This window comes from Pogona vitticeps, chromosome 4, assembly GCF_051106095.1.
Source record: "Pogona vitticeps strain Pit_001003342236 chromosome 4, PviZW2.1, whole genome shotgun sequence".
NCBI classification, from domain to species: Eukaryota; Metazoa; Chordata; class Lepidosauria; order Squamata; family Agamidae; genus Pogona; species Pogona vitticeps.
Genome location: NC_135786.1, coordinates 871,054 through 936,904, shown reverse-complemented (window position 1 = coordinate 936,904; position 65,851 = coordinate 871,054). Strand labels below are relative to the sequence as shown.

Sequence of the window (65,851 nt, the reverse complement as noted above, 5' to 3'; positions counted from 1 at the left end):
ATTGACCGAGAGGGTGCTTTGCTAAAGGCGAAACCAGCCCTCTATTTCTTTAATGGTGCAGCAGTAGCAGTGATGGCTCTGGGGAGCACACAGAAACGGGGGTTGTACCGGCCTTGTATTCACCTCCCAAGGTCTCCCGTGTGGGCCTTCCACCACCACCACCACCACCACCCCTGTCCCGGCAAGGGACTCTCTGGTCCCTTGGACGACTGCCTGGCAAACTGCCTCCCACCCAGTCCCCTTATGGGATCCCTGCTTAAACCATGGTCCACCCCTCTCTCTCTCTCTCTCTCTCTCTCCTGGGAAAAGGCCACTGACGTCATGGCTATCAGAGCCAACGTGCTGGAGGGAGAGCCTGTCCTAGGGAAGAGATCTTGAGGAGATGGCCCTTTGCGTTCTTTCCTCCTGTTGGGGCCACAATCCTCGGGCTGCCCCCCGCCCCGTTCTGAATCCCCAGCATGTCATCCTGCCGAGAGAGTGCGGCCAGGCTTCTTCTTGCTGCTGCTGTTGCTTCGTTGTTCTGACTCATCCCATAATTGCTACAGTGGCCCAGATCCTGTGGATGGCATGTTCTCACCACTCCTATCAATGGTAGCACCAAATCCAGCTCCTTGCACAACAAAGCCTGCCAGAAAAAAATACAGCAGCACCTTTGTCAGCTTGACAAAGGAGCTCTGTGGAGGTGGAGGTGAGCCTTTGTACTTCCACGCCAGGAAATGCAAATCATGCTTTGCTCAACTCCACTGGGCTTTCAGGCAATTGGCGATTGCAAGAGAGCAGACGGGGCTGATGGAGGGAGACGCTTCCTTTTGCATCACCTCTGCTATTGCTCAGGGGAAAACCAGGACATCTGCTTGTTCACGCCCCCGATTCATGTCTACGTGCAGTTGCGTGAGGATGTGTTTTCCAAAATAACGCACGGAGAACCATGCTGGATGACACCACAGGCCTCTGCAGTTCAGCGCCCGGTCTCTTCAAGTGGCCAGCCAGTAGCTTCTTGGAATCCCACAAGCAGGACAGGAGTCCAAAGCATCTTCTCCTCCTCACCACCATCACTCCCCGTGCTCCCCAGCAACTGGTGCGGCCACCAAGTGCATCCATCTAGTCCCTGTTTCAAGACACCCCGACTGACAGACATGGCTGCAGGCTATGGCAGGAAACCCACAGGCGTCTGATCGTGTGCGCTCCATGAAAAAAAGCTTCGAGGTCCTATGCGTACAATCCAATCCTGACCAGCACAAACTTCAGCTGGTCCATCCACTCTGAGGTTTTGGTACGAAGGAAAGGGACCGAAAGAAGTACCTTTCAAGGTGCGAAATAAATTGGGGCAACTCCTTGTAACTGCTCCCGGTGGCCCTGAGTCGTTCCAAGCTCCCCTTGTCCATGTCTGAGTCCCCAACAGGAAGCGAAAGGAGCTTTGTACCACGTGGGCTCCTGAACCTGGCTGAAACAGAAACTTCAGCCGTCAACTCGGGAGGCTCGCATCTTCAGCAACTAGCTCAGCTCTCTCGGTCCCAGCCCCTCCGGCCCTGCATCAAGGGTGTCATCCCCTCAACTCCATGACTTGAAACACACACAGGAGACAGGCTAGCCCAGGGCAAAGATGGCTTGTAGCTAACCTGAGTCATCCCTGGATAAAGCTCTCCTTCCTCTTCCTTCTCCCCCAGCTGACGGGTCGCCCAGCCAGCGTCTTTTCCTTCTCCTTGCTCTCGCCAGTCCTGTTCCCCCCACACAGAAGGAAGGTTTCCTTGGGGGGCTCAGCTTTCCACATCTGTTCTACCTCAGCAGCCCTGGGTGCCCTCAGCTGAACCAGCTCTGGCGTCCGGGGGTCTTCCTTCTCCACAGGCAACCAGTCCTCCCAAGGGTCGGATACCTGGAGCTTTTCTACTTCTCCTCTCTAGTGTCCTTTCAACCACCCTCCTCCTCCTCTCCACCTTGCTCCCCTTTTATTCTCTCCTCTACCTGTCGCCTATTGATTGATTGATTGATTGATTGATTGATTGAATTAATTAATTAATTAATTAATTAATTAATTAATTAATTAATTAATATCCTGCACCATCTGGCAACCAGGCCATTCTGGGCAGCTAGCAACAATATTAAAACACGATAAAATATCAATTAATACATAACCAAATAGGGTAAATTAAAACAGATGGTGATGAAGGTGGTAAAAAGGGGCGATGGAGAGGATGGCAAAAAGGATGGTAAAAGGGAGGCTGTGATCTTAATGCTCCAGGAAAGCCTGGCAGAAGAGCCAGCTCTTCAGTGCCAGGCACATCTCCATGGGCAGATTTTTCCATAGATGGGGGGTGACCGCAGAGAAGGCCCTGTTTCTTGTTCTTTCCCTCCAAGCCTCCTTCAGGGTCAAAGCCCTCAACCACCCTGCCTGTGTAGTACGGGTATTACGGACAGATCTGGCTGGGAGCAGGCGTTCTGATAAGTACCGAGGTCCTAAACCGTTTAGGGCTTTGAATGTTGTCATCATAACATTGAAGCCCATGCGGAAACGAACCAGTAGTAGCCAATGAAGGGCAGCCAGAGTGGAGGAGATGTGCTGGAATTTCTTCACCCCCGTTATTAATCTGGGCACCAAATTCTGGACCAGTTGAAGTCTCTGCATCAGTCTCAAGGGTAGCCCCACACAGAGAGCACTGCAGTAGTCTGTTCTTGAGATTACAAGGGCATGGATCAGCATAGTGAGTGCCCCCACGTCTAGATAGGGAGGCAGCTGGGCAATCCTCCAAAGAAGGAAATGGGTTGCCCGGACCACAGATGCCACCTAGGTTTCTATGGTGAAATCCGGGTCCAGGCAGATGCCCAAGCTGCGAACTTCACTCTTTGTGGGAAGAGTCACTCCCCCCAAAGGAGCGGCAGTTTCCCAACCCACTGATGCCATGGCTGCCCATGCGCAAGATTTCCATCTTGTCCAGATTCAACCTCAGTCCATTTGTCTTCATCCACTCTAGAATGATCTTCAAGCAGCGTTTAAGGGTCGGAACAGCATCAACTGTAGTAGGGAAAAAGGAGAGGTAGAGCTGGGTGTCATCAGCATACTGATGACACCGGGGCCCACAACTATAGGGATCCCCCTTCCTTTTCTAGAAGGAACCTTCTAGAACCTTCCCTCTGAGTTCAGTTTGGTTCCCTTCTTTCCCCCTTCTTCCGACTCCACTACCGTCTCCCATGCCCGCAGCTGGGGATGCTTCTCGTGGAGTTTGAGAGGTGCTCCGTTGAGCAGGTTACAGTCAACATCCTTTGCCGATCATTCCCATCGATTGGCTCGCTCCAAAGAGTTGGGCTGGCACCACTCGTCTCAGCTGGAGTTTCTACAATACACCCTGGTGCCGTGCAGACAATGCGTCCTTCTGACCCCTGAAACTCAATGCTATCCCCCATGCTGTTCAACATCTACATGAAACTGCTGGGAGAGGTCATCAGGAAGTTTGAGCTGAGCAGTCAGCAATACGCTGACGATACTCAGCTCTACCTCTCGTTTTCCACCAATCCAGGTGAGGCGGTTTCTGTGCTGAACTCGTGTCTGGACCTGATAATGGACCGGATGAGGGTTAATAAACTGAAACTCAATCCAGACAAGACGGAAGCCCTGTTAGTGGGTGCTTCGTCGGACAGGTTGGAGGGACATTTCCCTGCCCTGAATGGGGTTACATTCCCTGTAGTTAGACTGGGGTCAACAGCCTGGGGGTGCTCTTGGACCCCAGTCTAATTCTGGAAGCCCAGGTGGACTCGGTGGCCAGGGGCACCATCCTTCAGCTGCGGAAATTGTACCAGCTAAGGCCCTACCTGGATGAGCTGAGTCTCATGACAGTTACACACGCACTGGTAACATCCCGCATAGATTACTGCAATGCGTTCTATGTGGGGCTGCCTTTGAAGATGGTCTGGCGACTGCAACTGGTCCAGAATCGAGCTGCGTGGCTGGTGAGTGATGGGGCCGCCAGGGAACATATCCAGCTGATTCTGTATAAGTTACATTGGCTACCAGTTGCTGCCCGGGCCCAATTCAAGGTGCTTGTTCTGACGTATAAAGCCCTAAATGGCTTGGGCCCTGGATACCTGAAGGACCGCCTCCTTCCATAGGAACCTACGCAGCAGTTAAGATCTAGCAGAGGAGGCCCTTTTGAAAGAGCTGTCCCTTAAGGAGGTAAGAGGGATGGCTTGTAGATAAGGGGCCTTTTCGGTAGCTGCCCCCAGACTATGGAATGCCCTCCCAACTGAGATTCGTCTGGCGCCGACGCTGATGACATTTCGGCGCCAGGTCAAAACCTTCCTGTTCCAGGCTTTTAATTGAAATAACATCAACTGTGGGTCCTGATGGCAATTTATATATATATATTTTTAATTGTAAAAATTGAATTTTTATTGTATTTTAAATGTTGTAAGCCACCCAGAGACCTTTGGGTAATGTGGGCGGCATATAAGTAAGTAAGTAAGTAAGTAAGTAAGTAAGTAAGTAAGTAAGTAAGCAAGCAAGCAAGCAAGCAAGCAAGTAAGTGAATGAGTGAGTGAGTGAGTGAGTGAATGAATGAATGAATGAATGAGTGAATGAGTGAATGAATGAATGTCTGGCCACGCTCTGAGTGGAGGGTGTGATGCTGTCACCCCATATCCCTCTGCTTGCTGTATGCTGCCACCCCAAACTCCTTCATTAAGTTTGGGTTTGCCATGTTAAACTTGCAACAGGAATTCCTCCTCCTTGTACCAAAAACCAGGCAAGCGAACAGGGCTCCCCCTTCCACTGCCACGGCTAAGGAACCTTTGGAAAAAAATAGAGGTGGAATCCTCACTAGCCCAAAGGGCTGAGGGCCGATGGTCTGAGCCAACGCTGGGCCAGCTGAGCCTGTGCTGGATGGAGACCCTTGCACCCGTGCAGGAGAGGGCCTTTAGCTGGCCTAGTCAGGAGGAGACTGAGACTTGGAAGGGCAGCCATGAAGGAGCGAGAAGAAAACCCTCAAGAGAACGTATGAGCCACTACAAACCGAGGTGAAGATCATCCATACTATTGGATTCCCTCTTTATGGGTGTGAAAAACGGACCGTGAAGAAAGGGAAAAACATATTCATTTTTGATTACAGTGTTGGGGAGGGCTTTCTCGACGCTGCAGGCTGCCAGAAACACAAGTCACTACGTACATGATCAAAGAAAGCCTGAACTTACCCTCGAATAAAAAATGACACACCTGAGGCTCTCATACTTTGGGAATGTCATGAGAAGAAAGACTCCCTGGAAAAGGCAATAATGCTGGGGGGAAAGTGTGGAAAGGGAAGGCAGTATGAAAAGAAGACGGCCAAACGGGGGAGGGACTGACCCCATCAAGGAAGCCACAGCTCTGAGTTTGCTGGGGTTTCTGAGCGGCCCTGCTAAGGGCATTTTGGAGATCACTCATGCAACACAAGGGCCGCCATACGTTGGAAGGGTCTGGACAGCCACAAAACAAGAGAGGCAAGCTGGCACGCGCCCCTTGTGTTGAGTGATCTGTCCACCACCTTTATGAGTCTGCTAGCAAAGTCGGAAGAGCCTTCCAGCTCCCCTCGAGACCAATGAGGTGATAAACCGTCAATGACTGCTACCAAATTATCAATAACCAATGGTGTGGCTGTAGCTGGACAGCCGTAGAAAGTCTAACCGTTCGACAGCCTTTGTGAAAGTACCACAGAGACCTGGTTCCATCCAGCCGCTCTTCTCCAAGGACTTTTCCAAGAACAGTAAAGGTACAAGGAGAGCTGGATAGCATCAAACAGTTGTGTTGTGGCTGTTATGTGCCGTCAAGTCAGCTGGGACTTATGGCAACCCCTGCAAATGAGCCATCCCAGAAACAGTCCTCAACTGCCCGGCTCAGCTCTTGCAAAGCCAAGCCTGTGGCATCCTTAGGGAGTCCGTCCATCTCATGTCTGGTCTTCTTCTTTTCACATTCCCAGTCTCGGGTGTTCCAAGTAGAGTTGCCTCCCCTCTTCAGATGGATTTTTTTTACCCTTTCCTAACAGAAGGATACTCCAAATAAAGATGGCACGTGTGTGAGGAACTCTGCAACTCTGCCTAATGCCTTGTGGTGTTATTCTGAAGTTTATCGAAATGTGTTTTCTGAAAGCAGTTCCGGAGGATAGCAGAAGAGCTTTCCATCACTTGACAGGAGTTGTGGCAGCCTACGCAGAATGCTCACCCCACAGGCAAAAGGGGCTCCCCTCAGAGGTACTGCCGCAGGGTCTGTGAGCTGCGGCAGAGAAATCCACTCCCTCGTCTAGAATGGCACGACAATGCGCTGCCTTCAGCCCCTACCAGCGCTCCTCTCCCAAGAGACCAGTACTGAACGAGCTGCAAAGAATCTTTGGGTGATACCTCCCCACCCCAGCCACTGCTGAGAGCTAAACTTCACCAGGCTCCTTGTCCGATACCAACCTGCCCAGGATGGAGAGCATGTGCAAAATGGAGGCAATGAATACTGCAAAATCAAAAGCAGGGGTTCCCAAATGGGGGCCGTGACCTCTAAGGGGGTTGCAAAGTGTTTTCTGAGGGGTCACAGGCAACGTTCCCACCAATTTTCAGCCTCACTGGACAGGGCTTTGCCTCTCATGCGTGGGACTTCAGCCCCCACATGCACATGCAACACCCACCCGGGGGTCCTGTCACAATCAGAACCCAAGGGGCTGAAAACAGTCGCTGTCAGAATGTGGAGGAGAAATGCTGTGCAGAAGGAGCATGCATCTTAAAGAGAACCTTGGTCATCTGTTATGTGTCATCTGTTTATGTGTCGTAACCCTCATTCAAGAATGTCTTCCTTGACCTTTCGAGTGAGATATTAAAAGTTAGCGTGTATGAGAAACAGGCCCTTTGGGGAAGAAAGAAGTCTCTACTTTCTGAGAAGAGATGACTTGACCCCATTAAAAATGCCTTTTTATGCAAACCTGGGAAGGAAGTCACAGGTTACCTGGCTATTAAAAAGGGGGCCATGACTTGAAAAAGGTTGGGAGCCACTGATCTAAAGTCACATTATTGCATGAAACTGGGGCACTTATTCAGCTGTGGACAGAGCAGCCGGAAGGGGTTTCAGCAGGACTGATGCAAGCCAGCTGCTTGCTGCTCTTGTTTATTCTGCTCCTTGCAGCATGTGGGCGCCAGATGTCAGTTCAGATCTATTTAAGACATTTCCCTGAAGACAAAAAAGTCACTGACGATTGCACAAAGGTGGAAAAGTGGCATATAAGCAAGCAACATGATAAACAGGGAAGAAATAGCTCTTAGCTTGGCTACAGGCATTCCTATCAAATCAAACCAGGAACAAATACCACTCTCTGAAAACATGTACAAATATACAGGAAGGACTTTTCCCTTACCAAACGGAGTGGACTGATTTAAATCAATATCTTTTAAACTGAAGATTCAGACAAGCAAGTGCTAAAGGCTGACTTAACTCATGCTTCCTAGGGATATTTTTCAGAATATTTGCAAAATGATTTGCCCTGTAGCTTATGAGGCAGAGCAAATGCTTTCTTTGCAGAAAGCCCTCCACGGATTCTGCCCCCAATATCTCCAGTGATGGGGGGCAGCCCCAAAGAGCCATTACTGCCAGTTGGTGCCAACATGCTTTGGTTGGATAGAGCCAATGGTCTGACACAGCGGAAGGCAGCTTTTGGGTTGGCTGCCATTGTGTTGTCCTCTTCATGTGCCAACAAATCACCTCCACCTTCAGGAGAACCTACAAATGAGTGACCTGCAGAAGGCCATTTTGTTAACAGCCCTGCTACCATCAGTTTACTTTCAACCCAAGGCTCCGGCTTCCTAAGTTATGATCAGATGAAGGATTATCACATCAATTTAGAACTAAATAATTATTCAAACTGCAGTTTAGAAGAAGTGGGCATGTTAGTCTGTGCTAGAAGACTAGCCGCCCAGAGTGGTCGACCAGACCAGATGGGCGGGATATAAATCAAATAAATCAAATAAATAAATAAATAAATAGAATATCATGCAAAAAATAATAAAAATAAAAAATAAGACAAAAACATTGCGCCACTTTAGAGACTTAACTGCTGTTTTTCATGTGAGCTTTCATGCATGGGTTCACTTCCATTTAAATTGCAGTTTCATCCTTACTAAAAGCTAGTACAGCTCAGTGGGTTGGAGTGCCGCAGGGACTGGGAGTTCAAATCCACCTGGAGAGTAACTGAGATCACCTGGAGTGTGTGTGGCCAAGAGGGTTACATGCCCTGCCACCTGTGTGGCCTTGGGCAGGTTGCACAGTAGTTTCATAGCACCTTCAGGAAGAGGAACGAGGAAACCCCAGTATGTACAAGAAAAACCAGGGAAATTTGTCCTCCATTCAAATTGATGACAGACAATTATTCCTTTGCCAAAGGTGGTAAGATTTTGTTCATGAAAATCACTCAAGTGCTCCCTGGATTTCTTTCCTTATTAAAATATTAAGAGTAGAAAAGCCTTCAAACCTTTCCTTTTTTAAAAACAACCCGACTTAACTTATGAAACTAAAAGCATGAGAATTTCCCTTGCTTTGTGTTTCTGGGCAGCATTATCAGCTACAATTGCAAGCTGAGGGGCAAAACAATGCTGTTGTCCTTTGAGAAAATGTAAACAAACTTAGTGAACATTACAGCTCTATCTGTAACAGCTGAACGGAGTCTCCATGTTCTAGGCGTACAGCACACAGAGGATGGGTAAGACTATACAGCAGGAAAAAAAGGTTCTGCTGCACTTTCATCTGAAGTGAATCCACAGCGTAGGCCGGGTGTCCTCAAGTGAATTCAGTTTTTAGCCAACCAGACAGGAATCAATAGAGCGAGGAGAGGAAATTGCAAAGCAGCTCTTCTTTGCAACTTGTTTCAGGCAGCTTCTGCTACAGCCATCCACCTTTGAAGGAGGCTGAGTGACACAAAATGCCCGCTGTGCTGGCCAGGATTTCTGGGAATCGCAGTCCAAGGAGATCTCGGGACCCCAGTTGGAGAACCACGGCCTGCAGGGCAACTTGGTTCCACCACGGACAGGAAACCTTTTAAAAAGAAGGCAAAATAAAGACACCGCGGGGCTAGCCTGGTGATCTACCAGCTCAGGGGCCTGCGGGGCAAGGTTTCCTGCTTAGAACGACGGACTGAAGGGAGAGGAGAAGCCACGAGGGAAGTCCCTCCATCAGGGGCCCCAAAACCAGCTCTCCGGACTGGAGGCCCACAACCGGGGGCGCAGAAGGAAAGAGCCCCCGCCGCCTCCCCGGCCACGGCGGGGTCAGGCCTGGAGCCCAGCCCCCCCACACACACCCTTGGCCTAAACTCTGCCCATGCCCCGGGGCGCCCTTGGTCTCCAGCCCTCCGGGAAGGCCGGGTGTGGGATGGCAGCGGCCCCGAAGCGCCTCGGCCCGCCGCCGGGGGTTAAAAAAAAAAAGGACCTCGGCGCCCGCCCTCTCCCGTTGCCAGGCGACGCCCGCGGAGGCCTCTCTTCCGGGTCGGGCGCCGGGCGATGACGTCGCCCCGGGAGGGGGCGGGGCCAGCCTTGCGAGCGCTCCGTGCGGAGGGAGGGAGGGAGGAGGAGGAGGAGGATGGGGGCCGCCCGCGAGATGGAGCAGCCGGAGGCCGAGCGCGGAGAGGAAGAGGAGGACGAGGAGGAAGAGGAGGAGGAGGAAGAAGACTTAGTCGCTGTTGCTGCCGCCGCCGCCGCCGAGGGAGGGGAGGGCGAGGACTTGGAGGAGGAGGAGGAGGAGGACGGGGACCTGCCTTCGGCGCGGGGGGCGGGCGCCTCGGTGAGGGATGCCCGGGGTGCCGGGGGGGGGAGGGGGCGGGGGGGAGGGGGGAGGGTCTGCCTCCAGAGGGCGGGGTGGGGGGGCTGCGGGGGTCCGGCGGCTGTGCCCTGGCTGAGCGGCGCTTTCCCCCCCCCTCTTCCCTCCTCTTCCCCCCCCCCCACGCAGAGCCCCTGGAACATCATGATCAAGCACCGGCTGGTGCAGCGGCGGGGGCGGCGGTCGCAGATGATGAGCAGGTGAGAGCGCCCATCCCCCTCCTTCCGGGGGGGAGGGAGGGAGGCTTGGCCGGCGCCCCTCCCCCCCCCTTTACACGCCGGGTGGCGATAGAGGCCGCCTGAGGATGACCGGGGGGGGGGGAAGGGAGGCCGAGCTGGAGCTCTGCCCCTGGGAGGGGGGGTTCCATGGTGTTTCCCCCCCACCCCACACGGGGAGATGCCATGCATTACACAGAGAGGGAAATGCCCATCGGAATCACAGACCCTCACTCCCTCCCTCCCTGATCTCTCTGCTGCTGCTGCTGCTGGAGAGCCTGGGTTTGAGGAGGGGGGGAATCCTTCCAACCGACAGAGCTGGAGGGAAGCCCATGTCATATCCCTGACCCCAAGAAACGGGGGCCACCCTCCGCTCTCCTTTCCCCTGACGGCACCGGTGGAAATTTGCACCTTGTCCTTTCCTCCCGTGTTAATTTCATACACCCCTCGGCCCCATCTCTGCGGCTTCTTGCCACGATCCGACCAAATCAGGTTGTCTGAAAACCCTGCATGGAGCACATTGAGGAAAAATGCTGTCGGTCTCTTTCCATGGTAACATCTTTCTTTCTGGATCCTCTGTTTCCAATGGATTGTGGCCTGCAGATTGCATTTTCCTGCAGAGTTCATTGTTTGAAGTCACTAATAACAAAGATAATACCTATGTGAAACACCAAATACTTTAATGAGCACTTCATAAATTCTAAGAATTTGCAGATGTCAGTGAACAGCTGAGATGGACCCCATGGGAGGAGCCCCCCCACCCCGTGCTCTTGAGTTGCTCATTTCCGGCCGCTTCTGACTTTGCATTCCAGCCCTGAACAGCCAGCCTCTAAGCTTGCATTTGGGGCTGGACGCCAGTCTTTGCAAAGGCAAGCCGAGCTTGCAGAAGCCAGAAAGGCTGGTTTCAGAGCAGGGGCTGGGCAGCTGGAGGAGGGATGGCTGCCAAACTCAAGACTCAGCCAGCTCGGGGGGATGCCGGGTGGTCGGCTCAGCTGCTAGCCAGTCCTCTCCTGCCTCAGCTTCACAGACCCCGTGGTTTCAATGGACCTCCTGCGAGCCGTTCTGCAGCCCAGCATCAACGAGGAGATCCGAACGGTGTTTGGTCGATACATGAAGGTAAGCGCTGCAAGAGCCAAGCCGGAGCTGTTTGGACTGACAGCCTTGGGAAGGTGGCCGTGGGCTGAGCAATCCTGCCGGCAGCCCCTCAGGGAGGCCGGAGAGAAAAGCAGGGTCCGCTCAAGGAGGGGGAGCCCAAGGGGGGGGCTGCAGCTCATGAGGATGATATTTGCTGTGTTGGCCTGCCGCCTGCTGCAGAAACAAAAAGCCAGTTGGGGAGGGGCCGCGTGTTGCGGGAGGTGGCTCTGGTCCGTTCCACAGCCGGGCTGTTCCCTTTTTCCAGTTCTTCCAGAAGGCGGCAGGCAATGTCCGAGAGAATGTCGGGGAAGACGTGGACGTGGAGCAGCTCATCCGTGAGACTTGCCGGAGCTGTCTGGAACAGGTGGGGGGGGGCAACCACTCAAGCAAGAGGGCAGGAGCTCTGGGAGGGCAGCTGGAAAGGGGGTTGCAGGAGCTGCCTCTGCCTTGGATTGTGTCCTGGCTGTGGGTCGCGGGGGGGGGACGAAACACACCACTGCTCAACAACAGAAAGGCTTCATCTGGGGTGAAGGATTCCCCAGCACCTCATTTCCTTCCCTGCTCCTTGGAAGTCCACTCCGGCTCCTGGGGGACATCATGCCACACCCATTGCTTGCAGGGCTTTGATTAGCTTTCGGATTCCCGTGGTGGTGGTGGTGGTGGTGGTGGTAAAATGTGCATCGCTGGGATGCTGAGAAATCAACCGGGTGGGGTGTTGTGTGTTTAGGGCCCTGCAGTGCCCAGCTGCAGGGGGTTCAGGCCTTGCCTCTCACAGGGGTTCTGCAGCTGCTCAACGTGGCTGTTCAAGAGGGGGCTGGGTCTTCGGTTGCCTTGGAGCTTCTTTCCCGACAGACACGTCTGCCCCTTTCCTTTCTCCACAGGCCAAGCTTCTGTTTTCTGATGGCAAGAGATCGGCTGCCCGGCTGCCCCATGAAGTCCCACCCATGAAGGTAGAAGGGAGATGGGGCTTGTTTTCTCTCTCTCTCTCTCCTTTATTTTATCCCGAGGAGCCTTTTCCTGCAAGTGGGGCCTAAACGGCTTCAATGCAGACAGAGCCTCTCTCTCTCTCTCTCTCTCTCTCTCTCTCTCTCTCTGTGGTGTGGTGTGGTGTGGTGTGAGTGAGTGTGAGCTCACCTGCTTTTCCTCCTGACGCTCTCTCTCCTCTCCTCCCTGACCAGCGCACGAAGCCCATGGAGGAGGAGATGAGCCAGCAGGGAAGCCCCATCCCCAGAAAGGTGGGTGACCCTGAGCGGGGAGGGAGACGTGCTGTTCCTGCATAGCCCCCCGTTTCATCTTGGGGGGAGGGGAAAGGAGGGATACGGGGGCACCCACCCATCGCCTCCCTTTGCTTCTTGAGGCTGCCCTGCCTTCAAGAGTTGCACGAGGCTGGGTTTCAGAACAGGAGGGGAGCCTCTGCTCCACACCTACTCTGGCCACAGTGGGAGTAGATGTTAGCCCAGAGGCATTAACGGAAGCTGTCGTTGTTTGCAGAGGAAGGGTCGCCCTCCAGGACAGAGCCAGCCGAGCGATCGAGGGGCTTCGAATGTGGGCACGTAAGTGAGGGGCTCTAAGGCTCCCCACCATGGAGCGTGTCTCCCAGGGGGCAGCTGTTCCTGGGAATCTCTCCTCTGCGATGCGCCTGAGGCAGAACAGGCCAGGGGTGAGCAGGGAAAAGCCCAGGATGGGCCACCCCTGGTTTGGAGCCTTTCAGGGTTGGGAGAAGCTGCTGCCCCATGGACTGCCAGTTTATTTATTGTTTTATTTTTTTTATTTACAAGATTTTTTAGCTGCACCATCACCAGTAGTCTCTGAGTGGCGTACAACAATATTAAACCTTTAAAAACATTAAAACCATTAAAAATAGGCAATATTATAATAATGTTCTATATTAAAAACAATCATTATAACATTAATATTAATAAATCCTGCTGCTCATAGGGCCAGCTAAAGAATACTTTTTAATTAAAATGTTTAATGCTTTAGTTATGCCCTTCCTGGAGGCAAATGCCGTGAAGGTCCATAGTTCAGCCTCCTTCTGTCTTTGTAGGTGGAAAACCAAGTCCTCGGAGCCACTGCAGAGGGATGGTCCCAAGGTATGCCCTGCACATTGGGCTTCTTGTGGGATTCGCTGGCCCCACCTGGAGGGCGGAGGGCAGGGGCTGGAGGCCAGGGTGGCCTTGAAGGCAGGAGGACAGGTGGCTGAGCAAGGAAGCCCAGCCCCCTATGCAGAGGCACTGGGGTCGGCTTCTCTGGGTTGTTGGGAGAATCAAAGCAGGAGAGCGAGCTCTTCCCCCCTGCCTGCCCCCCAGCCTTAGTTTTGAGCTCCCAGAGGACATCAGACTGCCCACTCTGGGGAGCAGAAGATGGGGCCGGACGCCACCTTCCCTCAGTCCCACCGCAGGGCTCTTGTGCGCTCTCGGCCTCTGGATCGGAGAGCTTTGCTGAGCATCCCCATCGGCTTTCCCGGGTGGGCTGCAGTTTGGGCTGGGCAGAGCAGGGCAGGGAAGGCCAGCCCGTCATGCTAGAGCTACAACCCGGCAACACACCGTGAGCAGACCATGCACAGAGTGGGGCTGTCCTCAGGGCTTCTTCTCCCTTCCCTTGCAGTGGGACCCCTTGCGGATCACCGAGGCCACTGCCTTTGTGCTCGGATCGAGAGCCAACAAGTAAGTGGCCGCCTGGCAGGTGAGAGCAGAGACCGCTGGGCGGCTGAAGGGGTGCCCCCCCCCGGGACTAAGGAGACCTTTCTCTGTCTGGGTTGGACGTGTGGGGAGGGCTTTGCCACTGCGGCCCGAGAGAAGGAAAGGGAGGTGTCTCATGGCTGGTTGCAAAACTGTAACCCTCTCCCCACCCCCCCATGTTTCTAATGCAGAGCCCTAGGGATGGGAGGGACCAGAGGCAGACTCTACATCAAGCACCCCCACCTGTTCAAGGTCAGTGAACTCCCTTCTGGGGTGTGGGGGGGAAGGGATGGACAGGGAGATGCCAGGCTGTGGCACCAATCGTCAGCCGCCGTAATCAGCCAGCTCGCTGTTTGTAGTGGTCACCCCTTCTTTCCACACCAAGAGCATGCCACCAGCTGCCCTGTGCCAGGTTTGGTGCTGTTATTTAAAAGCATTTCCAAGGGGATCATCTTTAGATTTGTTTTTCTTAAAATGCGCTGCGTGTCCCGAATAAAAGAGGACATCGCAATCTAGCGTACTGTCTAGACAGAAACGGTTGTTCTTTTGCAATGAGGAATGTTTCAAAGTAGATTAACAGTGGTTGTGATATGTTACAAGTTTAAATACTCTCAAAGGACAATTGACATCCCGTTTCCTTACTCTGCTGTGAACAGGCTGGTTAGCTGACCGGCTCATAGGCTTCTGAGGGGCTTCTGGTGAAGATGTTGATGTTTTCAGAGCAGCAAAGCACTTTTCTCTGGTTTCTATGTCACTCTGTTATTCAGAACTGTCTCTTGCTTCATTAATTTGAAATCCATCTTACTCCTAGAGAATTCACGTGAATTTGAAACATACAGAAGGCGCATATCTCCCTCAAACCAGATGAGATTGCATTTGAGTTAGAACGTTGATTGCAACTGTTTACTCCCAATGTATTACTTGTTTGTTCAGTCGTTTAGTCGTGTCTGACTCTTCGTGACCCCATGGACCAGAGCTTGTATTACTTAAATGATGATAATAATGGTAACGATAATAATCTTAGAACTGCAGAGCTGGAAGGGACCCAGTGGATCATCGAGTCCAGCCCCTGTCAAGGAGGCTCAGTGGGGAATCGAAATCCTAAACTCTGGGTCTGCAGCCACAGACCACTGGGCTGTCCAGCAGTTCTCTAAATCTAAATATAGATAAATATTTCTGTGTCTGTAATAGTGTTACTGCATTTATCATATACAATATACATCACCCTAGATTGATGATAATAATAATCATGTGCCATCAAGTTAATTCTGACTTATGGTGACCTTTTTCAGGATTTTCTAAGTAGAGTATAGTACTCAGAAGTAGTTGACCCTTTCCTTCTTCTGGGGATGCCCCGGGAGGGCCATACAGCTTGCCCAAGGACACACAGGCTGGCTCTGCTGGCAGGAATTGAACTTCCTACCTACTTAAATCCCTGAGCTACCCAGCCAATACCTCACCTTAATTACCACTGACAAGCAAAAGTCTTAAGTACACCTTTGACTGAATTATACAATATTAACATTGTACAGCCCAGCCCTTTTCAGATTAAGGGTGTGACTACAGAGCAAGAAAAACTGGAAGGGTTATTTTGTGATGTTGCACCTGGGAAATCAGATTTCCCCAGGTGAGTTTGCTTTTGCTGAACACCCACCCTGAGAGGAGAAAATTGGCAATCCACACTGTTTGCAGCTTGTTAAGGTAGCTCTGCGGGGTTCATCCAGGTTCGCAGGAGCACAACTATGTCAGAGCTACCTTAACAAGCTGCCAAGAACTACCTAAGCAAACAATCTCCTCCCTGCTCCCTATCAGACATACCGCAAAAGCAGAAGAAACAAAAACACAGATTTGGGGCAGGGAAAAAAAGAGGGTCAAGTTATAAGGGCCAGGGTAAAACAAGAAAAGAGGGTCCACCAGCATCTGGGCTCATCCAGTGAAACAAAAGAGTCTGAAATTTGGGACGGACAAAGTGCAGGACTTCTTACTGCTGTGCATAATTAAGCCCTGGCATTAAACGCTGGCCCAAGAGGTTGCCACGGCCAGCCGCTAAGTGGGATGAAAGAGGAGCACAGGCTGCTTGTATATTATTATTATTTATTTATTTTTATTTATTTTTATTTTATTTATTTTTATATAACGCCTGCCTCCCTGTTCCAGTACGCCGCCGACGCTCAGGACAAGCACTGGCTTGCTGAACAGCAACACATGAGAGCCACAGGGGGCAAAATGGTGAGTGGAGCCAAGCCAAGGCAGGGCAGAGCAAGGGGCGGATGGGCTTGGACGGCGGACCGAGGGCAGGTGGTTCTGGGGAAAGCTGTGCTGCCCTTCCCTGCCGAAGGGCTGTGGGCCGTGTCCTGTTGGGAAAACCGTCTCCTCTCTTGGCAGCCGGAATGGAGGAGGAGAAAGGCCAGGCTGGGGCCTCGCCAGGGCCTCTAATGCCCGTGTTTTGCACCTTCTGCAGGCCTATCTCCTTCTGGAGGAGGATATCCAGCACCTCGCTGCTAGTGATGAGTACAGGTGAGTTCCTCCTTTGGAAAGGAAACTGGCATGGGGTGGAGTGGGAATGTTTGTCCCATGGAGCCAGGAAGGGCAGAGGGAGGAGCCCATGGGGAGCCAGCCTGGGGCCATCTGAATGGAGAGTCAAGCCAGCATTCCAGAGGGAGGGAGGGTTCAAGATTTAATTACCCTAATTAATATTTTTCAACCCATGGGTCTCTCCCCCCCCTCCCCATTTGCTCTTATCCTCTGTGCCTCTAGAGGATCTCCAGAGCTAAAACTGGACGAACTCAAGCCCTTCACCCCGCCACCATGGATGATTGTGAAGATGCGGAAGTTCATGGACAACCTGCGAGGCGAAGGGGAACCTCAGCCCCCGGTGCCACTTGAGGCGACTCAGGAAACCTAAAGCTTGTCCACCCCGGTCCTCATGGAGGACGACATCTTGGGCTTGTCTCTCTGCCGGATGGCGATGGGTTTGCTCCCTGATAGCCGGGGCACTTGAGGCCACGAGAGAGCAGCCACCAGGCCAGTTCCAGCAGCTCCGGGCACTGTCGTGACACAGGGTCCTTCCCGGGGCTCCCCGTCTTCCTCTTTCTGTATTGGTCCTTGTTCCTGGTTTTGGGAAGAAGCTCAAAAATAAAACGCATCTCTGCAAACTTGCTATCCTGTTTCAAATATTGGTGGTGGTGGTGAAGCAGTGGTACAACAAAAGGCCATGCGGGGAGGGGCAGAAAGCTTCCTGGTTGGAGAGGCTGCTGGGTTTTTTTGTGTGTGTGTGTGTGTGTGTGTGTGTGTGTGTGTGTGTGTGTGTGTGTGTGTGTGTGTGTGTGTGTGTGTGTGTGTGTGTTGGTGATGGTGATGGTGATGGTGATGGTGATGGTGATGGTGATGGTGATTGTGATTGTGATTGTGAGGATGATGCTTGTCCGTAGAGGTGGGGTCTTTGATGTCTGGGAAGAGGTCCATCAGCAGCAGGAGTTTCTTTCCACGCGACCCGTGTTGTTCGCCTCCTGATGGATCCAGCCCTTGTCTGAACTGCCGTGGAATTATCGGCTGGGCACCTCCAGATGTGTGGCGGTGGCAGCTGCAGGGGGTTTGAACCCAAAAAGAGGGACACAGCCTTTTCCACCAGACTGGCCAGTTTAAGCCAAACAGAATCATGGCAGAAGGGAAAGAGCCACAAAAAGGAAATTAAATGGGGAGGCCTGTGGCTTCGAAAAACAGGGAGGCTTCCTGTGGGAATGACCAGGAGGAGGGAGTTCAACAGGGAGGAAATGAGGGGAAGGGAAGGGTCAGAAGTGGCTAGGGAAAGGGGGACCCAGGTTTCGCAGAGGCTGTGGGGCTTTAGCCTTAGAACTCACAGCCTAAGCCAAGGAAGGAGCATGACTCCAGAGGAGGCACACGGGAGGGAGGAGGAGGAGCAGGAAGACTGGGGAGAGAAGAGGAAGAGTGGAAGTCACGTTAAAAAAATGCAGAAATAACCCAGTGCACCCTCCCTGCCAAGCAACCACCGGACTCCCCCCCCCCATCCCTGCCATCAGCCAGGCTGATGAGACCCCAAGTCCAGCAGCATTTGGAAATCTTCCTGCTCCCCAGTTCCCCACGCTACCCCCCCTCCCCCCGCATCAAAGGTTTTACTTTGCAAGGGGCCTCTGCGCCTCCACTGGCCATTGTGTCTGGTTGTGGGAGGTGACTGGTCAGCCCTCCCTTGCAGGGTCATCATTCATGCATGGCCTCAGGCTTGCTTTGAGCTGGACCATTTGTGGCTCCAGGCGCTCATTGTATGTAATGGCTAAAAGGGACCTCTCTGCTTTCTCCTGGGACTTGATTCCCCCCTTGGCCCTTGTTTTGGATTGTTACAGATCCTGAAAGGTCAGGATGTGTCACAGGAGGAACAAAGCCAAGCTCATCTGCATTCTTGTGTATTGCCAGTTACTATACATGTGTGCGAAAGGTGGGCAGTGAAGAAAGCCTACAGGGAAAAAATGGATTTGTTTGAAATAAAGGTGTGGGAGGAGAGTTTCGCTGATACTGTGAAGAGCCAAAAAAGGCAAATAAGTCCTGCATCAAAAGAAGAGATTGTTTCCAGAAGACCCGAGAAATCAAAGGGAAAATTAAGCCTAGCTTAGGAATGCTGAATGACCAACAAGGAGGCACACTATCTGGCCAGGAGAAAATAAAGAGAAGGTGGGAATAGTATACTGAAGATCTCTATACAGGAGAGAGAAAAAGATGGCAGACTCCTTTGAAGAGGAATCCTGTGACTAAGTAGCTCCAGATTTGGAAAGCGAAGGCTGCTCTGAAAGCACCAGGAAAAAAAAATAAATCGCCATGGGTAGGTGGATGGGATACCAATAGCACTGTTTCAAGCCACAGAAACCAAATGTTAAAATCCTAGCAAGAATATGTCAGTGAAGGGGTCCAGTAAATACATATAAAATATATCTTAGCCTAACCTTAGCCACTTTGCTTTCTGTGACTTGCTTTGCTATATGTATGTTTTCCCTAGGCAGGCAAGAATGCACAAGGGAGGAGGAGGAGGAGAGGGTGCCCATCAAAGTTTCTTCCGATTTACAATTAAGGTATTTCTAACTCCAGGAGGCAGTGGGAGACAGGAAGGCCTGGCATGCTCTGGTCCATGGGGTCACAAAGAGTCAGACACGACTGAACAGCTGAACAACAAAAAAATGAGAAGTCTGACCTTGGAGAACTCTGAGTGTCTTACACCGGCCAGGGAAAAATGAATGATATAGCCTGTTGCCCAGGCGCCTGCAGTCCCTCTTTTTCTCCTCCTTCTCCTTTGCCTCCTCCTTTTCATGTTGAACTTATAAAAATCTATACCTTGGTCTGTGGGGTGCTTTCTCCCTCTCATGCTTTTCCTGTGAGTAGAGTTTGCCTTATTTTGCTTACTTTCCACTGAAAATAAACAAATACATATGTATTGGATCTCTCTGTCTCTGGCTGATGAATTAATGTGTTAGAGACAGGCAAAAATCCAGGAATTAGTCCTGGATCCTTCATTGATTAATCTTGGTACCTTTTATCAGCAAATACAAAAAAACCAAACAATGGCCCACGGACTGGAAAAATTCCCTATCAGTTCCAGTCCCCCAGAAAAGAGATGCCAAGAAGTGAAGTATAACTCTAAGACCATTGCTGTAATTTCCCATCCAAACAAAGTAATGCTCAAGGTGTTGCAACAAAGGCTTTTACCAGAAATGCCTGATTTTCAAGATGGATTCTGAAAAGGAAGAGGCACGCTAGATCCTATTGCAAATACCCGCAGGCTGCTGGGAGGTACGAAAAAAATCCTGAAGACGATCAGTCAGTGCTTTATAGACTACAGCAAAGCTTTGGACTGTGCAGCTCACGAGACCCTATGGGTTCTCTCCTTCGATCGTGTGCCACCCTGAGACACACCTCCGTTTACAGTAGAAATCGGATTTACTGTATCCTTTTCTGTCTTAAATGTAACTTTCTAAGTAAAGTCAGGGTTTTTTTGGGGGGGGGGTTATTTTATTTTAACTGCTTCATATATTTTTATGGGTCTGCATTGGGACTGACTGCCCAGGTATCTATGCTGACCTAACTCTGCCCATAAACAACAAGTACAAACTGGATTCAGAAGAGACGCTTCAGGTCATGTTACAAATATCTGCTAGCTTCTGTTCAATCCATATGCAGAACATAAGTCCAGACTAAATTCAAAGGAAGGAGGAGTGGGAATGGGCGCAAGAAGCATCAGACATCAATGAATTAGCGAAACACCGAGCCACCCTCCTACAGACCCACGTTGGACAAACCTCCTCCTACCTCAAAGACTCAGGACATTTCCTAAGCAAGATCAGCACCCTAAAACTCAACCCCGGGGACAGACTGATCAGCTTTGACGTAGCATCCCTGTTCACCAAGGTGCCGATAAAGGACACCCTGACACTCATCCAGCAGACATCAAGGCCCTCTTCCGACATTGCCTAACGACCAGCTATTTCCAGTGGGATGATGAATTCTATGAACAGACAGATGGGAGTGGCCACGGGGAGCCCCCTCAGCCCGGTTATAGCAAATGTCTACATGGAGCATTTTGAAAAACAGGCCCTGGCTTCGGTGCCCTTCGCACCCACAGTCTGGTTCCAATACGTGGATGACACCTTCGCAATTTGGACACAACGGTGAAGGAAAACTGGAAGAATTTCTCAACCATCAATATACAATTCACCCTGGAAAAAGAAATAAGAGGGCCAGCTCCCTTTCTTGGATGTCATGGCGATACAGCCGGGGAGGTGGGACTCGTTCAGCCCCGGAAAAACTCTGATTTCTACCCCCCCCCCTTGAGGCGCCGCCACCGTGTCCTCCATGCCGTGACTGGCGAAACGTCAGGAAGAACCACCTCCAGAAGACGGAAAACCCGCAACCACCGAACATATCTCAGGCATTCCAGGCATTTCAGGCAGGCGGGCGACACCGTCTTGCTGGCAGAAAGCAGCCCAAGGCTTGAACGGTCTTGAGGGCAGGAAGCAGCAGGAGAAGAGGAAGGCGAGATATGAGACGGGCGGACTCCCTAAAGGAAACCCCAGGCTTGGCCTTGGCCGGAGCTCAGCTGGGCTGCGGACGGGCGGGGCCTTTTGGGGAGGCCATGGAGGCCCACCGGGAGGACCTCATAGATAGAGGGATTTAGGGGGTGTGCGTGGGGGAGGGGAGGTAGAGGTCATCCACCTTTGGCCTGTGGGGGGGGTCAACGTGAGGCCTCGGCGACCTTCTGGCCAGGAAGGGCGATGTGGCCACTACTAGGCAGATCGTCTCTCTCTTTTTTTTTTGTTTTTTGTTTTGAGGACTACAACTCCCAGGACCTTTAAGGGCACCACGCCCAGCGGCCTGGCTGACCGAGGCATTCTGGGAGTTGTGGTCCAACAGGCCCTCCGGGGCGCAGAGGCGGCGGTTTGTGTGACGCCAAGGCCCCTTTAAAGGGGCCCCGCCCACCCGCGCAGGGGCAGCCAATGGGTTCCCTCCGCGCCCGCGAGGGCCGCCGGGACCTAGGGAGCCCGCAGTGCCGGCGGGCCCCCATTGGGCGGATCGAACGCGAGCGCGGCGCTGATTGGCTGGCCGGGCGCGGCTTTGCAACATTCAAACCGGGCAGCCCGGCGAGCGGCGGGCAAGAGTCTGAGGCGACGGACGGGCCGGCCATGGCCTCCTCGCAGAACACCGACCCCGGCGCCAGCGCCGCCCGAGTCTCCAGGAAGGCGGCCGAGCCCGGCAGCAGCGGCGCCCGAGGCTCCGTCCGCAGCAGGTCGGTGGGTGGGAGGGAGGGAGGGAGAGCGGGGGCGGAGGGCGAGGGCGCCCCTGGGCGCGTGCAGAGCGCCCGCTAACCCTTGGCCCCGTCTGTGCTCCACAGGCTGCAGCAGGAGCTGGTGGCGCTGATGGTGAGTGGGGTGGCCGAGGGGGGGGCGCAGGAGGGGGGAGGGGGAGAGGGGGGGTTGCAGCCGCCGGGTCCCCCTCTCCCTCACGAGCCCTCCGCCGGCAGAGCCCCCGGGTGTGTGTTTGTGGGGGGGGGGGGAAACAGGCGGGACGGCTGTGCCTGGCCGGTGGGGGGGGGCTCCGAAGCAGCCAGAAAGACGGAGCAGGGAGGGAGGGGTCGGTCCCGCTGGGTTAAGGGCCGCCGTTCGCCCGCCCCCCCCCCCCGCCCGCCGTCTATCGCTCCGCCGCTGCTGCTCGTCCTCGGCAAGCCAGGCGGAGGCGCGTGCTCGCCCAGGGATCGGGGCCCGGCCGGGAGGCACCCTTCTTTGCCCGGACGGGGCGGGCTGCCGGCCGGCCTCCCTCCCTCCCTGTGGCCTCCCCTCCTGACCGCCTTCCCTCCCTCCCTCTTGCCCCCCAACCCCGCAGATGTCCGGCGACAAAGGCATCTCGGCCTTCCCGGAGTCCGACAACCTCTTCAAGTGGATCGGGACCATCATCGGAGCAGCCGGGACGGTGAGTCGGGCCGGGGGAAGGACGCTGCCTGGCCGGAGACCGGACCCGGGCGGGCAGCGGGGGGGGGGAGGGTGTTGCCTTCCGGGGAGTTTGCGGGGAGAGAAGGGAGGAGGGCGTCGGGGACCCGGGCTGCCCTGGGGGGGGGCTCCTTTTGACCCGCCCCGTCGTCGTCGTCGTTGTCCTGGAGTCACCGGGAACCGCAGGAGCCCTTTCTCAGTGGCGGGTCAGCTCCCCAAGGGGCCCCTTGCCCCCCCCAGAAGGTGGGAGTGCAAGCTTAACTGGCTTAGTTTATCTGTCCCCCCCCCCCCGCCCTGGAGGCAGTTTAAGCTGGTGTTGTAATAGGGTTACCATCCCATTAGAACCCCCTACCTAGCAATAGTCTTGCTGGCTGCTGATTTCATCGGAAATCTATGGAGGGGAACAGAATTAAATGCGTGTCAGAGCAGCCTTGTTTTTAAAAGTGGCCAGCAAGGGGACCAGGAGGCAGTATCTGGGAGGTAGCTGGTTCCAGAGTCAGGGTGAAACACACACACACACACCCCCCGAGAAAGCGCGGTTCCTAGTTTCCTCTCTCTCGGGGCCTCAGACGCCCAACCTGGCCCGAAGAGGGGGCAGTTTGCACTGGAAGAAGGCATTCTGCCAGACCCTGAGGTCCCTCCTGGAACCATCTCACTTGGAAGCTTGCCAGGAAGCACGCCGGCCGTCAGTGTCGGGAAACCAGAGTTGGGGTTAGACGCCGGCATTTGCTAACCCCACCCGACAGCCTGGCCACCCTCTTCCGGACTGGCTGAAGCTTCTAGATCAGCCTCAAGGGAAGCCCCACGTTAGAGCCATTACAGTAGCCTGTTCTTGAGACTACCTGTGCATGAACCCATGAGATGGGTCTGCAAGTGTGTGTGTGGGGGGGTGCAGCTCCACAACCCGCCCCCCAAGAGAAAAATCGCTTAGGCCTCTTTTTCTTAACTCGCTCCCCTCCCAAGGTGCGTATGGGGTGGCGGGCATTACAAGTTGGAGGTCCAGCCTGTGGGAAGAGAGGCCAGCGGGGGGGGAGGAAGAATGGTACTGTAGTGGGGGGGGCGGAAGGGAGAGGTGGCAGGGGCCACCAGGTCTGATTCATGCCCTTCTCCTCCTCCTCCTCCTTGACGCCAGGTGTACGAGGACCTGAGGTACAAGCTGGCCCTGGAGTTCCCCAGCGGGTACCCCTACAACGCGCCCACCGTCAAGTTCCTCACCCCCTGCTACCACCCCAACGTGGACCTGCAGGGAAACATCTGCCTGGACATCCTCAAAGACAAGTGGTCGGCCTTGTACGACGTCCGGACCATCCTGCTCTCCATCCAGAGCCTGCTGGGAGGTGGGTCGGAAGCCCTTGCGGAGGGGAGGGGGCTGCTCAGGGCGGGCAAGGCCCCAAAGGCAGGCTCTTTGACGGAGCTTGTTTATAAACATGGGGACAAAGAAAAAAAAAACGGATTGAGGTATTCGTGAGAAATCGTCTGTTCGTGAACTATTGGTCCCTTTGTATTGGTCAGTTCCAGAGACCTGGACGAATACAAAGAGATGAATATTTAACGTTAGTAGGCTTTCCCTTTCTGCCTACGGGCCTGCTGATCAGCTGATTGGTGGGCCAATAGGCACCCACCCACCCCCACAGGCTATCCCGCCCGCCCCCTTCCTTTTCCTATCTTAGCTGCTGCCACCATGACCACCACCTCCAGCTGGCCTCCATAGCTAGGCTGCCCTTTGCAAAGATGGAAACAGCAGGTTCCCTACCCTAAAGGAAGCTGCAGCTGCCATCTTTGCAAAAGAGCAGCCAGTGTCCCTTACTGCAGGCCATGGCTGCAGAGGCCAGCGATTACCGGGGGGGAGGTTTTTTTCCTGTTTAAACCCCCCCCCCAAATAAATTCGTGCTTCACCGGTTCATGGGGGAGCTTCGTGCTTCGTCAACTTTGGCGGATCACGAAACAGGACAAGTCGCCAAAATGGTGAGCAGTCCCCATCACTACTTGTTTAGCCATCACATTCTAGATCCCTCCCACCCCCACTTAGAGATTCGAGGGGTCTTGCAATGTGGAGTTTGCTGTCTTTGTAATGAAAACCGAACACAGAAATTCTCCCACCTGGAAATATTCCTCAGCACCAGAGGTTTTTTATCTTGTCTCCTCACTGCTCTGTTCTTTGCCCAACATGGTTTTGATTCCATTTGGTTGCCCAGACTTTTATAATCCAGGGTCATCCCTGAACACAGACCTAAAACAGGGGCATACCCGTTGGGGGGGGGGGGGGAGACAGGATACACACATTCAAGTGGCTTATGTTTAAGGGTTGGAGGAGCAACTCACTTTCAGACACTTTGGGGTCCTTTCAGCTCAGTTTTTCCCATTCCGGTTTCTGGTGACAAAGCCAAGGAAGAATTGTGGCACCCTGAAAACTAGTCAGTCCAAGAAGTGGTTGACAACAGCATGACAGGAGGAGGAGCCCGAATGACGCAGGCGCTCACAGCGGCGTGACATTTTCATGTATTTATTATTTATTGCATTTGCACCCCGCACCATCTGGCAACCAGGCCACTCTGGGCAGCTAACTGCAGTATAAACAACAATATTAAAAAATGGTAATAAATAAATAAATAAATTCAAGCCAAATAGGATACAGAACATTAAAACTAAATTAGTTTATTGTTACATCCCTTTTCTCAACTTCCTCATCAATTCATCAACAGGGCAGATGAGAAAGAGAAGACATTGCCCTGATTGTAATTAAAATCACACGCGTGCATACATGGCATACCCCACATTCCCTATTGGGGGGGCGTCGGGGAGAAAGCTCTCCCTCTTGTCACTTTTGCAGCATCAGTCCAGCTGCACTGGCAGCAGTTGGGCAGGCAGGCACTGCAGGCAGCACTAAATGAAATGGGGGTTGGGGGAGTACCTCTCCAAAAATAATAATTTTTTAAAAAGGTCTATGTGTTTTGCTAACCGCTCTTTTGGAATCTTGGATTTTTCATATTTTAGAGGATCTTTTGCATCCACGCAAAAGAGAGGGGGTCTCCTTTATTATTGTCATTATTATTCCCAATTTGGGTAAACCCAGAAGTGCCAGACCCTGGTCAGGGGAGGAGGACAGGAAAAACAGTCCACCCTCCTGGGGCCCCTCCTTCCTTGGGCCAGCGCCAGCCTTCTGGGTGGGAACGGCATGGACTCTGGGCAGGACCTGGGTCAGCTTGCAGGTTGTTGCCCGAGACCTGCCCTCCTTGTGCCAAGTAAGGGCTGGGAAAGGAGGTTCTTGGGCCCCACGGGGGTGTGTTTGTGTGTGTGTGTGTGTGTGTGCGCGCTTGAGTCACCCACCCACTGGGGCTAATTGGTCAATGCCTTCTTTCCCACCCACCCCCCCCAATCAAGAACCAAACATCGAAAGCCCCCTCAACACAGATGCTGCAGAGCTCTGGAAGAACCAGGCAGGTGAGTCTCTCTCTCTCTCTCTCTCCAGGTGGGCCGAGGGGGGGCTCAAGGAGAGGAAGGGGGTTGTCTCTCTGAGCTCCCCAACAATGGGGAGTCGGCTCACAGGAGCCCAGGCGGAACGCAAGCCTTTCTGGAGGTCTGCTCCAGGTCTCCTGCCGGCAAACGCCCACCTCGGCCCTGAACTCCCGATCCGGGAACATCTGGGGCCAGGAGCTGGATGATGACGCTTGGCACTGGGCAGCCAAACAGAGGTTTCTTGTTCAGCGTTGCAGACGTTGCCTCTAGCTTTGCAGCCTTCTTTTTTCCTGCACGCCTAGAGGCTGCAGACAAGGAGCAGTGGATCAAAACTGCAACCTGCCCAGCTCTAGGGGTGGGGTGGGGGGGTGCTCAGTAGCCACAGAGAACACGGCTGCCCAGGATCCTCATCAGACTTTCAGGTTGGGTGGGACATCGGGATGGGGCCTGGTACCCAAGCCCTTGGATGCCTTCGAGGGTGGGTGATGGGGAACAGGGACTGGCGTGTCTGTTTGGGGGGAGTGGGTGGAAGGGAAGAGCCGGGCCATCGCACTCGGCGCCCGGGGCAGCCTTAATTATGATATCTTCCACAGCTTACAGGAAGCATCTCCACGAATCGTATGCAAAGCATATGAAGAGCCAGGATCCCTGATGCCCGCCTGCCTCCCCCTCGCCCGCTTGTTCCTGCCTGTGGTCGTCACCCCGGTGGTGTCTCTCCCCACCCACACCCGCTCCGCCTCCGGTTCTATCCTTGGAGTGATCTGTACAGGAATGCCGCCTTGTATTATAGGTTGTTTTTAAATTTATTTGGCATTTTGTCCTGCTGCTTAATGTATAAATAAATGTTTCCTCCTTTTTTAAAAAACAAAACTATCCCAGGCCTTTTGTTGTCAGTGGAAAGAGGAACTTGAGTCAGTCCACTCCGTGGTGCGATTCCTCGGCCGCAGGCCCCAATCCTGAGAAACAGGTTTGCTCTTCCAGCTGGTAATGATGCGGGGGCAGGGGGGGAATGGTAGAGTCCAAGCTACTAGGAGCAACACCCTAGTACACCGCCCGGGGGTTGACGCTGGCGAAGCCTAGCTCAGGTCTCCTTGAGACGACCGACCGACCGACTGCCTTCTGACAAAGGAGAGGCCCTGTTTGCTTCTGCCTCGACACGGAATCCCTTCCCCTGCTGAACAGCCCAGACCATCTGCTGGGGCTGGTCAGGAAGACCAGTTAGGAAGCCGAGACTTTGGGGCATCAAGCGCTGAAGAGGGAAAGGTTTTGTAAGCCCATAGGATGGTGGTGCCGGATGATTGGGAGGGGGGGATGTGCACGAGAGAACCCAGAAGCCGAAGCCTGGTTCCTTCGTCAGCAGGACCTAAGAGCAAAGCCTTGCCTGGCCAGGAAATACCTTTTTTGGGGGGGGGGGGAGAGAAGACTCCATGCAGCAGCCTCTCCCCTCTGCTTCCAGGTTCTTCTCTAGCACGCCCTCCCCCCCCCCCCCCCGAGGGCCCCCGTCTGTCCCAGCCTTGGGCCGCCAGCTTAATGCAGAGACGCTTCACAGCCGCGAGGGCCACAGGTGGCTTTTCAAAGTGGGAACTCTGCCTCCTTTCCTTGGAGGGGGTCCCCTGAAGCACCTTCGCAGATAAACCGCCACTTGCAAATGGAAAACCGGGGGGGGGTGGCTCCTGGGTGTGCTTGGGTCGCACTCTGGAAGTCCCCCTGCCCCCCCACCTCAGGGACAGCATGTGCAATGGGTCAAGTTGCCACCAGGGGCAAAAGAAGTCTCCCCGCAGCCTGAGCACTGGTGCTTTGAGAAGGCTGGAGCTGAACGCTGAGGCTGCAGAGATCATCCTGCCTGCTGCAGGCGTTCTACCACCACCTCCTTCTCCTCTGTGGGATACTCCCGACGGCTCTGGGGTTGCCACAATTGGCTTAGCTTCCCCTTGGGGGGCCACCACAACCCGCAGGCCATTGGCTGATTTAGCCACCTCTGGAGAAGAGCAGGAAGTGGGGAAAGGCTGGGAATCAACCACGGGGAAAGGCCTTCCTGGGCTTGGCCAAGACGGAAGCTCCTAACCTCTGTTGGGTTGGCGGGGGGCAGGCGTCCTCCCAGTGCCAGAGCGCTTGCTCGGCTTCCCCCCTCCTCCCCACCCACCCACCCGAAACCTCTCCCAAGAGAAGGGTTTTACTGCAAGCAAGGACACGTCCAGGCCAGAGCCTTTCTCCCGTCTCCAGGCAGTTCCAGTCCTTCGCTCTTTATTGAAGGGTTAATGTTTTGAACAGACTCTCAAAAGCTGCAGGCAGTCAAGGGTCCACAGAGCTTAGCTGGAAGGGGGTCTCTGAGCTGCGCTGCGCAGAGCCGGCTGGAACGAGGCAGGGCGAGGTGGCGGGAGCAGAAGTGAGCGAGGGTGGAAGCAGCCCCTCGCTCGGAAGGAAGGAATGTCCAGGCACTTTACTGCACACCCTCCATCATCTTCAAGAACTCTGCGGGAACAGACAAGGCAGGTTGGCCCCAGAGCAGGACTGGGCACAGGAATCTCACAAGCCCAACCCACCTTCCCCTGTTCAGGCCTGCTGGACTGGCGTTGGCCTCAGCATCCTGGCAGCCCCCCCCCCCGGCCCTCTGCTCCCCATCTCCAGAAGTCCAAAACCTCCAAGCAGAAAGTTGGGGCCGGGAGGTGGTCAAAGAAGCCCCCTCTCTGGAGCAAAAGAGGGGGGCTTCTGGCCTTTGGGTTGAGGGCCCAGCTGAGCGAGTGGGACGTGAGGGGCCTCCCGGTCTCCAGCCCATTGGCTCCCCAGGAAAGACGGGGCCAGGCGGGCCGCCCACCGTCAAAGTCGATCCGGCCATCATTGTTTTTATCTCCATCCTTCATCAGCTCCTGAATCTCCTCGTCGGTGACACTCTCGCCGGAGGCCTTGAAAATCTCCACCAGTTCCTCAGCGTCCAGGTAGCCGTCGGCATTCCTGTTTGGGGAGAGGGGAGGCCAGTGAGGGGTGGCCTCCCCTGGTCTCGGCCGCTCGGCTGACCCAAGCGGGGCCCTTCCGCCAGGGAGCGCGGGCTTCCCCCCAGCGTCCCTGTGGGCCTCATCCCTTCTTCCCCACGTTCCAAGCAGGGACATCAACCTCTTCCTGCAAGGAAGAGGGCTTCTTTACTGCAAGCACCGGGCTCTCCCCTTGTTGTGTAACAAGGCGTGTGCCCGGAATGGATTGCACAGGTTCAGCTCTTGGGTTTGAAGGCGTGCCCACCCCGCATGGGTCGGCCTGGGGCAGGCAAGGGGGTGGTGTAAGTCCTGGCTTTGTTATGGCAGGTTCTGACCACAACTTGGGGGGTGGTGGTTTCTTTTCCCCCTTCCGCCACATTTCTGCTGGAAGATACTGCAGGACACATCCGTTCATGGCGCCTGCTTGTCACAGGACAGATTTATTGCTCCAGAAAAGAGAGAATAGAAGCCTAGCATTGCAGAACGATGGAAGGGGAAGGGGGGGGGCTCTAAGGCCATCAAGTCCAATCTCTTGCGCAAGACAGGGATCCAAATCAAAGCAGTAAAGAGAAATAAAGGTTGGTTTAAATGTCCATGGGAAATGCTATGGTAGCTACTCTCCTAAACGGGGGGGGGGGCTCCTAGGAGGGCTCCCCAAAAACTTCCCAACCATTTCCCTCATTTCCCAAGCTTTAATGGCCACTGACCAGAGAGGCCAAGAACGTGGGAGACAAGCGAAAGAGAAGAGGGGCTGGGCAGACGGCCAGGCCGTGTCCCATGAGAAGGCCAAGCCAAACAGGCAGGATGAGCGCAGCATCTGATTCCAAACCCGCCCCCCCCCCCCACTGCCCCCATGTGGGATGGACAGACCCACCTTCCAAGGCCAAGCACAATGCAGGCTAACACAGGCCAGAACAGTAGCTCTGTTTGGGGGAGCATATCGGACAAAATAGAACCACAAGATAAATGGGATAAAAGATGCAGATGTTCTGACACACCAAAACATATTTCCACGTGAGCTTTCTTGGATCAAGTCCACTTCCTCAGACGTCAGAGGGAGACTGGAGGTTGGGCGTATGTCTGCATTTGATTTTGTCCAAGGTCCTTGCACAGACTAACGTTGCATTGCTGGTGCTTTGGGGGGTGGAAAGCGCTTCTCTTGCGGGGCTGTCGGTCAGCGGGCGACACCGCTGGTTGGGACTGGCCGGCCTGTTCCTAAGCACCAAGGGCCACCCAGCAGGCACCGCCAGCTTCCTCCCTCCCTCCCTCTGTGTGTGTGTGTGTGTGTGTGTGTGTGTGCACGCGCAGGGAGAGGCACGCTAGTCTACAGGTCCTCCTCAAGACTCCTTGGCACTGTGCCAATGACTGTGCCACCCCTGGCTCTGTGGCCAGCCAGGTAGGGCCGCCTCACCGGTCGAAAATGCGGAAGCACTCGGCCAGCTCCTCCTCGGACTTGCCCTTCGCGTCCTCTTTCATCTGGCGCACCATCATGACCAAGAACTCCTCGAAGTCGATGGTTCCGCTGCCTGCAAGGGTTCAGCCGGGCAGGAGGTCAGGTCAGACGCTGCCCACTCCTCCCCACCCCCGGACAGGTCTTCCCCCCCCTTCGACCCCCCTCGTGCTTCCTCTCACCATCCTCATCCACCTCCTCGATGATGGCATCCAACTCTTCCTTGGTGGGCGTCTGGCCCAGCATCCTCATGACGGTGCCCAGCTCCTTGGTGCTGATGTCGCCGCCACCATCCGCGTCGAACATGTCGAAAGCAGCCTTGAATTCTGCAGCAGAGGCAGCCCCGGGTCAGCCAGGATGACGGCGGGAGCGGAGGAGCAGGTGCCCGGAGGAAGGGGGGGGCTCTGCTTCGGATGGCCTCCGACACCAGGGTGAGCCTCCCTGTCTCCTCCTCCTCCTGGTCATTGGGATCCAGGCACACCTTCCTCAAAGGAAGCCACCCCCCCGGGGGGGGGAGAACCCTTTGGGGATGCCTTTGCCCCCCTGCAAGTGGCAATCAGGCCCCAAGAGGCAGGAGGGCTTCGGCAGGGCGGAGCTGGACAAGTGCCCTTTTCAGACTCTCAGAAGCCCCAGGCAGGAAGGGCGGGTGGGGGGGGGCATGCTGGGCATGCAGGTTGAGAAGGAATGTTTTCCTAAGGTTTGCCAGAGGATGCTCGCTTTGCCAATGTGTTTGGTCCTCTACATGTGTGTGCGTGCATGCTCCTCAACCTCTGTTCAAAGCATTCATGGAATGCACAAGAGGAGGGAGGGACAAAAAAACAACAGAGTGGAAAAGGGTGTCTCCCCCCCCCCGCCTCCACCCCGCTATGATGAATGTCCAGGCAGCACAGTGGTCCTTGGGCAAGGGAGCTCCAGAATGGGAGCGACAGGTCCTGACGTGGCCCGGGGAGAGCTGGCCACCCCACTCTACACCCCGGTGGCACTTGATGCCTCTTCCCACTGCGGTTCTGCTGGGCTGCAAGCACACCCCTTCCCTTGCGGTGGCTGTAGGCACACGAAAGCTGCAGGCACCTCCTGCCTGCCCCCCTCCCTGGCCCTGCTGGCTGGGAGGGGTGCTGGTGGTGTCTCCTGCCCCCACCCCGCCAGGGAGGCCCTTCAACTCGCCTGCTATCATTTCCTCGCTCAGGTAGGACCTGGCCTCCGCCTGCTGATCCGTCTGGAAGGCAAACAAAGGCCGTCACCATGCGACTAAGGCGTCCCCCCACCAACTCTGCCTTTGCCTATCCCTCCCCCTCGCCACCTCCTCCTCCTCTTCCCCAGGGAGAGCAGGGCCTGCTTTGCCCGTCAAGCCCCCCCCCCTCGGACTGTCCCTCGTGCCCTACTGAATGCCGGGCACCCAGAAGGGCAGGAGGCCTCCTGGCCAGCGAGGGAGGAAAGAGGCTGGCAGGACACAGGAAGGGGCATTTCCAGGTGGGGAAGGGGCAGACGTCAGAGGCCCCTCTGCAAAAGCTGTTACCCCATTCCCACTGTCTGCACTTGGTTAGCAGTCCCCCCCCCCCATCTAGCCGGCGCTGGCTCTCTGGGCTCTCTGAGGAAGAACCCCACTGGTTCCAGGGGTGACGTTGTGCCAGTCTCGGGGGTCCTGCGGCTGCCCCTTGGGGGCACCAGGCGCCTCCCTCGGCAGTGGCCCTTGGCCCCGGTGGGGCCCCGGAGCAGTGGCCCTTCTTCCGCTTCATTCATGCCATGCTTCACCCAGGTCTTCGGGTTCTGCTTGGTGAAGCTGTGATGGTGCTGGCCACGGCGCTGGTGGCGACCGCAGGAGCCGCAGACCCCCCCCCCAGGGCAGAAGGTCCGTCTTGAGCCTGGGCTATTCTTAGCAGCGCCCGCCTGGGCCCTCCTTCTAGGGTGCACGGCCGGCCGGCTGCCAGCTGCTCCAGCACCTGTCGGCTCTCCGATTGGGTTACGCCTTCAAGCTGGGTCTTGCAGCACCGGTCCAGAGCCGGGCGGGCGGGCAGGCAGGCTTCCCAGCCGCTCCTTGTGACCCGCAGCTCAGCTTTCCCTGTGCCTGGCTCCTTCCTCGCGTGCTTGGCGGGCCTCCGGGACACCTCTCAGCCCAAGCCAGACTCCCTCCGTGGCAGGGGAGCCCTGCCTGCCTCGCATCCCCCAAGAAGAGGTATCAGGCAGAGGGAGATGGAGCAGAACCGGGCTGCTCCCGTTCCCAGCAAATCTGCTGCCCTGACCCTTCCGGAGAGGTCTCCACTCTCTTCCTGGACCCCCACCTCGGCCACCCACCCCAGCCTCCCCCCAGCCAGCCAGCCAGCCCTGCTCTGAACCATCTCTCTCCCTCTAACCAGCAGCCTCGGCCAAGGGGTCGCGCCTGCCCCCTCGGCCCCACACAGAGCCGCTCTCCTGGAGCTCAGCTGGTCTGCCTCCTGGCGGTTTTCTTGCCGCGTCTGTGCCGGCCCTGGGCTCCGGGGCTGGCCTGTCCCTTCGGACACGCAAACCAACTCGTTCGCCACTCCGTCAGTGCCCGTTCAGCGGTGGGGTCCAGCATCCCGGGAGGAGGTCCAGCTCCAACCCTCCTGGGCGCCGACTCCAAAGCGGGCATTCTCGCCCATGTCCTGCCATGCTTACCATGGTGGCAGGTCGTCTCCCAAAGCAACCCACAGAGACGGAATCGGCGCCTCCCACGCCACTCGGAACCTGGGCAACAGCTGGTGCTCCAGCCCGGGGTCTCCCTTTTATACCCCGCTCGCTCAGCAGGGTCCTGCCCAACCCCTCTGGATTGGACGCAGCAGGAGACTGTCCTCCTGACAGCCAATTGCCTTCCTCCTCACCTGTTGATTGGTCAGTGGGGCATTTTACCATTTTTAGCCAGGCCACTCCTGCACCAGCAAAGGGTGAGCAGAAGGGAGAGTGGGGGGGGGGGGGAGCAGGAGGTCAGGGCACCTAAGGGAGAAATGCAACCCTGCCCCACAAGGAGGAGAATGGCAAGGAACGGAGGGCTGGAGGATGCCTGTCCAGTGAGTGCCGGCCGGGGTAAAAATAGTCGGAACAGAGCAAACCCCATATCGAGAAGGAAGCCGCCGGGCGGCCTCAACTCCCTGCCTGCTCCTCTGAGGAGGAAATGGGAGAGGCTCCCAGATACAAATGATTCCCCCCCCCATACTGGGGGCAGGAGTGTCCAGCAGCTCCCCCCTCCTCACTGCCCCATCGTTCCTGCCTCTGTGCACGGCGGATCGGATGATCTTGCCGAGGGTCGTGGGTGGCCTTTCTCTCCCTCGGCTCCGTGCCAATCCTGCGCTCACTTGTTTACCCTGGGGTCTGGTTTCCTCTCTACCTGAGGTGGGGGGGGGGAAGAGAAGGGCAGAGAGGAAAGGCTTCCCTCTCCCACTACATTCCCCCCACCCCGGCTCATGCGACCCACTGTCGGAGAGACGCAGTGCAGGAAGCTCCATCAACGAGCCCTAGAATCCAGGAATCCTGGAGCTGGATGGGCCAAAAAAGGCCATTGAGTCCCACCCCCTGCTCAAGGCCCACAAGTCAGGGGAGGAAAGAAGGGCATAAATCACACACACACACACAGACACACAGACACACACACACACACACACACTGGGCACATGCCTTGGGGACCGTGGGGGGCCATTAAGGAAGGGCTGAGCCTCAGACTGAAGGTCCAGGAAGCCCCAAGGGCACGTGTCAGGTGCAATGGGGAATGTGCTGGCACATGTGTGTTCCTGGGGTGGGGCAGGGTCTCTCCCCCCCCCGAGTGGCAGGAGCAGGTGCTTCCCCACCCCCCACCCCCACCGCCAGCAGCGGCTCCCTCCGGCTGGGCTATTAATAGGGCTTCCTTAAGGAACGCTTCTGAAGGGGCCAAGGTGGCAACTGGCTAAATAAGGCAGAGAAGGGGCTGACTCACGGGGGGGGGGGCATTGAGCGCCTTGTAGCATCACCAGATGGGAGGGGGCACTGACACACACCTGACAAAGGTGGAGCTGCAGAGTATGGGAGGGGGGGTCTGCTTGCCCTTTGGAGCTGCAGGTGAAAGCTTTCTGGACGGGCAGACGGAGGGAGGCCGGAGGCAGGGCCTGGCCTTCTGGGCACCCGGCCCCTCCTCAGGCTTGGCCTCTTGGCAGACGCTTCATTCAGACCAGCGGGCACCACCCAGGCGTCTCTGGTGTCTGGGCCTTGGGAGGTGTCCCGAACTGAAAGGCGCTGGGGGGCTCCCCATTCTGTCTGGGGCGGAGAGCAGGAAGCCCTCGCCTGCAGCTTTTTCTGGCAGCGACGCCTCTGGGAAGGAAGCTCTTCCTCCCCCCTCCCTGCACCATCGGTGAACAGGCAGGCATGGCTGAAGGGAAAGCGCTCCACACATGCCCAGGAGCACCTTTCTCGGTTGGACCATAGGCGTTCTGTGGTGCACCCTGGAGCTCCCACCGTGCCAGCAAAGGTTTTCCTCTTGGGCTGCCTCAAGCTTTAGACTCTCGCTGCTGCTGCTGCCGGCAGCCAGCTGGCAGAGGAAGTCAGGGCTGCCCGGGGACCCCCCACCCACCCACCCACCCACCAAAACACTCTCTTCTGCCCGATCCCTCTTCCCTGGACCCTCCATTAGCAACAGGGAGTGCGAGCAGATGGAGGATCTGGCGCGCCTTCTTTTCCAGCAACTAGACAAAATCCAGGCAATCATCAGCCAGCCTGACCCCTGCTTCCACACCCAAGCAAAGTCTTTTTTGGTCCAGGGGCAAAGGCTCCTCATTTTGGGAGCCTGGCTGGAGGGATCCCTGCTTGCAGAGAAGGCTTCCTTTCAGGGAAGTCCCTCCCAGCGAGGCGACCCTTTTCAGAGCAACCAGACGCGGTCCCTGATCACCATCAGATGGCACCCCGAGCGAGCCTTTGGGATTCCTGAGGAACGCAGGGGCTGGGAAGAGGCTCTCCAAGCCATGAAACAGGATCATGGGGGGGGGGCGGGGAGAGGGGGAGCACAGAGCTCTCAGGACCAAAAAGTAAATGTCCCTCGGAGGCAGACAGTCCTGAGCAAGGCGGAGCAGGCCCTGGGGAGAAGGAGCCCCCCCTCTCCCCCATCACCCTCCTTGCCAAAGGCCACTTCGGCCTCTGCTCCCTTTGCTTGGCCACCCAAGAACCGGTGCAGGGGACCTTTTATTTATTTTTATTTCTTTATTTATTCTACTTATATCTCGCCTGTCTGGTCTTGCGACCACTCTAGGCGGCTTACAGACACATAAAACAGGAAATAAACATAAACAAAAAGAAATTATTACATTTCCACGGATAACGAGGACAGCACCAGCAGGAGGCAGGTAGGCTCCTCCTCCCCCTGGCCCTGTCACACCTGCTAAGGCTGCCCCAAGAGTCCCCAGGCAAGGAGCCAGACCTCTTCCCTCCCCCTCCCCCCCCCCAGGGCCAGGCCACCCAGGTGGTCGGATGGAGACCAGCCAGGCGGCTGGATCTCTAAATGGAGGTGACGGGGCTTTGATTTGTGCCCAGAAGGGGAAGGGTACCCAGGGTGGGGGTTGAGGAGAAGAGAGCAGCGTGGGAAGGGGCCTCTAAGGCCATCGAGTCCAACCCCCTTGCAAACCAAAAGAGATGGTTTCTTCCCTCTGGCTGGTCCGGCACCTTCAGCAGAAAATTTCTTTTTCTGGAGCACAGGAAGGCTTCTGCAGCAGAGTCCCCTGCAAGCCCCAAAACTCCAGGGGGGGGGGGCTCCCTCTTCTCTGGAGAAATAAACCAGGCAGCAGCTGAGCTTTGCTAAAACCATTGCTTAGCTTTATGGAGGACACGTAGTTGATAAAAAATCCGCTCAGCTGAGGAAGTCCCCCTCCCCTTGGGAGGCTCCTCCTGACATCGGGGGGCAGGTTCTCGCCCCCTGAATCCATGGCTTCAGATCCTCCCCTCTGGAGCCATGGGGGTGGGGGTGGGGTAAACTCTTGCCCCCCATCCCATGGGGCAGCCCTTCCAGCCGTTGAGGATGGGACTCCTATCACATCTCTCTGCCTTCTCTTTCCCAGGCTATCCAACTCCTTCCAACAGTCTCGGTTTCCAGACCCTCTTCTGCCTTCTTGGTGAATCTTCCTTGGACATACAGTATCTTGACTTCACCATATCCTTCTTAAACTGAACCGGACGGGGTGTTGCAGGGAGGCAACACGGGGCCGAAGAAGAAGTTAAGCTGTGCCGTCGCTTCCCTGCGTCTTGACACTCTTCTTCTGGTGATGCAGCCTACAATGAATAACCATCATCACCATCATCATCACTGTGTGGTGTCAAGTTGATTCCGACTGGTGCCGACATATCCTCGATGTGCCTCATTACAATTTCTGAAGAGAAAAGGCTCCACAGTTTGGATCCACCCCCAGAACATGCCGAATGGTACCCCTTGGAGGTGGCTGAGCAGAGAGTTGCCCTGCGGGAGGCAGTCCATGCTCGTGCTGTGGTTTATTCCCTAACATGAAAGGCAGTCGCAGGGCAGAAAAGCAGCCAACGCCTGGTAATGAAATGGAGCTTCGCCACCTCAGGGCAAACCCAGGGACCGATTGGACGGTAGGCCAGCCTCCGAACCCGGCTCTTCCTGGATGCAGGTGCCAGGCCAGCCACCTCTCAGCCATCCCCCCCCCCCACTCCCACCCCCAGGGACATGAGGACCAGCAAGCTGAGATCCAGGTCTGTTCACAGACCAGAACCTCAGTGCTGTCCCAAAGCCTTTCACAATCTCCTTGTTATCCCAGATGCTTGTTTTTCTTGAAGTTCCCCTTTCAATTTCCAGCAACAACCAACTTCCTGCAGAAATTCAAAGGAGGAACATGATTAAAACCAGAAACATCTAGCCATGAGGTTTACTCCGAAGCAGGACCCACCAAGCTTTAGGGGATGTGCATCCCATTTTTATTTATTGGTCTGTTTGTTTATTATACCACCCATCTGGTCAAAGGCCACTCTGGGTAGACACAAACAATGTACTGTAATTAAAATACAATTAAACAGAACAGAAAATAAAAATAATAAGATTCCAATCAGCAATGCAATCAAGAATTCAACTATATTTGAATTTTATAAAATTAAAACATTTAAAATGGTGGGTTCTAGGGAAAAAGAGTAACAATTCCCATTGCTAAATAGAGTGCCCAGTTCCATCCCCCACACACTTGAGGTGGAGGATGATGGGGGGGGGGGGGACACCATTCTTGGATATGTGAGATTTAGGCACCGCCAGCCCTGCGTCCCGAGAGACCCACCCCCAAGATCATCCGCCCCCTCTCCTGGGGTCCGATCCCCACGGGCGGTTGTGTGAAAGCGAGGCCGGAAAGGAGAAGGAACAGCGAGGACGCGGGTTCCTTGGAAAGGCGGCGGCGGCGGCGCGGGAGGAGGGAGCGCTTCCCTTCCCGGGGGCGCCCTGGACTGGACGGGGCCAGAAAAGAACGGGCACCGCCGGTCCCGGATCCATTCGAGCCTGAACGCGCTCTCGGGAGGCCACCGCGTGGAAACTGAGGCTGCCCTGCTTTTGGGCACCTCCCGAGAAGGCAAGGAAGGGGATTCTCCGGCGGGGGGTCGGGGGGAGAGAGACGGAATAAAGCTGGGAAAGGTGGGAGGCGGCAGGAGGGAAGAGGGAGACCCGCTCCGAGATGGACGGCCTCCCTCCAGGGCAGGGCAGGGCAGGGCTGGGGGGCCGGGTGGTGGTGGGTCTCTGCCCCGAGCAACGGCGCCCCTCTGGCCCCGGGGGGGGGGGGGAGGAGGGCGGCCAGACTCTCCCTCTTGCCGCCGCCCGGCCTCTCGGCGGCGCCCGCTGCTTGCTCCCCCCCCCCCGGCCGGCGTCCCCGGCAGCAACGAGGCGGCGCCTCCCGGGGCAGCGGGGCGAGGGAGGCGGAGGCGGAGGCGAGGGCGGCCGGCCGGCCGAGCCGAGGAGGAGGAGGAGGAGGAGCCGGAGCCGGAGCCGGAGCGGCCATCGCAGCGGCAGAGAGCGACCCAGCGGGCGGCCCCCTCGCCGGCCAAGCGCCGCCGCCCGGTGCCTCCTTCCCTCCCTCCCTCCCTCCCTCGCTCGGCCGGTGGGGCTGGAGCGGCGTCGCCGGCGGGGAAGCGGGGCCGGGGCCGGCCACCCGCCGGGGCTCCCTACGCAGAAGGCCGCGGACCTTCCCCCCCCCCCCGGACCGGACCGCGGTAAGGGCAGCGCGCCATCCTCGGGGGGAGTGGGAGGGGAGGGGGGGTCCGGCCCTGAGCCCCCCCGGAGGGCCTCCCAGATCGAAGGTCGGGGGGGCTCCCCTCTCGGGGAAGCTCCTCCCCCAAGGCGACCCCCCTCCTCCTTGCTCTCCCCCCCACCCTCGGGGCAGCTCTGGCCATGTCCAGCCCACCCACTCATCCCGCCCCGGCACCGGCTCCGGGACCCCAGAGCGCCGCAGTTGCAGCGACGAGACGTCCCCTTGAGCATGTGCAGAGTGCTCCCCCGGCAGACAGGCGCGCCCGGTGCGGGGGCCCTCCAGCCCGAGCGCCCGCCCCCACCTCCCGGAGCCCGAGATGCGCCCGGCCGGCTCCAAGCCCTGCAGCTGGCGGGGCCCCAGGCGGAGGAGGAAGGGGGGGTCCGGGCAGCCCCGGCGGGGCGGCGCCCCCCCTCCCCTCCCCTCCCGGCGCCCGAGGGCTTTCGCTGCGCCCCTGCCCCGCTCCCTCCTCCTGCCGTCGGGAAGCGGAGCCCTTTTCCTTGCGGGAGTCGGGGGGGGGGAGACGGAGGGAGGGAGGATCGAGCCCCCCCCTCCGAACACGGGAGTTCGGCATCCCGACGGGGGGCTGGGGGGTCAGAGGCTGCTCTGCCAGGCGGGCGGGCAGGGGCGGCATCGTCTTCCCAAGGGCTGATGCGCAGCCGGCGGGCGGACGGGCGGGCGGGCGTTGGCACCGAAGAGGCCTCTTTGCCTTGCTAGCCACGAAAGAGAAAAAAGGGCCAGGGAAGGGGCGAGCCCGCTCCGGCCACAACTGGCCACTCCTTGCTCCGGAGGCGAAAGGGCCTGGCGGACGCCGGCGCGCCTCTCCCGAAGGGGGATCCGCTTTTCCATCTCTAGGATCGCAGGCGGGCCTCGGAGAGACGAGACACCCCCCCTCCCGCAATCTCTCGCAGCCCCCCAGCCTTTCAGTCCTGGCCCAACCACTTGCCCCTTGGCGCCTTCGAGGGGGAGCCAGGCTGGATCCCTCCCCAGGCGCCTCCCCAGGAAGCCCACCCAGGGAAGGACGAAGAGGGCGGCAGGATGGGTGCAGTGGCCAGACGGGGAGCCACAAGGGGGGGGGGCTTTCCCCCTCCCCCAGGCACTCAGGTAGAAGTGCGTCCAGGCCTCCATCTCCATGGCTGCCTGGTGGGGCCCGAAAGCCCAGCGCTCCCTGGGCAGTGCTCCCACCCCCACCCCCACCCCAGCCGGCTGGTGCTCAGTTTACCAACCTCAGAATCAAACCCAGGTTCTTAAAATTACCCTTTAACCACTGAGCCACTTCAGAGCTCCCCAGAATCCCCCCTTTTTTTTGGCACCCCTGATTGCCTGCTTCCTGTTTTTCCTTTTCAGAAGTTTGTACTTCTTGCCTTCTGGGTTCTGGAGAATTCTTCTTTTCTCCACAAGCTTCCTCGATGCTGGTTGTTGGCAACCCCTTTAACTGGGCGCTGCCTTTTCTGGCCTTTTCTTCCAGCCGAGCCTCTTTGCTCTGACCTCTCTTTCAAGCATGCATTCTTTATGAAGACAGTAATTCTAGATTCCATGCCTTTTAGGGAAGGGTTCCGAGTGCGGCTGAAGGAATCTGCAAATGCACGCTGGCCATCATCACAACCAGCCTCCAGCAGCCCCTGAAGTTCTGATGGCAATGCAGGGGGGGAAACCACTGTGAAGGTGGGCTCGGGTGGAGTGGCGCCTGCCTGCAGCAGGGCAGGGAAGAGGCCGGCCGGCCAGCCTTGCTGAGCCCTCCGTCTTCGGTAGCAGGATTCCTCCCTCCTCCCCCCCCCCCAACTGTGCTCCAATGGCGTCACGCATCCTCCACCGCCTACGACATGCACTGACCGGAGAAAGTGACCGGGATGGACTGCCTGGCTGCAGCTCAGAAGCGGAGGAGTTTCCAGAAAGTTCTGAGCTGGAAGATGACACCGAGGGTCTCTCCACGCGGCTCAGTGGGACCCTGAGCTTCACCAGCAATGACGAGGAGGAGGAGGAAGAGGAGGAAGAAGAAGAAGAAGAAGTGGAAGAGGATGCTGGCGAGGCCACACAGGAATGGCCCCTAGACCCCAACAGGCTTGGTGGTGTTGCCGAGAACGGAGGTAGGAGGACGCAGGGCGGGGTAGTGGTGGTGGCGGAGGAGAGAGAGACGGGGCCACCCACACTTCCTTAGGAAAGGCTTCTCTGCCTTCAGTAGCCAAGCTTCCATGTGGGTGCCGTCACAGCTCTAGAATTGTCAGGGACCCCAGTTTTAGAAGGTGAGAAGGCAGCTCCCTTACAAGAATGCGAAGTACAGTACAGTACGATATGATTGTATTGCGGCAGGTCCTGAAGGGTGGGGCCCTAGCCCCCGAAGGACACCCGGGCAAATAACTACAGTGGGGTCTTGACTTGAGAACTTAATCCGTATTGGAAGGCGGTTCTCAAGTCAAAAAGTCTGTAGGTCAAGTCTCCATTGACCTACAGTGCATTGAAAACCGATTAATCCCGATTAACAGGCCGTTTTTGTTCCATTTCGGTTTTTTTCTGGTCTGTAAGTCAATTCTCAGGCTGCAAGTCAAACCTAAATTTTGCAGCCAGAGAAGTCTGTAACTCAAAAAGTCTGTAAGTCAAGGGTCCACTGTACTCTGACTAGAAACCATTCATATCTAACCCTCATGTAGGGGTTAGGGTTAGAGAGGGACACACACACATCCTTCCCCCCCCCCCCCCGCCGTGAGTCCTGTTCTGCTGCACAAGCCACACAGCTTGAAAACAGCAAGGAGTCTTGGGGGTACCTTTAAAATAAAACACATTTTATTTTTGACATGCAATGCCGGTGAAAGAGCCATCCAGCCGGATTCCCACCCTAACCGGCACCTGCCTCCTGGCCCTTTGCCATGGCCAGGGCTTTTTCAGAAGCCAGAATGTCTGGGTGCAATGTTATGTCCCCCAAGACCTACCCCCTTTTTGCCATGACGGCTGTTGCCAGAGGTGACCGACCCGCTCAGTCTGTCCTGGCACGTGTCACACGGACAGAAACGCTGTTGAAGCAGACGGGTTGGAGGGGCCAAAGCTGCTGTTGAGGCCCCCGCCCTCTTCGGCTTCTCATTTCCCCTGGTTCCCTCTTCCCTGCCAACCAGGTAGATGGGACCTATAAACCTGTGGCCTAAGTACTGAATGCCACCTTTCTGAGGGAGGGATCGGACGGCAAACCCCAGAAGCACATTCTGAAATGAACCTGTTAGTCCTAAAGACAAATCTGGGGGGAAATTAATCCGTTGGTCCCACGCCATTTTCCTGTGAACCCTAAAACAAAGCAGCAGAGGTCATGAGGACGCTCGCCCGGTTCAGTGGGCAGGGAAGGGACGGCCCGTCTCCTGAGCAGGTCAAGAAATACCGGACGGGCACCCGGAGCCCTCCACGCACCAGCATTCTCGTCAGGTGGGGGCCAGGCAGTTCCCACAACTTGCTCGCTCCAAGGTGTGTTCTGAAACCCGAGTGCATGTTGGCTTTTGCCACTCCCTGGCTGGTTGTTATGCAACGCGAGAGGGCTTGGCTTTATAGGCCCTAAAAGGTTAAGCCCTTTACTGCCCTGCTCAGCTTCCCCAGCCAGCTTCTGACCCCCTGCTCTTGCTTTCTCCCCCCTCCCCGTGGGTGCAGAGCACGGCCCTCCCTCGACTGAGCGTCCAGGCAGTAACATGCTGACCCGGCAGCTGCAGGAGCTCTGGCGGAAATCCCGGAGCAGCTTCGCGCCCCAGCGCCTCCTCTTCGAAGTCACCAGCGCAAACGTGGTCAGTGAACGCAACTCCAAGTACGTGGTGAGTGATGGAGGCTGGGGCGGAGGGGGAATGACCCTAAGGCTGTGAAGGAGGAACTGAGCTGTGGATCACCAAAAAGGGGGTGTGGGGATAGGCCGACATCTCATAGGGTGGGGGGTGGGGCTGTAGGAGGAAGTGGGAAGAAGAAGAAGAAGAAGAAGAAGAAGGGGCTCTCCCTGCCAGGCCCTGGGCAGGCAGCCTGAAGCCCCCGCGAAGCAGCCTGGCCTGGCTTGGCCCCCTTTCTTGCCTGCCCTCTCTGCCCTCGGTCGTTCTCCACCTGCAGCGGCTTCTCCCCTCCCTTGCCTTCCTTCCGAAGCGCGACCCTCCTGACTCTTGTCTCTCTCTTCCCTTGTGCTGCGCTGGGGGAACTCCGAGCTCAGAAGAGCCTCAGGTAATTCTCCCTCGGCAGTTCCGGTGGGGCAGCTGCCACTGCCATTGCCTCTGCTGCTTCTGTGCCTCCCCCCCAACCCCCCCGCTTGCCCTCTGGGAGAAATAAGCTGCCTGCCGAATGCAAGCGAGTACATGTGTGTGCGTGCACAAGGGAGCGGGTACTGCATGGTTCCCTGGCTGCTTTGTTCCTGGGCTCTGCTGTGTGTGTGTGTGGGGGGGGGGAAGAGATGGCGGCTCGGGGCGGCTCCGCTCACCAGTCCGTTTGACCTGCAGCTCTACACCATCTACTTGATCCGGACGGGTCAGTTTGACAAAGCTCCTGCCACCATTGCCCGGCGCTATTCTGACTTTGAGCGGCTGAACCGGCACCTGCGCCGCCAGTTTGGCAGCGACATGGCAGGCATCTCCTTCCCTCGGAAGCGGCTGCGTCGCAACTTCGCCGCTGAGACCATCGCCAAGCGCAGCCGGGCCTTTGAGCAGTTCCTCGCCCACCTGCACTCCTTGCCGGAGATCCGCCGCTCGGCCACCTACCTGGAGTTCTTCTTCCTGGGGGACCTGCGGGAGGCCCAGCGCGCGACCTGCAGCGGCCTCTACCGTGAGGCCCTGGCCGCCTGGACCAACGCCCACCAGCTGCAGGACAAGCTGGGCGTCTGCCATTCGGGCCACTTCTTGGTGACGCTGGCCGGGCTGGCAGTCTGCCAGCAGGAGCTGGAGCAGTTTGCCGAGGCCCACGCCTCTTGCGAGCGAGCGCTGCAGCTTCTGGAGGGCCAGGACCGCCACCCGCTGGTCGCCCCCTTCTTGCGGACGTACATCCACCTGTCCTGGGTGCTGGGCCGGGACAAGCGGCAGGCGGAGGCCCGGCTGCAAGGCCTGCAGGATGCCGGTGGAGGGGGGCTGCAGCCCCCCACCCTGAAGGAACTGCTTATCAAACAACCATTGCCCTGAGTGGGGCGGGGGGGGCGGGATTTGGGTTTCCGAGTGCGTGTGTATGCCGGGGAGGCTAGGAGGGTGGCCAGCTGAGCCTCAGAGCCAGGATAGAGCCGGAAACTGTTGCGTGGATGAAGAAGGGATGGACGCTGAGCGCAAAGAGCACACCCCGTCTATCTGGAGCAGCTGGTGCTCTTTTATGGAGGTGCGCTCCTCTGTCTAGATTGAACCCGTGCCCTGGAGAGGAACAGCCGCCAGGATTTCACTGGGGAGGTTTCCAAATGAGCACAGGACCCAGATGCTCCTCAGCATCTGGCAGGGCCTTATATGAGGACTTGAAATGTGACTTGGAAAACGGGGCCACCACCCCGGACACCTAGGACTGACCCTCCCAGATGGGATTCCCTGCGAGGCAGGGGCCCAGTGGGTCCCCCTTCCCTTCTCAGAGCAGGACCCCTGAGCCCCCTGCCCCTATCTCGAACTCCTGCAAAGTGAAATGGGGGGGGGGTAGAGGCGCAAAGGGAGAGAGCGGGCACTGCTCCTGGGCCAAAGGCTCACCTAGGAACGCCGAGCGAGGGGGCTGCTCCCTTCTTCAGTTCGAGGGAGAGGAGCTCAACCATGGGTAAGTGAAAAAACCCTGGGGTATCTCTCCACCACTACCACCATCGAGAGAGCACAGCCTCGAAAGGGCCTCAGTCGCTTTATTCACAGTTGGGACAGCCACAGGCCAGTCCATAATCCAATAAAAGCAATCCCATTAAGTGCTTCTGTTTGAGTCTCCGTCCACACCTGCGCCTGCCCGGTGGCTTTAATGCCCAGCATCAGAGACCACGGCCTCGGCCTGGCACAGCCGTGATGGGAAGGAGAAGGGTTCGCTACAACCTGCTCAGGCTAGGAGGGTCCTTCACTCTGATGACACCCTCCTGGGCACAGCTGACCGCCAGCACGCCATCCCTGCGCCACAGCCGGCCATGCACAAGCCCACGGCACCCACCTGGAGGGGAGAGAGATTGAGGGGAGGGTGAGGGGTCAGGCACAGCTTTCCTCTTAGAAGGTGCTCCTCGCCCTGGAGCCTCTCACACACGGCGCATGGCATGCCAGGGCACCTACCTGCCCAGGGACTCTCGCACTCGTAGAGCATCCAGTGGTCGGCTCGGAACGGGGCATGGAACCACATGGAATGGTCCAGGGAGACCATGAAACTGACTCGGTAGCGCTGGTGGGGCAGCAGGGCTGTCTGCAGGAAGGCGTAGTCAGAGATGTAAGCGGCGACACAACAGTGCAGCTTCATGTCTCCTTCACCTGCAACACAGATTCCTCCTTCTGAGACCCAGGCTCACACGGTCTGCAGGAAAAAGCAGGGCCTGAAGGGGGATGTGATCCAATGCACAAAGCAAACCTCTGCCGGGCCAAAGATCTGACAGACCAAGGCCTGTCTTTCCTGGAGACCCCTGCTGCAAATGTACAGAAGGGGCGCATGGCCCAAATGAGGTGTGAAGCAGGCTGCCAGCCTGTGGGCTGCGCAGCTGCTGCTGAAGCAGAGAAAGGGCTCTTTGCTTCTCAGCTGAAGCACCCGCTCAGCTTGGCTCGTGTCATTCCCTTATTCCCTTCTGTGGCCGAAAAAGGGCTTTGGCAGGGCGGGGAGACAAGGTGGAGTCCCGACAGACAAATGAAGGGAATGCCGGCTCGTAGGAAAGGAGCAACGGAGGCGGTTCCTCTGGGCCGGGAGTGTTGGTGCCAATGGGCCGAAACAACTGGCGACCCTAGGCATCACCCAGTGCCCTCCCATTCATGGACTCGGCAGGCCAAATCCTGCCCTTGTTTCTGAGATTAGGCAAGATTTCAGGTACAGAGACCTTGTCTTGGCCCCAGACTTTAAGATCTGAAACTGTGACAAATCTCAGGTGCATTTAGGGAGAGAATAAAGGGTCAGCCAGAGTCCATGCTTTTACCAATGTGGCCTTTGGCCCGCACCCAGAAGAGCCGTTTGGGTTCCTGCGGGCTCTGGTGGAAGAAGTCGGGAGGGTTCACAGGCTTCATCTCAACAGGAACTTCCTGTGCCAGAATCTTGTTGAGTCCCTGCCGGTACCTCTCCAGGAGGTTGGGGTCCCTTTGGAAAAAGACACAAGGATCAGGTGGCTGGAAAGAGATACAAGAAAGGTGCCACAGCTACTGCCCGTTTCTTTTCCAGCTGTTTCGCTGCATCTCCCGTCATCCCTGGCCATTGGCTTTACTGGTGAGGACTCAAGGTAGCAATACTATCCAAGAATAATCAGACAGCTTCGTGACTGAACAAAGGAGTGGGAGGTGGGTGGCAGGTGTGTCTGTGTGTGTGTTCCTGGCAGCTGCAGGTGACTTCCTCTGACTTGTTAACAGAAGCTAGCAGGAACTCTTCCAGGGAGAGAGAGAGAGAGAGAAAGAGAGACCTGTGATCCTGTGAGACCTGTGATCCTGCACTGCCAGGTGGAGCCTCTGGAGGCCTGGATGACCACTTGCTTTGCTCAAGAGTGCCACAGGTGCAGATGAATCGCAGGTGAGTTTGGCTCTGGAAGCAAGTGCAGACCTGCTGCACCTGTCAATTTCCAGCTCCAGAGTTCCTGTGATCTTCAGGAACACCAGGGAGGCCTCCTCCCCAGCCCCACCTTCTTGGATGGGAGAGGCCAAACAATCTTTTCTGCTCAAGTGGTGGGAGGGTCCCTGGCCAGCCAGGAGCAGCAAAGGCAGCAGTAGCTTGTGTCCAAGCTCTCCCAAGGACCGCATCTCCCTCTATGAGCCTGCCTGGGCATGAAGATCATCAGGGGAGGCCTTTCTCTTGGTCCCCAAGGAGAAGGCCTTCTGTCGCTGCTCCCAGACTCAGGCTGGCCTCATTTTTGCTTCTCCTTCGTCAAGCAAAGACCTTGCTCTTCAAGCAGGCTTTTCCCTAGTGACTGACTCTCTTAAAAGGGTTTTTTTGAATGGATTTGTCATGCTCTGATCTTTTAAATTTCCTTTTAGTATTGTTTTAATTACCATTTTTAATAAAATACTTATATACTTCTTTTTAAATATTTATATACTTACTACTTTTCCCATTTAAACATTGTCTTTTTAATGATATGAGCCACTGTGGGTCCTTTTAAGGAGAAAGGCAGATTAGGAATATTTTTTAATAAATAAAACGGAGGCACCAAAGTCAATATGCCAGCAAGTTTGGAAAACCCAACAGTGGCCAGAGGATTGGAAAAGATCAGTCTACATCCCAATCCCAAAGAAAGGCAGTGCCAAAGAATGCTCCAACTACCGAACAATTGCACTCATTTCGCACGCTAGCAAGGTTATGCTCAAAATCCTCCAAGGTAGGCTTCAGCAGTATGTGGACCGAGAACTCCCAGAAGTACAAGCTGGATTCCGAAGAGGCAGAGGAACTCGAGACCAAATTGCTAACTTGCGCTGGATTATGGAGAACGCCAGAGAGTTCCAGAAAAATATCTACTTCTGCTTCACTGACTATGCGAAAGCCTTTGACTGTGTGGACCACAACAAACTATGGCAAGTTCTTAAAGAAATGGGAGTGCCTGACCACTTTATCTGTCTCCTGAGAAACCTATATGTGGGACAGGAAGCAACAGTTAGAACTGGTCATGGAACAACTGAGTGGTTCAAAATTGGGAAAGGAGTACGGCAAGGCTGTATATTGTCCCCCAGCTTATTTAACTTATATGCAGAATACATCATGCGGAAGGCTGGACTGGAAGAAACCCAAGCCGGAATTAAGATTGCCGGAAGAAATATCAACAACCTCCGATATGCAGATGATACCACTCTGATGGCAGAAAGTGAGGAGGAATTAAATAACCTCGTAATGAGGGTGAAAGAGGAGAGTGCAAAAAATGGTCTGAAACTCAACATCAAAAAAACTAAGATCATGGCCACTGGTCCCCTCACCTCCTGGGGAATAGAAGGGGAAGATATGGAGGCAGTGTCAAATTTTATCTTCCTGGGCTCCATGATCACTGCAGATGGAGACAGCAGCCCTGAAATTAAAAGACGCCTTCTTCTTGGGAGGAAAGTGATGACAAATCTTGACAGCATCTTGAAAAGCAGAGACATCACCTTGCCAACAAAAGTCCGAATAGTCAAAGCTATGGTTTTTCCTGTCGTGATGTATGGAAGTGAGAGCTGGACCATAAAGAAAGCAGACCGCCGAAGAATTGATGCCTTTGAATTGTGGTGCTGGAGGAGGCTCTTGAGAATCCCCTGGACTGCAAAGAGAACAAACCTATCAATTCTAAAGGAAATCAACCCTGAGTGCTCACTGGAAGGACAGATCCTGAAGCTGAGGCTCCAGTACTTTGGCCATCTCATGAGAAGAAAAGAGTCCTTGGAAAAAACCTTGATGTTAGGAAGGTGTGACGGCAAGAGGAGAAGGGGACGACCGAGGATGAGATGGCTGGACAGTGTCTGCAAAGCAACCAACATGAACCTGACACAACTCCGGGAGGCAGTAGAAGACAGGAGGGCCTGGCGTGCTCTGGTCCATGGGGTCACGAAGAGTCAGACACGACTAAACGACTAAACACACACCAAAGTCTAAACTAGCAATTGCCTTGCCCACCCCCAGGGGAAGCCGTGTGTGTGCGTGTGTGTCTGTGGCAGGTGGCGGAGTGTGCTATTCCCCAGAGTGCTGGGAGGGAGAGAGAGCCCTGACCCACCTCTCTGCTTTTGCCACTCACTGTAGATACTTGTGGATGAGTTCCTCCTGGGTCAGCAGCTCCTCTGGAAGGGGCACATCAGGCATGTGGAACTGGTGCTCCACGGGGCTGTGCTGCACCTGCTGGAAGGAGGCCTGGCAGGTGAGGATGGGCTTCCCATGTTGGATGGCCTTGACTGACCGCACCGAGAAGCTCCTGCCAGTGCGGGTGCGCTCCACCTGGTACAGCACGGGCACCGTGGGATCTCCTAGAATCAGGAAGCACCTGTGGGTGAGCGCACGGGCTGACCCTGCCAAGGAAGCTCAGCAGGAGGAGTGGAGAGCTACACCTGCTGCACAGGTAGTCCTCACTCTCAGTTCCTGCCACAAAACATGTCTGAGGGAGCAGGCTACAGTCCACAGAAGCCCACGCCAAGGCTTCACAATGCTTCTTGGGCTTTCTGCTGCATCTCCGTTCTCACACCCATCCCAGACGTGAAACGCAGCACCGGGGGGGGGGCACCCAAATGAACATGCCATTGCCAGTCCATGCCAACATCTGGTAAAGAACAAAGGCTTTGGTGATGTCAGGTCAGCAGCAGCCCCAGGAAGGAGTGGCTGGACAGCAACCTTTGCCCTGACAGGGCAGCCTGCTCTCCTGGGATACCATCAGGACAAAGGTTCTGGACTGGATGCTCTCAACCTCATCCTGACTGTGGTCATCTCCACTTTCTGAAGCTGTTGCTGTTTTGAGTGTTGCTAAAGCACTCTCTGGGCAGTTGGCAACATAATTATGTAAACCACACTTTGGCTCCTAAGCTTTCATCTGCAGAAAGAAAAACCTAAACCTAAATTCTAAACCTGCCCACCTGACCCCCAGGGTCAAGGAGTGGACCCATGAAAAGCCACCTTCCCCGGCACAAGCTTTCGGATAAACAGCCAGCAAGGGGATCCTGCTGGGAAGGCATGGAAACACCAAAGGAGACTGAGGCAAGAGACAGCCTGAGCAAGGAAACAATTGGGCCACTATAGACCGGGGGAGGGGGGGCGGCAGAAGGTGCCATGGGGCAGCGGCCAGCCCTCCTAACCATAGGAAAGGAGATCCCTGTGACCATGAGCAGCCTCCCTGGGCTTTCCAGGGCTGGGATCCAAGGCCACCACCAGCTCCCACCGCCTCCCTCCCTGAGAACTTCCTTGGGGTTTGGGTTGCTCCCAGGTAGAGACAGCGGGTGCCAACACTGGGCAGCCTCAAGATCTGGAGGGAGGGAAGGGCACTCCCCAGGGCTCCCCTTCTGGTGGCACTTCCCTAGGTCCCGCTCCCAGAGGAGGCCTCTTACCTGCCCTGACAAAGTAGCAGTGCAAAGAGTGGACCTGGGCGTCCTCGCTGACGGCCTTCGCGGCGGCCACCAGCGCCTGGCCCACGATCTGACCCCCGAAGAGGCGCCGCGTGACGGGCACCCAGTAGTGCCTCCCGCTGCAGGAAGGAAGGAGGAGATGATGGGAGGGAGGCAGGCGGTAGGGGAGAGAGAGAGAGAGAGAGGAGTCAGGCCAGCCAGGAGAGAGGGAAGGCAGGCAGGCAGCCCCGCTCCAGCCCCGGGGTCCCGCGCTGGCCAAAGCCGAGAGGCCAGAGTCCCTGCAGCTGCCGGGCAGGCAGAAGCCCAACAGGTTCAGCGATCCCTCCTACCCCTACCCTCCACCGCACCGCAGCTGCCGAGGTGACGCTGCACCTGCCGGACTCCCGCCTGCACGGCCAGGGCCACGGCTCCCTCCCTCCCTCCCCCGCTGACCGGAAGAGGTCCAAGTCCAACGGCTCCAGGTTCAGGACGCTGGTGACCAGGACGCTGCGCAGGTCCCCCGAGGGGGCCGCCTCCCGCTCCGGCTCCGGCTCCGCTCCGCCTCCCTCCCGGGCCACCTCCTGGAACCGGCCGGCATCCTCTGGGGCAGCCATCTTGGACGGTCACGTGGTAGGGGGCGTCGGACGCGCGAGGGAACTGCAAGGCGACGCTCCCGCTCCGAGCCGGCCTCCACTTCCGCTCCCGACCTGCAGAAACGGGAAGTTCCCGCCCGGCCGGCGGAGACGAGTTCTGCCGCGCCATTGGTCCCTTGCCCTGCCGATCTTGCTCCGCGAGGAGGGCGGCTCGCCTCGCCACTGGCCAAGTGGCTGCTTCTCCTGCACCATGGCCTCCGATTGGCGGGTGCCCGGAGGAGGGCGGGCTCTCCTCCCGTTTAGAGGCGGGCGAAGGGGCGACTCCGGCTCGGCATCGCTCGCGCAGCCACTGGAGGAGGGCGAGGTGGGGGGAGGGGAAGAGTCTGGCGCCCCCCCCCCGGTGTGTGTCTGTGGGGATCGGGGGCAGGTTCATAAGGCTTCCCCCCCCCCAGGACTAGGACCAGGACCCTCAGGGAGGGGGTCAGTCCAAGCTTCTCCCCCGCCCGGGGCCCTTTTTCCTCAGAGGGCCAGAGCCGTTGAAGGCGCCTCCTTGGACCCCAAGCGAGGGAAGAAGCCGAGGGGCGTCTCCTGCTGCCCTCAGGAGAAACAGCCTTCCATCACCCCCCCCCCCCCGACATCCATCATCCTTCCCCCTCCCCAAGAGATTCCCTCCCCAGGAGGCGCCTTCCTGGTTCTTGGAGCTGCCTGGCTGGTGCGGCCCTTGCCCAGAACCCCACCCCCCGGGCATGGAGGGTGGCCGGGGGGTCCTTCCTTGAGGTGGGGGCCCACTAGGCCCAGGAGAGGCGGCGGCAGGAGGAGGAGGAGGAGGAGGACCACCACCACCGCCGCCGCCGCCGCCGGCCCCACTGCAGCCACCATGGAGCTGGGCTCCTGTTTCAAGAACTACGAGGACTTCCGGGAGTTCTTCAGCACCTACAAGAAGGAGAACCGGCTGCGCTACCGGCTGAAGAGCTGCATCTCGGTCCGGTTTTATAACCGCAAGAACGGGACCAACATCCGCGAGGATGTCACGTAAGAGAGGCTGCGCTTTGTCTTCCGCTCGCTGAAACACGCTGTGCCAGACTCTCGCATTCTTTGGCGCATCCAGAAGGATGGCTTCCTCTGGCGTTGGGCCGGGTCTTGCAGAACCCACGTTCTTGTCCTCACTGAACCATAGGACTCGTTGGGTAACTCGGGGTGGTCACTTGGTCAGCCTGACCTACCTCCCAGGGTTGTTGTGAGGATCATGTGGGAAAGAGGAGAGCCGTGTCCTTTGGCTGGAGCTCAAGGATGGGAAGGTGGCATCGAAAGGTAGTGAGTAAATAATATATTGGTCAAACAGCATCTCCTCCCTTCTTGCAGAATGAGATTTTCCATCTCAGCACAGAAAAAAGTTAACCGAGGGTTTATTGATCAGTTTCTCTGAAGCAAAACCAGGATCTGACTGAGCTTCTCCCAAGGGAAAAGTCCTCCACTCCTACATCCGCAACAGGAGGGGTTGCCCAAAGCTTATCCAAGCAAGTCTATGACTTGACGAGATTTCTCTATATCTATCTGGTAGACTCGTATTTTGCTGCTGTGTCAGTGGAACTCAAGGCAGGATGTTTTTTAAAGTGCAGGGGGTGGGCAATCTCCTGACCGGTCTGAAACCTGCTTAGTGTTTGCAAAATGTCCCAATCTGGAACCTTGACACCATGGGCTCTTGACTGTGGGCCATACTAGACATGCTTTCTAGACTATAGTGTAGACTGTTCTAGTGCCTCTAATTTAGTGTGGGTGGCTTCACAGTATCCTTAGTTACAAGAGCTTGCCTAGCGAGGCAGTGTTTATAGTAGACTGGTGAAGATGCCTGCCTCACAAATTCTCATTTTCTCTTCCCTTTGTCAGGTTTATGCAGGCAAAGTTTGGCTGTGGCCGATTAAGAGACTACTGTAAGAAGAAGCAACTGTCTAATTTGTGCCCAGCTTACTTAGTGTTAGAATATAACAAGGAACTAGATCGACTGGTGATCTGTGAGGTGAACAACAACCATGTCCATGTGGAATCCAAGTCTTCCTCTGTCAGCAGCAATCCTCAACCCTTGGCTAGAATGGCCGTCAAAATGGCTGGCTCTAAAGACGGTGGCACCCCTCCGTTCAAACTGCGCAAAGAGGAACCCGCAGAGGTAGAATCCTGTGAAATGAACAGCATAAATGTGAAGATTGAAGTGGACACCAACGAGAACATGGAGACTGAAATGGAGTCCTTTTTCCTGCCTCCTTCCCCTCACAAGGAACCAGACGTCCCTCAGGCAGAGGAAGACAACAGTAGCAACAACAATTCTGCTTTGGTCCAAGTTGCCGAATTGATGAAAAACATCCTGCTGGTGGACACAGGTTCTCTGGGCTCCACCAGTGTGGGCAGCAACCAGGACCTTGAGAGGTTGAATTTCCAGACCAGCAAAATGAAGAGCTTGTTCATCAGATTCCCTGAGAGCCTCTTGCTGCACCAGGTGCCAAGTGAGAGGGGCCACGTTCTGTATGCTTTCCTGGTGGAAAGCAAGGATCGTGTGGGGAAACTGGTCCATTTTGCTATCCTGAAGGAGGATACTCAGGAGAATGTGCAGAAAATGCTCTCTGTTTTCAAGGAGTTCAACCCAGAGTGGCAGAAGGTCAAGGTGGTCTTTGTGGATCTCTCCTTTCGCCACCAGCCTGTTTTGCAGGAGCTCTTCCCCTCAGCCCAGGTACTGCTGTCCGTCTACCACACTGTGCAGCTCCTGGAGAAGAAGCTGAAGGAGTCACGGTCCTCTTTTTCCTTCAGACAGAACTTAAAGTTGGCTCTGAGGAAAGCAGTCTTCTCCACTTCCACCAGAAACCTGGAGACGCTGTCTCAACTGGTAAAGCGTTTAGTAGACCAAGAACTGTATGAGCATCTTCAGACTAACTGGTTCTCCTGTGAGATGTTGTGGTACATGCATGCTAAGAAAGGCCTCCATTACTGCAGCACATACATAGACAGCTTGGATCTTATCACTCAGAAAGTTTCCAGCCTCTTCAACAGTCAGTCATCCCTGGAGGCAAGCATCCTTCGCTTTGTTGAATATGCAGACTGCTTCAACACCAAAGGGCTCGGGAACTTGAACCAGGATTTCTCTGGCCTGGAGCAAGACAGCCACAGAGGCCTCATGGAAGAGCCCAGAACAAAGACCCGTGCCTCTGCGAAGTGCAGTTCTACCAGTCCATCTCAGAAGACCCCCACCAGAACTGCCGCTGACCTTCCCAAGCCGTTTCTCAAACACAGCCCAGCCAAGCCAGTGGCCACCATGCTGACCGCTCTGCAGGAGACCTGCACTGACCTGGCTTACCAGCTGTGTCTGAATGAATGGGATGTGGTGCAGAAGTCAGCGCAGCTCTTCACTTCCACCAAGAACAAAATTTCAGTTCAACTGCTGGAGGACACTTACCAGGTTCAGGACAGCGGCAAGAGCTGCACTTGCTACTTCCACCGTCGCTACCAGCTGCCCTGCCGGCACATCTTGTCCATGCTTCTGGCTAACCGGCGGGTTGTAGAAGAAAACATGGTTGGCAAGCGCTGGCAGAAGAAATACCAACACCTTCCAGTCTTGCAGGAGAACTTGCTTGGCCAACCTTGCCACTCCACAGGCATCCAGGGGGCCATGGGAGTGACTGAGGAACGATGGGACAAAGTCCAGTCTCTCAGCAAGGAACTTGGGAACCTCTTGTTGCAAAGCGAGGGGGAGGAACTGGAGGAGCGTCTCTCTACCCTCAGGATGATTGTGAACATCTGGGCTCAGTGTTGTGAGTTGCAGGAGGAGGAGGAGGAGGGTGCGGAGAACCCCCGTAAAGTCCGAAATGTGGGGGACCTCCCTTTCCTGTGGGTGAAGAAGGAAGAAGTGGAAGACATAGAACTTGCTTCAGGAACTCCTGATCTGCCTCAAGAAGAAAACCAAAAGTTGGCTACCTTGAAATCCCCCCGAGCGCTTTAGGGTGGGATGCGATGGCTGCTCGGTCTGGAAGCAACCCAGGTGTATTTTAGCAATAAAATAGATTATTTTTCTGTTGTGATCAGTAGATAGCCTCCAGGCTGAGGTGGAAGTGAAGGAAGAGGCAGCATGGTTCCTTCCTGGCCTGTGTGCATGAGAGGCCTGCATAGGTTGACTGGGATAGGCACATACACAGGTCAGGTCAGTCAAAAGGGCAGGGTTGGGTGGCCTCCCAGTTTCCTAGGGTACAGCTGCAGGCGTGACAATCAGACCTTTGTCCATGGTTGTGGTTTGTTCCAGAATTTTAACTCCATGTGCTTTTTGCCTAACCTTGTACGTTGGTTTTGATTCAGTTGTATGAGTCTCCTATACAGTTGTTTTTGTTTACCAGAGGTCATATTAAGCTACCCCACCTGAAGCATGTGCATTCTGTTGCTTTGTGTGGGGGCAGGTTGCTGAGCCTGATGCGCCCAAGCAATGCTGTCTTGAGCTCTTGTTCCAGTTCTACTTGCACCATAACATTCCTCTTGGCCCCTCACTCACAACAGCACAAGATACGATACAGGAAGGACAAAGGTGGGAATAAATCTCTGTTGGTGCTTCCTTTCTTGCCTCTGCAAGCAGGGGCAAGTTTCATTGTGGGGGGTGTGTGTGTGTGTGTGTATGTGCACACCAAACCAATTGTTGAAAATGCAAACTTGAATCTCCTGCTTTGAGGCTGAACTCGTTTTCCCTGTCTTCCGGGATATCATTGCAAAAACCCAATAATAGGCTTAAGAGGAACAATTGAGGCCACAATAATAATTTAAAGGCCAAAAGAAAAGAAATAGAAAACATAAAGACAAAACATTGTGGCACTTTAAAAAAAATAACTGCTATATTTTGATCTAAGCTTTTGTGGACAAGTCCACTTCCTGGGATGTAGAAGTGGGATGTATGCATTTATACATGGCCCTGAAACAAGGAGAGTGTTTCCTGGACAGCTGATGATGGTGCGGCATTTCACACCTAGCAATGACCTTTCAGACCCCTGTTGATATTCAGTTCCCTTCCCTGGAAGTACAGTACTGTTTTGTAAACAGTGACAATTATAGGTGGCCAAAGTAATCCCAGGCTATAGATAACAAGCAGGAGCAACATGGTAAAGAGTATCCATAATCACCAATGAGTCTTGAAAGGTGCTAAACATTAGCATGTATACATTACTGAAACAGCGACATCTACGTTGCCTCGGGCATGTCATGAGAATGGCTGAATGTCGGATTCCAAAAGATCTCCTGTATGGCGAATTAGTGCAGGGAAATCTCCCCAGTGGGAGACAACAGCTGCAATGTAAGGAGATCTGCAAGTAGGATCTGAAGGCCTTAGGAATGGGCCTCAACCAATGGGAAACCCTGACCTCTGAGCGTTCAGTCTGGAGGCAGGCGGTGCATCGCGGCCTCTCCCAATTTGAAGAGACCCTTGCCCAGCAGGCCGAGGCAAAGAGGCAGTGCCGAAAGCAGCAAAATCAGGGAGCTGAACAGGGGACAGACTGTATTTGTGTTCAGTGTGGAAGGGATGGTCACTCTCAAATTGGCCTTCTCAGCCACACTGGACGCTGTTCCAAGTCCCCCATTCAGAGCACGTTACTGTAGTCTCTCAAGACTGAAGGATGCCCAACGCTAAATCTTGTAAGGTGGCATTGGTTAGATAGGAAGGAAATGTACCTGGGAATACAACACAATGTTTAACATTTGTTAATAGCCTAAGAATCCTTGGTTTATATTGAGTCCATTGATAAGGTTTTAAACATACAGTTGTGCCTCACTTTACAATTGCCCTGCATTACGATGAAACTGCATTACGACAATCTTTTTGCGATCGCAATTGTGATCACAAAACGATGGTCTAAATGGGGTTTTTTTCGCTTTGCGATGATTGGTTCCCTGCTTTGGGAACTGATTCTTCACAAAATGACTTTTTTTAAACAGCTGATCAGCGGTTTCAAAATGGCCGCTGGGTAAACAAAATGGCTCCCCGCTGTTTTCTGGGACGGATTCCTCGCAAGACAGGCAGCGAAAATGGCTGCCCTATGGAGGATCTTCGCTGGATGGTGAGTTTTGACCCCACTGGAAGGCATTGAAGGGGTTTCAATGGGTTTTTTCCCCGCATTACGATGTTTTCGCTTAACGGCGATTTTCCTGGAACGGATTATCGCCGTTAAGCGAGGCACCACTGTGTATATATTTGATCACATATTGTCCTGTAAATTAAAATTTCAAACAGGTTTCTGTGTATTGCCATTCCTGATACCCAGTGTATGTCCATTAATTCTTTTGTACAGAGATTGTCCTGTTTGTCTTATGTAGACTGCAGAGGCAAAAGATGGCAGAGATAACACTGGCAGAGGCACAGGTAAAAGTATGTATGTATGCATTTATTTATTTATTTAAAATATGTTTATCCCACCTTCCTCCTTAAAAAGGATCCAAGGTGACCTACAGCATTAAAAGACAATATTTAAAGCTAAAAACTATAGAAATACTGAAAAGGATCAAGTAAAAGACAGCAAAAGCAACATTCAAAGCAGTAACATCCATTTAAAACACCGCTCAGACAGCCATTCAATAAGGGAAAGCTTGCCTGAAAAGAAAGGTGTTTTAACTGCTTGTGGAAGGAGAGCAAAGATGGGGCCAGCCTGAATCTGGGAGCAGCCACAGAGAAGGCCCTCTCCTGTGTCTCCACCAAATGCACCTGTGAAGCTGGTGGGACTGAGAGAAATATGACACTGTAAGCAGGCCCATAAAGGGCAATGCGGTTCTTGAGAGAGCTCGGGCGCAAGCCACTTAGGGTCTTTATAGTGCCTTTGATGTTGCATGTGGCATTATTTGTGAACAAGGCCTTGGGGGAGAGAAGCATTCTTATCAAGGATGGAATGGAGATCACATATGATGTGTGTGAATGGTCTTATTTGTGGGCTGAACGTTACAACTAGCAGGGTTTGGTCTTTTTCTCTTCTGAGTCTGTCCTGCAATAGGTTGCTTCTGGGTGTTTGTCCTGCCCTGTTGATTTGTTCCATAAATCATATTTGATGACAGTTGGAGCTTGAGGAATGCGGTTTGGAGATCCTTGAGTTTGGAGTCTCTGTCTTTTGTGGATCTGAGGATTGTGTCTGAGGGCAGGGCTGTAAACAAGGGATTTAGTGACATGCTCAAGATGGAAGCTGGAGGTAGGCAAGCAGGTTTATTGATGGGTGGGTCTTCAATAGAGTTTGGTAGATGCCCATGTTGTAGCTTCACAGTGGTGTGCAGAAAATGTTCCTGTTGTGCCAGAATGGGGTTGATATTTGGATGAAAGCTCTTGAAATCCCAGTAGAATTTCTCTAGAAATTCCTTTCCATGGCCTGGTTTAGGAAAATGTCATCAGCATACCTCAAATATAGGAGTGATTTTAGAGTGCAATGGTTACTATTCTAGGTCAGTGATGAATATGTTTGCATTTGCCCATCGCCGTTTTCTTGATCTGGAGATAGGCTTTCTCTGTTACATCTTCTGCAGCGGGTGCTGCCTGGCTCCTCAAGAGCTGCCTGACTGCAGGGCTGGAATGGATGAAGGATATCAGGCTGAGGCAGAACTCGGATAAGACAGAGATCCATCTTCTAGCGGGGCTGTCCCTGGACAGATTAGAGGGCTGCTTCCATAAGTTGGATGGTGTAACCCTTCCCTCTTGGGAGTCAAGTGCACAACCAGAGTGTTTTCCTGCACCTGGATCTTTCACGGGAATCCCGGATTGTGGCCATCACCAGGTCAGCCTTTATTCAGCTCAGGCTGAGATCACCCAGTTGTGGCCTTACCTGGACTGGGTGGCCTTGAGGACATTGGTGCCTCTAGGATTGACTACTGCATTGTTTTCTGTTTGGGGCTTTCCTTGAAACTGACCTGGCGACTTCAGCAGGTACAGGATGTGGGGGCTAGACCAGTGTTGAATGTGAATAGATTGGAGCACAGGGCTGGTTATTAACCTGTAAAGCCCTATACAGCTGGGGTCTAGGCTGTTGGAAGGATTGTACAGGATTCCCCCGATAGGAGCCTAGTTGGTTTTGAAGCTTTTCTGGGGACACCCTTCTTTCTGTTCCACCACCTTCCCACGGTCATTTGGCGAGGGCTTGAGATAGAGCTTTCTCAGTGGTGGCTCCCAGGCTTTGGAATGCATTGCCCAGAGAAGCCAGGTTACCCCCCCCACACACACACACACACTTCTCCTTCCGTTGTCAGGCCAAGACCTTCCGTTTCAGGCAGGCCTTTAAGCAGTACGTTGTCTCAGGAATGCATTGCCTATTAAACTTCTATATGTCTTAAAATTGTTTTCAAACTTGCTTTTTGATCTTAATGTGTTTGTTTTTTAAATGTGGTGTTTATATCATGTTTTAAAATTAGTTTTATCTGCTGTGAGCCGCCCTGAATCCCCTATACAAATAATATATTTGGTTGTTGTTTAGTTGTTAAGTCATGTCTTCCACTGCCTCCCTGAGTTGGGTCAAATTCATGTTGGTAGCTTCGATGACACTGTCCAACCCTCTCGTCCTCTGTCGTCCCCTTCTCCTCTTGCCTTCACTCTTTCCCAACATCCGGGTCTTTTCCAGGGAGTCTTCTCATGAGATGGCCAAAGTACTGGAGTCTCAGCTTCAGGGTCTGTCCTTCCAATGAGCACTCAGGGTTGATTTCCTTTAGAATGGATAGGTTTGTTCTCCTTGCAGTCCAGGGGACTCGCAAGAGCCTCCTCCAACACCACAATTCAAAAGCATCAATTCTTTGGCAGTCAGCCTTCTTTATGATCCAGCTCTCATTTCCATACATTGCTACTGGAAAGAAACATAGCTTTGATTATGTGGACCTTTGTCAGCAAGGTGATGTCTCTGCTTTTTAAGCTGCTGTCTAGGTTTGTCATCGCTTTCCTCCCAAGAAGCAGGCATCTTTTAATTCCGTAGCTGCTGTCACCATCTGCAGTGATCATGGAGCCCAGGAAAGTAAAATCTGTCACTGCCTTCATAGCTTCCCCTTCTATTTGCCAAGAGGTAATGGGACCAATGGCCTTGATCTCAGTTTTTTTGATGTTGAGCTTCAGACCATTTTTGGCGCTCTCCTCTTTCACCCTCATTAAGAGATTCTTTAATTTCACCTCACTTTCTGCCATCAGAGTGATATAATCTGCATATTGGAGGTTGTTGATATTTCTTCCAGCAATCTTAATTCCAGTTTGGGATTCCTCCAGTCCAGGCTTTCGCATGATGTATTCTGCATATAAGTTAAATAACCAGGGGGACAATATACAGCCTTGTCGTACTCCTTTCCCAATTTTGAACCAATCAGTTGTTCCATATCCAGTTCTAACTGTTGCTTCCCGTCCAACGTATAGGTTTCTCAGGAGATAGATAAGGTGGTCAGACACTCCCATTTCTTTAATGACAAGCCATAGTTTGCTGTGGTCCACACAGTCAAAGGCTTTTGCGTAGTCAATGAAGCAGAAGTCGATGTTTTTCTGGAACTCTCTGAATTTCTCCATAGTCCAGCATGTTAGCAATTTGGTCTCGAGTTCCTCTGCCCCTTCGGAATCCAGCTTGCACTTCTGGGAGTTCTCGGTCCACATACTGCTGAAGCCTACCTTGTAGGATTTTGAGCATAACCTTGCTAGCATGTAAAATGAGTGCAATTGTACGGTATTTGGAGCATTCTTTGGCACTGCCCTTCTTTGGGATTGGGATGTAGACTGATCTTTTCCATTCCTCTGGCCACTGTTGCGTTTTCCAAACTTGCTGGCAGATTGGGTTTGGGATTAGCAGCTGCTAAAAATGTAGAGTTGGATGGTTGTCTCTCAGCTCTTTTGTTTGTAGCCTGATTTTGTCCATGGCAACGACAGGGCTGCCCTTATCTGCCTCTTTGATGATTATCAGACATACACCTGCATTGGGAAGATGTCTGGTTTGCCAGGAGGAAATGGGGCAAGTGTGCATTTTGAAGCCAAGTTCAAAGGAAATGAAGGAAGTGAGATACAGTATGCAATTGGTCACCTTGTGGCTCTCTCTCTCTCTCTCTCTCTCTCTCTCTCTCTCTCTCTCTCTCTCTCTCTCTCTCAGGTGGCCGGAGGCTCGCACCTTGCCCCCCTTCACCTGCGCCCCTGGCAGGCCCCACCTTGGGCTTCTTATTTATTTAATGACACTTCTATCCCACCCAGCTAGTAGCTGGGCTGCTAACAAAAGGACCCACAGTCATAAACAAGGATAAAACCAATAAAACAAATGTGAAAAAAGAGGTTCCTGACATTGCTACAGGAACCACAACAGGAATGGGGGGGAGAAAATTAAAGGCAGGCTGGTGGCAGAAGGGAGACCTGAGATGACCCGATGAGAGGCCAGCTGTTGAAAGGCCAGGTCTTCCGTGGCCTCCTCAAACCCACGAGGGATATGGGGCAGGCCGTACCTCCAGCGGCAGGGAGCCCCAAAGGGAAGCGGCTGCCACAGAGAAGGCCCCGTTTTAAGAGGCTGATTTCCAGGCCTCCCTGGCGGGGGGGGGCACTTGGAGATTCTGGGTGTGAGTGGGAGGGGTTGATGTTTTGAGGGAGAGGCACTCAGCCAGGTCACGAGCTCCTAAGGCCCGTCAAGGGCCTTAAAAGTCAGCTGATGCCCCTTGAACCTGGCCAGGCAGCAAACCGTCCAGCCGGGCCGGGAGAGGAGCCCTCAAAAGATGCTCCAGAGCCCAGCTTGGCAGCCCCTGCCTGCACCTGCTGTCGCTTCCCCACCGCCTTCAAGGGCAGCCCCAGGTAGAGAGCCCTGCAATAGTCCAGGCCGGCCAGCAGGAAGAAGAAGAGGAGGCTCTTCCGCCAGGAGCGGAAGTGGAGGCGCTGAGGATCCGCTCCCCGGCGGTCACCTGGGCGACGGAGCGCCGCTCCCGCCCCCCTCGCGCGTTCAACGTTCTGATTGGCTTAAGGCGGCGCCCCGCGATTGGTGCGTTGGTGAGGCGGGGTTTCGGAGTGGTCACTGAGGAGACCGAACGGCGGGTCCCGCGGCGGGTGAGGGAGCCCGAGCTGGAGCCGGGGAAGGGCCGGGCCTAGGCGGCGGCGGAGGAGGAGGAGGAGGAGGAGGGGGGGGGGGTCGGTGGACCCGGCGGGAACCTTCCCTCCGTCCCTCCCTCAGAGCGGGTTGCCCTCCGGGCGGGGGGGGGGAGGGGAAGGGAGAGGCCCGCCTTGCCCCCCCCCTCGAGCGAGGCTGAAGGCCGGGGCCCTTCGCGGCCCGGGCTGGGCGGGGAGTCGTCTCCCTTTCAGCCGCTCGGAAGGGAAGCGGGCGGGCGGGACGGCCAGAGGAACGTCCCTGGCGGTACAGCTCGGGGGAAGCCGCCCGGCCGAGAGGCCCCGGCCCTGCGCTCGCCCCCCAGGCCCGGCAGGGTCGGAGGGCAGGCCTCTGACAAGCGAGGGAGGGAGGGAGGGAGGGAGGGAGGAGGAGGAGGAGGCCAGGCCCGGCCAGACCCGAAGTGGGGGAGGCCTTCCTTCAGGACCCACTGCGGCAGTTGAGCTTTCGTGGGCCAGCCCCCCCCCTTCCTCAGACCTCCGGGAACGCTCACTTTCCACAGGTCTGGCGAAGGGGGTCTTGGCCCACAAAAGCTCGCCTGAAAATATCGCAGCGAGTCTTGAAGGAAAGCCCCCTCCCCCCCCCTCTTTGGGTCTGGTCTGGTCTTGTTTGGTCCCTCTGGATGTGGCCGGATCAGCTCACACAGGTTAACAGCCTCTTCCAAAACTAAGGAATCTAGGGGTGTGAAAGAGCCAAGGCCCAAGAGGGACTAAACATTGGTTGGGATTCGCCCAGGCTCGGTCTCTGAGTTGAAACCAGGTAGTGGGAAAGGTTTATTTCAGGTGCAACCTGCCACCTTGGTCAATAAATTAATAAGCCTAGCATACCAGCGACTCTTAAGGGGGATGCCTTACCCGTTTAATCCAAAAAACAAAAATATTGACTGTACAGCGAGATCAGCTAAAGGGTGACGTCCCTGCCCAAATAATTTTTACAAAAAATTGTTCTCAAGGCTGCTGTCATTTCTAGTCTTTTAATATTATTATCAAGTGCTGTTTAAGCTCTGAATGGAACCAGAGTATCCTTCATATGGACTTTTTCTTGTTTTGCTGTAAGTAGATGGATCCTAGTAAAAATGCATGAAGTAGATCACATAAACCTAAAATCTATTCACAAAGGCTTTCACGGCCAAGATCTAATGGTTGTTGTGGCTTTTTCAGGCTCTTTGGCCGTGTTCTGAAGGTTGTTCTTCCTGACGTTTCACCAATCTCTGTGGCCATGGGCATCTTCAGAGGACAACACTCTGTGCTCTGGTCCTCTGAAGTGCTGCCCTCCGAAGATGCCCATGGCCACAGAGACTGGTGAAACGTTAGGAAGAACAGCCTTCAGAACATGGCAAAAGAGCCTGAAAAATCCACAACAACCAACTCTTTGGGCAGTTTACCAAACCTGAAATCTGTTTATCACATGCAGCCACAAGTTAAAATTCATTTCAGTGGGGAAGTTAGAACCCTGTATGACATTTCTTTTTCGTACCTAGTGGTTTTTATGTCTCAAACCACAAAATGTCCATATTTGTTACAGGCTGAGTAACTTCTTTTTATCATGTGACAGATTATAGGTTAAAAATGTAAATAATTTACTTCTTAAAGAAAAACCTGTTCTTTTGCACAGTGTACAAAATTGGAATCTGTTTCAGTGGCAATCTGTCCATCTCTTAGACGAAGAGTGGACAAAGCCCAACCCTGAGGACTGTTTTCCTGAACTCCGCCACACTCCTTTGCCAAAAACCGATTTTCACCTAACACAGAATTACTGTTTGCAACTAGTAGCAAAAGCAATCATTTCCTTTTTGTGTAGGCCATAGCTCTCCCTTGCAGTATTTAACACCTACAATATTCATTTTGATTTAATTTCTGGTTTTGATTTGTTTGCCTTTTAGCAGTCTGTGCATACTCCAGAGAATTTTAGACCTAGTAAGTGTGCTCATCGTATTTTATACACTATGGCAGAAACTAACTCAGTAAGCTGTCTTTGTTGATACTTATTTTTCTCTCCCACTAGGGCCTTCATTGTAATGCAAAGCATAAATCGGACAGCAGCAGCATAAAAAGTCTCTGGCTCATACCACTCGGGAAAAACCTACAGGAAAAGGTTTCAAGAATTGCAGTAGAGACTTTGTGAGTGATGGCCCTTGACACTGTGGAGGAGCTGTTGAACCTTGACTGTGGTTCTCTAGTGGCCTACCAACTGGACAAAAATTCCCAGCTCGACTCTATCAGCTTCCAGACCATGCTGATGAGAGAGGTCTTCTTAAATCACCCAGAGGTAGTATTGATACATCGAACCCACAACACATGGGGCAAGGTCTTGTACGTGTTTATGGTGGACAAGCCTTTCTTGAGTCTTGAGGGAGAAATGACCAAAGTGATCCATTTTTCAATCCCAACCAAGGAATCAGCTAAAGATCTTGCTCGTCTATACCGCACCTTCAAGGCATTCAACCCCGAGTGGAAGCAGATAAAGACTTTCCTGGTGGATCCACAGTTTCGGTTGCTGTCCACACTGTCCGAAGCATTTCCCTCTGCAGAAGTCACACTGTCTGTCTTCCATATATGCAAGCACTTGCAGCACAAGATCCATCGGGTCTCCCTGGAACTCCACACAGAAAGGCTGATCCTGAGTGCCGTGCGGAATGCCATGTGTGCCCCCAGTGAAAGTAACTTGAGGAATATGCACCTCATCGTGAGCAAATTTGTGAAACCAGACCTGTTACCAGAGCTGCACAAGGACTGGCTGCTCAATGAAAAGATCTGGGCTTTGCACCGCTGGCGGACCTGGAAAGAGTGCAGCCAGTATTTCAAGGACCTGGAGGTGATAACGCGCAGCTTAAGCCAGGGGTTTGGTGTCAGAGCCTCTCTGGAGACCTGCATGGCTAATATCATCAGGCATTATCAGATGAGTGTTTCAAAGAGCAGCCTGTCCTCCCCGGCTGCCTTGCTCATTCAGAATATCTCATCCTTTCATAACTCTATGCTTCTGAACTCACCCCCTGCCAAAGCTCAGAAGCCACTGCTTCCTCGGGATCCTCCGCCAGCAGCCCCTCAGGCCACCTTGGAGCCAAGGGAAGAGGTTGCCAAAGAGGCCACCCGGGAGCGGGAGGCAGAGGTTTCTACACAAGAGGCCAGAGGGCTTCTCCGGCAGTCCTTGGCTGACCTCTGCACGGAGCCTGCAGCTCAGCTGTGTCTGAACGAACTGGCTGTGGTCCAGAGTTCTGTGCACCTGATGGGAACACATGAGCACACCGTCAACGTCCAGCTGCTGGAGGACGCCCAGACAGTGCGCCCGAGAGCCCCCAGCAGCTGCATGTGCCACTTCAGCCAGACGTTCCGGCTGCCTTGCAGGCACCTCCTGGCTGTGCTCAACGCAGAAGGGAAGGACCTGGAGCCCAGGAGGATCCCTGCGCAGTGGCGCAAAGGGCCGGGCACCTCTCTGCCGGGACATACTGACACTGATGGCCTGTTGGACGTCCCAAGAAGTTCGTGGAATCAGTTGCTCGATAAGTACCTGGCAGTATCGTTTCTGACCACAGAGATCAGCCGGCTTCTGAGTCAGTGCAGCCAAGAGGAGTTTGACCGTAGGTACAGCACTCTCCGGGAACTGGCAGATAGCTGGATTGGGCCTTATGTGCAGGTCAAACTATAATCTTTCAGGCATGTGAGCAGGCTGACTTTTTCTGTCCTGCTTTTCCTTTCTGTGTTTTTCTGTAGAAATGCTGGGAATGGCCAGTTAGGTGACCTTGTGACTTCTGTGTGTCTGGATCGCCAGCTCTCTAAGACTAATGAGGGCATATGGCCCGAGGCATGCCTGAATGGGACTTGCAGCTGGCAAGCTTTGGCCCTGTCCAGGCTGCCCCCCTCTCCTCTCCCGGCGATTGCTCCCACACAGTTAATGCAGTCAAACCCTCCAGTTGCTTGTCTCTCATTGTGGCCTGGTTTTTCATCTTGTCCACCCCAATCATCATTGTTCTTGTTGTTGTTATTGACTTGGTTCCTGCAGAATTCTTTGGGAGCAGGGTTTAATTTGACCTAATAAATGTCCTTTTCCTGTTTGTCATGTGTCAATAAGTCGGCCATCATTGATTATTCAAAGGCCTGCTAGGCAAGAGGATGAGGCCTTGGCAAATGTGGACGGGAGTGGTCTGGCAGGCTTCACCTTGCCCTCTCTGGGGCCACCAGCCCATGCCACAGTCAGCAGAAGCAATCCGTTGTGCTTCTGTTGTGTCAGACTGGAAGGTGTGTGCCAATGTGAAATCACCTGGGTAACATGCTGTGCATTGGGGGCTCCACCTCTAGCTGAGGAAAGGCTGCTGTTTTGGCCGGGCTGTTCCTTCCGCCCTGTGCTCAAGACCCTGCCTATTTGACCATCCCTTTTCTTATCAGATGGGACATGACGGGCTCACTGACCAATGAACCAGTCGAAGAAATCTCATTTTTGCAAACCTTTTATATAGGTTTCTTGCTACAAAATCTTGCTAGTCCTCCGCAGCTCTTACTTTTCTAGCTGTGCTAGCAACAGAGGCAGGAGGCTCTTGCCAGCTGCCCTTTTCCGCTGTCTGTCCCTCTTGCAGGAGGGGCCCGAGTGTGGCAAGACAGCCCATCTCCTTCTCTGGCTTCCTTCCATTCCTCCAGACTCCAGGTTCTCTGTCATAAAACAGCGGGCAGCTTGAATCATGTCTTCC

At 54.9% G+C, this 65,851-nt stretch overlaps 7 protein-coding genes across 18 annotated transcripts; 5 read left to right on the top strand and 2 right to left on the bottom strand.

The window, feature by feature from the left end:
* The first annotated feature begins 9,530 nt into the window (after positions 1–9,530).
* On the top strand, positions 9,531–16,984 carry DNTTIP1 (deoxynucleotidyltransferase terminal interacting protein 1). Of its 2 annotated transcripts, none has more exons than XR_013544518.1 (13): positions 9,531–9,763; positions 9,929–9,999; positions 11,034–11,130; positions 11,414–11,512; positions 12,030–12,098; positions 12,327–12,383; positions 12,640–12,701; positions 13,196–13,241; positions 13,756–13,814; positions 14,021–14,081; positions 15,987–16,058; positions 16,215–16,346; positions 16,587–16,732. XR_013544518.1 is itself a non-coding variant. In XM_072996569.2 (13 exons), exons 1-13 carry the CDS (start codon positions 9,563–9,565, stop codon positions 16,732–16,734), a joined length of 1,098 nt encoding a protein of 365 aa, XP_072852670.2. In that variant the 5' UTR covers positions 9,536–9,562; the 3' UTR covers positions 16,735–16,984. The 2 variants fall into 2 exon arrangements, 1 of the variants encoding a protein (XP_072852670.2); XM_072996569.2 differs by having other exon boundaries at positions 9,536–9,763; positions 16,291–16,346; positions 16,587–16,984.
* Positions 16,985–21,310: 4,326 nt separating this feature from the next.
* UBE2C (ubiquitin conjugating enzyme E2 C) lies at positions 21,311–26,638 on the top strand. Its single transcript, XM_072996568.2, has 6 exons — positions 21,311–21,615; positions 21,721–21,748; positions 22,209–22,295; positions 23,445–23,649; positions 25,694–25,753; positions 26,362–26,638. Exons 1-6 carry the CDS (start codon positions 21,326–21,328, stop codon positions 26,418–26,420), a joined length of 729 nt encoding a protein of 242 aa, XP_072852669.2. The 5' UTR covers positions 21,311–21,325; the 3' UTR covers positions 26,421–26,638.
* A 1,337-nt stretch (positions 26,639–27,975) lies between these two features.
* TNNC2 (troponin C2, fast skeletal type) lies at positions 27,976–33,070 on the bottom strand. Its single transcript, XM_020807024.3, has 6 exons — positions 32,822–33,070; positions 31,352–31,403; positions 30,370–30,513; positions 30,149–30,263; positions 28,584–28,720; positions 27,976–28,240 (listed from the first exon to the last, which is right to left on the bottom strand). The coding sequence occupies exons 1-6, from the start codon at positions 33,053–33,055 to the stop codon at positions 28,209–28,211; spliced, it is 714 nt and encodes a 237-aa protein (XP_020662683.3). The 5' UTR covers positions 33,056–33,070; the 3' UTR covers positions 27,976–28,208.
* Positions 33,071–36,178: 3,108 nt separating this feature from the next.
* Positions 36,179–44,254, top strand: SNX21 (sorting nexin family member 21). Of its 2 annotated transcripts, none has more exons than XM_072996567.2 (4): positions 36,179–37,722; positions 39,939–40,478; positions 42,019–42,176; positions 42,840–44,254. In XM_072996567.2, the coding sequence occupies exons 2-4, from the start codon at positions 40,184–40,186 to the stop codon at positions 43,509–43,511; spliced, it is 1,125 nt and encodes a 374-aa protein (XP_072852668.2). In that variant the 5' UTR covers positions 36,179–37,722; positions 39,939–40,183; the 3' UTR covers positions 43,512–44,254. The 2 variants fall into 2 exon arrangements, with proteins under 2 accessions (XP_072852668.2, XP_072852667.2); XM_072996566.2 differs by lacking the exon at positions 36,179–37,722 and adding an exon at positions 38,107–38,356.
* ACOT8 (acyl-CoA thioesterase 8) lies at positions 44,177–50,203 on the bottom strand. The gene is made up of 6 exons (XM_020807023.3): positions 49,950–50,203; positions 49,500–49,636; positions 48,206–48,431; positions 45,446–45,603; positions 44,604–44,795; positions 44,177–44,487 (listed from the first exon to the last, which is right to left on the bottom strand). Exons 1-6 carry the CDS (start codon positions 50,108–50,110, stop codon positions 44,369–44,371), a joined length of 993 nt encoding a protein of 330 aa, XP_020662682.3. The 5' UTR covers positions 50,111–50,203; the 3' UTR covers positions 44,177–44,368.
* A 182-nt stretch (positions 50,204–50,385) lies between these two features.
* On the top strand, positions 50,386–54,145 carry ZSWIM3 (zinc finger SWIM-type containing 3). Its single transcript, XM_020807005.3, has 2 exons — positions 50,386–51,121; positions 51,977–54,145. The coding sequence occupies exons 1-2, from the start codon at positions 50,967–50,969 to the stop codon at positions 54,072–54,074; spliced, it is 2,253 nt and encodes a 750-aa protein (XP_020662664.3). The 5' UTR covers positions 50,386–50,966; the 3' UTR covers positions 54,075–54,145.
* ZSWIM1 (zinc finger SWIM-type containing 1) lies at positions 53,264–65,221 on the top strand. 10 transcript variants are annotated; one of them, XM_078392236.1, is made up of 3 exons: positions 53,264–54,113; positions 56,395–56,471; positions 63,175–65,221. In XM_078392236.1, the coding sequence occupies exon 3, from the start codon at positions 63,298–63,300 to the stop codon at positions 64,813–64,815; it is 1,518 nt and encodes a 505-aa protein (XP_078248362.1). In that variant the 5' UTR covers positions 53,264–54,113; positions 56,395–56,471; positions 63,175–63,297; the 3' UTR covers positions 64,816–65,221. The 10 variants fall into 10 exon arrangements, with proteins under 10 accessions (XP_078248362.1, XP_078248363.1, XP_078248361.1 ...); XM_078392235.1 differs by lacking the exon at positions 53,264–54,113 and adding an exon at positions 54,160–56,163; XM_072996564.2 differs by lacking the exons at positions 53,264–54,113; positions 56,395–56,471 and adding exons at positions 61,079–61,115; positions 63,053–63,086.
* The last annotated feature ends 630 nt before the right edge of the window (positions 65,222–65,851 follow it).

Bases quoted from the DNA above. Each gene is read 5' to 3' on its own strand.
- DNTTIP1 (XM_072996569.2), top strand. From the start codon at position 9,563: ATGGGGGCCGCCCGCGAGATGGAGCAGCCGGAGGCCGAGCGCGGAGAG. The intron at 11,131-11,413 runs GTAAGCGCTGCA...CCCTTTTTCCAG, and splicing joins TGTTTGGTCGATACATGAAG to TTCTTCCAGAAGGCGGCAGG. The intron at 13,815-14,020 runs GTAAGTGGCCGC...TTTCTAATGCAG, and splicing joins CTCGGATCGAGAGCCAACAA to AGCCCTAGGGATGGGAGGGA.
- UBE2C (XM_072996568.2), top strand. From the start codon at position 21,326: ATGGGTTCCCTCCGCGCCCGCGAGGGCCGCCGGGACCTAGGGAGCCCG. The intron at 22,296-23,444 runs GTGAGTCGGGCC...CCTTGACGCCAG, and splicing joins TCATCGGAGCAGCCGGGACG to GTGTACGAGGACCTGAGGTA. The intron at 25,754-26,361 runs GTGAGTCTCTCT...TATCTTCCACAG, and splicing joins GCTCTGGAAGAACCAGGCAG to CTTACAGGAAGCATCTCCAC.
- TNNC2 (XM_020807024.3), bottom strand. From the start codon at position 33,055: ATGGTAAAATGCCCCACTGACCAATCAACAGGTGAGGAGGAAGGCAAT. The intron at 31,404-32,821 runs GTAAGCATGGCA...TTTGCCTTCCAG, and splicing joins GGAGACGACCTGCCACCATG to ACGGATCAGCAGGCGGAGGC. The intron at 30,514-31,351 runs GCGAGTTGAAGG...CCTCTGCTGCAG, and splicing joins GAGCGAGGAAATGATAGCAG to AATTCAAGGCTGCTTTCGAC.
- SNX21 (XM_072996567.2), top strand. From the start codon at position 40,184: ATGGCGTCACGCATCCTCCACCGCCTACGACATGCACTGACCGGAGAA. The intron at 40,479-42,018 runs GTAGGAGGACGC...CCGTGGGTGCAG, and splicing joins TGGTGTTGCCGAGAACGGAG to AGCACGGCCCTCCCTCGACT. The intron at 42,177-42,839 runs GTGAGTGATGGA...TTTGACCTGCAG, and splicing joins AACGCAACTCCAAGTACGTG to CTCTACACCATCTACTTGAT.
- ACOT8 (XM_020807023.3), bottom strand. From the start codon at position 50,110: ATGGCTGCCCCAGAGGATGCCGGCCGGTTCCAGGAGGTGGCCCGGGAG. The intron at 45,604-48,205 runs GTGAGTGGCAAA...CTTTTTCCAAAG, and splicing joins CTCATCCACAAGTATCTACA to GGACCCCAACCTCCTGGAGA. The intron at 44,488-44,603 runs GTAGGTGCCCTG...TCTCCCCTCCAG, and splicing joins GTGCGAGAGTCCCTGGGCAG to GTGGGTGCCGTGGGCTTGTG.
- ZSWIM3 (XM_020807005.3), top strand. From the start codon at position 50,967: ATGGAGCTGGGCTCCTGTTTCAAGAACTACGAGGACTTCCGGGAGTTC. The intron at 51,122-51,976 runs GTAAGAGAGGCT...TCCCTTTGTCAG, and splicing joins AACATCCGCGAGGATGTCAC to GTTTATGCAGGCAAAGTTTG.
- ZSWIM1 (XM_078392236.1), top strand. From the start codon at position 63,298: ATGGCCCTTGACACTGTGGAGGAGCTGTTGAACCTTGACTGTGGTTCT.